General features: G+C 38.4%; 5 protein-coding genes and 1 long non-coding RNA gene across 8 annotated transcripts in view; 4 read left to right on the forward strand and 2 right to left on the reverse strand.

Annotated features, from left to right (window-relative positions):
- Positions 1-7,600: 7,600 nt before the first annotated feature.
- smim19 (small integral membrane protein 19) lies at positions 7,601-9,907 on the forward strand. The gene is made up of 3 exons (XM_079353117.1): positions 7,601-7,891; positions 8,135-8,259; positions 9,266-9,907. Exons 1-3 carry the CDS (start codon positions 7,758-7,760, stop codon positions 9,322-9,324), a joined length of 318 nt encoding a protein of 105 aa, XP_079209243.1. The 5' UTR covers positions 7,601-7,757; the 3' UTR covers positions 9,325-9,907.
- A 7,389-nt stretch (positions 9,908-17,296) lies between these two features.
- On the reverse strand, positions 17,297-30,947 carry fam199x (family with sequence similarity 199, X-linked). The gene is made up of 8 exons (XM_079352158.1): positions 30,831-30,947; positions 27,265-27,442; positions 24,514-24,733; positions 24,224-24,382; positions 23,222-23,383; positions 19,931-20,114; positions 19,610-19,713; positions 17,297-19,359 (listed from the first exon to the last, which is right to left on the reverse strand). Exons 2-8 carry the CDS (start codon positions 27,429-27,431, stop codon positions 19,186-19,188), a joined length of 1,170 nt encoding a protein of 389 aa, XP_079208284.1. The 5' UTR covers positions 27,432-27,442; positions 30,831-30,947; the 3' UTR covers positions 17,297-19,185.
- Positions 30,948-30,958: 11 nt separating this feature from the next.
- Positions 30,959-41,449, forward strand: commd5 (COMM domain containing 5). Of its 3 annotated transcripts, XM_079352160.1 has the most exons (8): positions 30,959-31,205; positions 34,030-34,226; positions 34,896-34,924; positions 35,037-35,087; positions 36,913-37,008; positions 37,125-37,200; positions 40,944-41,047; positions 41,180-41,449. In XM_079352160.1, exons 1-7 carry the CDS (start codon positions 31,085-31,087, stop codon positions 41,043-41,045), a joined length of 672 nt encoding a protein of 223 aa, XP_079208286.1. In that variant the 5' UTR covers positions 30,959-31,084; the 3' UTR covers positions 41,046-41,047; positions 41,180-41,449. The 3 variants fall into 3 exon arrangements, with proteins under 3 accessions (XP_079208286.1, XP_079208285.1, XP_079208287.1); XM_079352159.1 differs by having other exon boundaries at positions 40,944-41,449; XM_079352161.1 differs by having other exon boundaries at positions 30,965-31,205; positions 34,066-34,226; positions 40,944-41,449.
- A 978-nt stretch (positions 41,450-42,427) lies between these two features.
- On the forward strand, positions 42,428-53,093 carry LOC306829889 (LON peptidase N-terminal domain and RING finger protein 3-like). The gene is made up of 12 exons (XM_079353099.1): positions 42,428-43,388; positions 45,701-45,819; positions 45,928-46,050; positions 46,430-46,543; positions 46,641-46,857; positions 46,964-47,039; positions 47,314-47,428; positions 47,687-47,808; positions 48,525-48,683; positions 48,776-48,938; positions 49,028-49,177; positions 50,085-53,093. The coding sequence occupies exons 1-12, from the start codon at positions 42,692-42,694 to the stop codon at positions 50,241-50,243; spliced, it is 2,214 nt and encodes a 737-aa protein (XP_079209225.1). The 5' UTR covers positions 42,428-42,691; the 3' UTR covers positions 50,244-53,093.
- A 5,555-nt stretch (positions 53,094-58,648) lies between these two features.
- On the forward strand, positions 58,649-58,821 carry LOC306829797. The gene is made up of 2 exons (XR_013779904.1): positions 58,649-58,685; positions 58,730-58,821. It is a non-coding gene; the product is annotated as an uncharacterized lncRNA (long non-coding RNA).
- A 216-nt stretch (positions 58,822-59,037) lies between these two features.
- Positions 59,038-71,142, reverse strand: part of syvn1 (synovial apoptosis inhibitor 1, synoviolin) — a 12,561-nt gene continuing 456 nt past the window's right edge. Inside the window, exons 2-16 of the mRNA XM_079352969.1 lie at positions 68,784-68,935; positions 68,530-68,622; positions 68,191-68,343; positions 67,140-67,188; positions 66,493-66,596; positions 66,125-66,251; positions 65,916-66,015; positions 65,645-65,710; positions 65,228-65,344; positions 63,977-64,134; positions 63,569-63,715; positions 62,371-62,508; positions 60,141-60,324; positions 59,932-60,047; positions 59,038-59,852 (exon numbers count right to left, since the gene is read on the reverse strand). Coding sequence (XP_079209095.1) covers positions 59,653-59,852; positions 59,932-60,047; positions 60,141-60,324; positions 62,371-62,508; positions 63,569-63,715; positions 63,977-64,134; positions 65,228-65,344; positions 65,645-65,710; positions 65,916-66,015; positions 66,125-66,251; positions 66,493-66,596; positions 67,140-67,188; positions 68,191-68,343; positions 68,530-68,622; positions 68,784-68,915 — 1,884 coding nt within the window. The 5' untranslated portion in view covers positions 68,916-68,935 and the 3' untranslated portion in view covers positions 59,038-59,652. The remainder of the gene's footprint in view (positions 59,853-59,931; positions 60,048-60,140; positions 60,325-62,370; positions 62,509-63,568; positions 63,716-63,976; positions 64,135-65,227; positions 65,345-65,644; positions 65,711-65,915; positions 66,016-66,124; positions 66,252-66,492; positions 66,597-67,139; positions 67,189-68,190; positions 68,344-68,529; positions 68,623-68,783; positions 68,936-71,142) is intronic.

Genomic DNA, 71,142 nt, shown 5'->3' on the forward strand with positions numbered 1-71,142 from the left:
ACTACATCATGTTACAGTACAGTTATTGATTATTTTATTACATAATTTAATGTTTAAAAATCATTATAATGACATTAATGCACATTTAGTCAAGCCAAGTGTTGTATCATAATCAAGAGGAGTTTATCAATGTGTGCTGTGAGTTTGATGACACTGCATCATGTTACAGTACAGTTATTGATTATTTGATTACATAATTTAATGTGAAAAAATCCTTAAAACTATATAAAAGCACATTTTCTCAAACTAAGTGTTGTAGTATAATCAAGAGGATTTCATCTAAGTGTGACGTGAGTTTGATGACACTACATCATGTTACATTAGAGTTATTGATCATTTTATAACATAATTTAATGTTTAAAAATCATTAAAATGACATTAATGCATATGTTGTCAAACTAAGTGTTGTAGTATAATAAAAAGGAGTTCATCTAAGTGTCATGTGAGTTTGATGACACTACATCATGTTACAGTACAGTTATTGATTATTTGATTACATATTTTAATGTTAAAAAATCACTCAAATTACATTAATGCATATTTTGTCAAACCAAGTGTTGTAGTATAATCAAGAGGAGTTATTCTAAGTGAGCTGTGAGTTTGATGACACTACATCATGTTAAAGTACAGTTATTGATTATTTTATTACATAAATTAATGTAAAAAAATCATTAAAACTACATTAAAGCACATTTTACCAAACTGAGTGTTGTAGTATAATCAAAAGGAGTTCATCTAAGTGTACTGTGATGACACTGCATCATGTTACATTAGAGTTATTGATCATTTTATGAAATAATTTAATGTTTAAAAATCATTAAAATTACATTAATGCACATTTTCTCAAACTAAGTGTTGTAGCATAATCAAGAGGAGTTTATCAATGTGTGCTGTGAGTTTGATGACACTGTATCATGTTACAGTACAGTTATTGATTATTTGGTTACATAATTTAATTTTAAAAAATCACTAAAATTACATTAATGCATATTTTGTCAAACTAAGTGTTGTAGAATAATCAAGAGGAGTTTATCAGTGTGTGCTGTGAGTTTGATGACACTACATCATGTTAAAAAAATAATAATCATTAAAACTACATTAAAGCACATTTTGTCAAACCAAGTGTTGTAGTATAATCAAGAGGAGTTCATCTAAGTGTACTGTGATGACACTGCATCATGTTGCATTAGAGTTATTGATTATTTTATTATATAATTTAATGTTTAAAAATCAATAAAATGACATAAATGCACATTTTGTCAAACTAAGTGTTGTATTATAATCAAAATGAGTTCATCAATGTGTGATGTGAGTTTGATGACACTACATCATGTTACAGTACAGTTATTGATTATTTGATTACGTAATTTAATGTTAAAAAATCACTGAAATTACATTAATGCACATTTTCTCAAACCAAGTGTTGTAGTATAATCAAGAGGAGTTATTCTACGTGTGCTGTGAGTTTGATGACACTACATCATGTTACAGTACAGTTATTGATTATTTTATTACATAATTTAATGTTTAAAAATCATTATAATGACATTAATGCACATTTAGTCAAGCCAAGTGTTGTATCATAATCAAGAGGAGTTCATCTAAGTGTGACGTGAGTTTGATGACACTACATCATGTTACATTAGAGTTATTGATCATTTTATAACATAATTTATTGTTTAAAAATCATTAAAATGACATTAATGCATATGTTGTCAAACTAAGTGTTGTAGTATAATAAAAAGGAGTTCATCTAAGTGTCATGTGAGTTTGATGACACTACATCATGTTACAGTACAGTTATTGATTATTTGATTGCATATTTTAATGTTAAAAAATCACTCAAATTACATTAATGCATATTTTGTCAAACCAAGTGTTGTAGTATAATCAAGAGGAGTTATTCTAAGTGAGCTGTGAGTTTGATGACACTACATCATGTTAAAGTACAGTTATTGATTATTTTATTACATAAATTAATGTTAAAAAATCATTAAAACTACATTAAAGCACATTTTACCAAACTGAGTGTTGTAGTATAACCAAAAGGAGTTCATCTAAGTGTACTGTGATGACACTGCATCATGTTACATTAGAGTTATTGATCATTTTATGAAATAATTTAATGTTTAAAAATCATTAAAATTACATTAATGCACATTTTCTCAAACTAAGTGTTGTAGCATAATCAAGAGGAGTTTATCAATGTGTGCTGTGAGTTTGATGACACTGTATCATGTTGCAGTACAGTTATTGATTATTTGGTTACATAATTTAATTTTAAAAAATCACTAAAATTACATTAATGCATATTTTGTCAAACTAAGTGTTGTAGAATAATCAAGAGGAGTTTATCAGTGTGTGCTGTGAGTTTGATGACACTACATCATGTTAAAAAAATAATAATCATTAAAACTACATTAAAGCACATTTTGTCAAACCAAGTGTTGTAGTATAATCAAGAGGAGTTCATCTAAGTGTACTGTGATGACACTGCATCATGTTGCATTAGAGTTATTGATTATTTTATTACATAATCTAATGTTTAAAAATCATTATAATGACATTAATGCACATTTAGTCAAGCCAAGTGTTGTATCATAATCAAGAGGAGTTCATCTAAGTGTGACGTGAGTTTGATGACACTACATCATGTTACATTAGAGTTATTGATCATTTTATAACATAATTTAATGTTTAAAAATCATTAAAATGACATTAATGCATATGTTGTCAAACTAAGTGTTGTAGTATAATAAAAAGGAGTTCATCTAAGTGTCATGTGAGTTTGATGACACTACATCATGTTACAGTACAGTTATTGATTATTTGATTACATATTTTAATGTTAAAAAATCACTCAAATTACATTAATGCATATTTTGTCAAACCAAGTGTTGTAGTATAATCAAGAGGAGTTATTCTAAGTGAGCTGTGAGTTTGATGACACTACATCATGTTAAAGTACAGTTATTGATTATTTTATTACATAAATTAATGTTAAAAAATCATTAAAACTACATTAAAGCACATTTTGTCAAACCAAGTGTTGTAGTACAATCAAGAGGAGTTCATCTAAGTGTACTGTGATGACACTGCATCATGTTGCATTAGAGTTATTGATTATTTTATTACATAATTTAATGTTTAAAAATCATTAAAATGACATAAATACACATTTTGTCAAACTAAGTGTTGTATTATAATCAAAAGGAGTTCATCTAAGTGTGCTGTGAGTTTGATGACACTACATCATGTTACAGTACAGTTATTGATTATTTGATTACATAATTTAATGTAAAAAAATCCTTAAAACTACATAAAAGCACATTTTCTCGAACCAAGTGTTGTAGTATAATCAAGAGCAGTTCTTCTAAGTGAGCTGTGAGTTTGATGACACTACATCATGTTACAGTACAGTTATTGATTATTTTATGAAATAATTTAATGTTTAAAAATCATTAAAATGACAATAATGCACATTTTGTCAAACTAAGTGTTGTATTATAATCAAAATGAGTTCATCAATGTGTGATGTGAGTTTGATGACACTACATCATGTTACAGTACAGTTATTGATTATTTGATTACGTAATTTAATGTTAAAAAATCACTGAAATTACATTAATGCACATTTTCTCAAACCAAGTGTTGTAGTATAATCAAGAGGAGTTATTCTACGTGTGCTGTGAGTTTGATGACACTACATCATGTTACAGTACAGTTATTGATTATTTTATTACATAATTTAATGTTTAAAAATCATTATAATGACATTAATGCACATTTAGTCAAGCCAAGTGTTGTATCATAATCAAGAGGAGTTCATCTAAGTGTGACGTGAGTTTGATGATACTACATCATGTTACATTAGAGTTATTGATCATTTTATAACATAATTTATTGTTTAAAAATCATTAAAATGACATTAATGCATATGTTGTCAAACTAAGTGTTGTAGTATAATAAAAAGGAGTTCATCTAAGTGTCATGTGAGTTTGGTGACACTACATCATGTTACAGTACAGTTATTGATTATTTGATTGCATATTTTAATGTTAAAAAATCACTCAAATAACATTAATGCATATTTTGTCAAACCAAGTGTTGTAGTTTAATCAAGAGGAGTTATTCTAAGTGAGCTGTGAGTTTGATGACACTACATCATGTTAAAGTACAGTTATTGATTATTTTATTACATAAATTAATGTTAAAAAATCATTAAAACTACATTAAAGCACATTTTACCAAACTGAGTGTTGTAGTATAACCAAAAGGAGTTCATCTAAGTGTACTGTGATGACACTGCATCATGTTACATTAGAGTTATTGATCATTTTATGAAATAATTTAATGTTTAAAAATCATTAAAATTACATTAATGCACATTTTCTCAAACTAAGTGTTGTAGCATAATCAAGAGGAGTTTATCAATGTGTGCTGTGAGTTTGATGACACTGTATCATGTTACAGTACAGTTATTGATTATTTGGTTACATAATTTAATTTTAAAAAATCACTAAAATTACATTAATGCATATTTTGTCAAACTAAGTGTTGTAGAATAATCAAGAGGAGTTTATCAGTGTGTGCTGTGAGTTTGATGACACTACATCATGTTAAAAAAATAATAATCATTAAAACTACATTAAAGCACATTTTGTCAAACCAAGTGTTGTAGTATAATCAAGAGGAGTTCATCTAAGTGTACTGTGATGACACTGCATCATGTTGCATTAGAGTTATTGATTATTTTATTACATAATTTAATGTTTAAAAATCATTAAAATGACATAAATGCACATTTTGTCAAACTAAGTGTTGTATTATAATCAAAAGGAGTTCATCTAAGTGTGCTGTGAGTTTGATGACACTACATCATGTTACAGTACAGTTATTGATTATTTGATTACATAATTTAATGTAAAAAAATCCTTAAAACTACATAAAAGCACATTTTCTCGAACCAAGTGTTGTAGTATAATCAAGAGCAGTTCATCTAAGTGAGCTGTGAGTTTGATGACACTACATCATGTTACAGTACAGTTATTGATTATTTTATGAAATAATTTAATGTTTAAAAATCACTAAAATGACAATAATGCACATTTTGTCAAACTAAGTGTTGTATTATAATCAAAATGAGTTCATCAATGTGTGATGTGAGTTTGATGACACTACATCATGTTACAGTACAGTTATTGATTATTTGATTACGTAATTTAATGTTAAAAAATCACTGAAATTACATTAATGCACATTTTCTCAAACCAAGTGTTGTAGTATAATCAAGAGGAGTTATTCTACGTGTGCTGTGAGTTTGATGACACTACATCATGTTACAGTACAGTTATTGATTATTTTATTACATAATTTAATGTTTAAAAATCATTATAATGACATTAATGCACATTTAGTCAAGCCAAGTGTTGTATCATAATCAAGAGGAGTTCATCTAAGTGTGACGTGAGTTTGATGACACTACATCATGTTACATTAGAGTTATTGATCATTTTATAACATAATTTATTGTTTAAAAATCATTAAAATGACATTAATGCATATGTTGTCAAACTAAGTGTTGTAGTATAATAAAAAGGAGTTCATCTAAGTGTCATGTGAGTTTGATGACACTACATCATGTTACAGTACAGTTATTGATTATTTGATTGCATATTTTAATGTTAAAAAATCACTCAAATTACATTAATGCATATTTTGTCAAACCAAGTGTTGTAGTATAATCAAGAGGAGTTATTCTAAGTGAGCTGTGAGTTTGATGACACTACATCATGTTAAAGTACAGTTATTGATTATTTTATTACATAAATTAATGTTAAAAAATCATTAAAACTACATTAAAGCACATTTTACCAAACTGAGTGTTGTAGTATAACCAAAAGGAGTTCATCTAAGTGTACTGTGATGACACTGCATCATGTTACATTAGAGTTATTGATCATTTTATGAAATAATTTAATGTTTAAAAATCATTAAAATTACATTAATGCACATTTTCTCAAACTAAGTGTTGTAGCATAATCAAGAGGAGTTTATCAATGTGTGCTGTGAGTTTGATGACACTGTATCATGTTACAGTACAGTTATTGATTATTTGGTTACATAATTTAATTTTAAAAAATCACTAAAATTACATTAATGCATATTTTGTCAAACTAAGTGTTGTAGAATAATCAAGAGGAGTTTATCAGTGTGTGCTGTGAGTTTGATGACACTACATCATGTTAAAAAAATAATAATCATTAAAACTACATTAAAGCACATTTTGTCAAACCAAGTGTTGTAGTATAATCAAGAGGAGTTCATCTAAGTGTACTGTGATGACACTGCATCATGTTGCATTAGAGTTATTGATTATTTTATTACATAATTTAATGTTTAAAAATCATTAAAATGACATAAATGCACATTTTGTCAAACTAAGTGTTGTATTATAATCAAAAGGAGTTCATCTAAGTGTGCTGTGAGTTTGATGACACTACATCATGTTACAGTACAGTTATTGATTATTTGATTACATAATTTAATGTAAAAAAATCCTTAAAACTACATAAAAGCACATTTTCTCGAACCAAGTGTTGTAGTATAATCAAGAGCAGTTCTTCTAAGTGAGCTGTGAGTTTGATGACACTACATCATGTTACAGTACAGTTATTGATTATTTGATTCCATAATTTAATGTTAAAAAATCACTAAAATTACATGAATGCATATTTTGTCAAACTAAGTGTTGTTGTATAATCAAAATGAGTTAATCAATGTGTGATGTGAGTTTGATGACACTACATCATGTAACAGTAGAGTTATTGATTATTTTATCACATAATTTAATGTTTAAAAATCCTCAAAATGATGTAAAAGTGTTATATTTCCAAACTAATGAAAGTAGTATAAACATCGAGAGATCACATATGTGTGAAATGATTTTGGTGACACTACAACCTTTTTTTAGTGTTGCAATTTGCCGACGGTCCCTGCGCATTCGAGTCACAGTCGGCTCCGCATAGAGGCAAATACAATATCTGAAGCGCGGAGGAAGGCTCGTTTTGAGGAAAATTGTGTTGTAGCTTGCAGTTCACCTTGCTGTGATTCTAAAGAGGTATCGGTTTTGTAAAAACAGTGTTCCGCTGGTGATTTATTGATCCGGGAAAGCCGAATCTGTGAATATCTTTCTAACTTTACCGAAGATTGTAATAGTGAGTTTTTTTATTTGTGATTCAAATGTATTTTTATTTTCTAACTAAACAATACGATCACGTTATAAAAGAATAGTTGGTCTCCTTGGCTGGCTGATGTTGTCTGTACGTGGTTGGAGGGAGCGGTACTGTTCCATCATCACCAATCACATGACGGCTGTACTGAAAATAAATGCCACGAACCTGAGAAGAACTTGTCGTATGATAGCTTTAGTCTGCTGAACAAGAACCAGAAATAAGGGGTTACATATATATACTATCATTATGCTAATAATTCTTATTTATTTGCGACGTTGTCATATTATACATAAGCTCCTTTCTAACTTCACTGAACTGGCTCACTAGCGACACTCCAAACCAGTTGGCGGCGACAATTCAACATTTCGCTGTTTGTCGACCGCCAATAAAATAGTCGAAGTAAAGGGCAGCCATACGCGTCTTCTTGCTTGCTTAATCCAAAACAGAAGAGGAAAGGGAAGGTGGACGTGGCGTCATTTGTAAACTGTTTTTGGAGAATAAGTCGTAGTGGCAGTTAGTAGTATGGGCGCTCATGGTGTTTTGGGGAACGAGCCCGAGTCCATCGACTATTCGGTACACGAAGCCTGGAATGAGGCCACTAATGTCTACCTGCTGGTTATACTGGTCAGCTTCGGCCTTCTCGTGTACGCAAGAAAGTAAGCAACGTTTCTATAGCAGTCAATTAAGCACCTTATACCTATTTGGTATTTGATATTAAACTACAATATCGCTTTGTTTAATGAGACACTCGCACAAGCTTTGTTCCTTTGTTACGTTGAAATTAACCTATCATTAAAGAGCTATCGACATTAATCTGATTCTCCCAACGTAGTAGGTTACTCGACCCCATGCTTTACTGTTGCTTCTCTCGAATATCTCTTTCCTCCCTTACAATTTAGGAACAAGAGGAAGATCATGCGTATCTTTTCACTGCCTCCCACCGCCGGCATTAGCACTGAGCCCAACTTCTACGACAGCCTGCAGAAGGTCCGCCTGAGACAGCAGCTGGAGATGTACTCTCTAGGTGAGCGTCAGTGTAGCTCTGACCAAGACAGGAGTACATCAGAAGTAAGAATGGGGATGCTGACAAACCTAGTCGGTAGGGGTCGTTAATCAAAGAGCCAAGTTTTCCCAACCTGAAGATAACAAATGATTACTTAATTAAGGCTGTTTTGCTCACCCATTAACGAAATGAAATCGGCACCAGCCTCCTGCAAAGTTCAATGGCAGCATAATAAATTAGGCCAGTTGTGTTGCTTTGGCATCTATCTTCTCCTGTTTTAAACTCAAAATATGAAGTTATCATTTTTGTAAGGCAGTGCTTATGCGCTTCAAAGGAAAAGGTCAACGGAATGACCCGGAATGGCACAACGTACTCATCACTGAATGAAATGGAAGTGAAATTTGCGTTTGAGTTCAACAATAACCCTGAAGTAAACGGTGACATTCACAGAGCTGTTTGCAGTTCCAACGGATGTTGTGAACACTTTTCACAATTTCTGACTTCGGTCAACATGTAAAAGGCAGTGATATCCACTGTGTCTGATTGTAGGAGAAGACAAAAACAAACATCGGTATAGGTGACAAGCCTCTCCTCCTTGGCTTGTAGCTTCAGGGTCTGTGGTTTTTTGCAAGAAAGTTGGCTTCAATAAATGTTATCAACGTGATGACATTCGCGCGATTTTTTACCTTTTTGCATAGTCATTTTTCAGTTTTAGATTTTCTAAGCATTCTATTTACATTTCAAACTTGAGACTAAAATTGTAATTTACCAATAGAAATATAATCTGGGATAAAACTAACAGCAGTTCTAGATACCACATCCATATGAAAACAGATTTTGTAATATTGATCTTTTATCTTCCACTCTGTCAGAAAAAAATTGTGACATCACTGTAAAATGTCTCAAACTGTTTATTTTACTGCTAAGTTGTAGACACACTAAGCAGTAGGCTTCATATTTCAAAATAATATTCAGGGTTATTTTTTCATAAATGACTTGTCTTCTTTCTTTTTTCCCCCCCTCCCAGCAAGGAAACTCGAGCAGCACCAAGGCCAGAAAGAGAGTGTGCAACTTTCCATGGAATGAGAGCAGGGACCTCAACCCTTTTGTGTCAGAACTAATAGTCCTGTGCCTTCTGTTCTCTAAAAGGGTATGATTCGAATTGCAGTGAGCATACATTCAGTCATATGAGCAACTCTTATCCTCCTTATGATTGTTGGGGGTCCTCAAACAAGAATTGACTTTGTGTTCTCCTGTTAGTCTACTACTTAGGTAAACCTTAAGCAATGGTGCAGCAAAGAACATACAGTAGGGGGGATTGTGTCATCAGATCTGCTTTATGGGATTCGGCAGGGACTGTAACTGAAATGGAGGAATAATAAGTCGAACTGCTTCAGATGTCACTAAAGTCATTGAAGGATAATGTGAATTAACCATTTAGGAATTACTTGCACATAGAACATCCAAGAAATTCCACTTTTCTTTTTCTTTTTGTGTACTGTGAAAGTGAAAACCAAGAGTAACTTGGATTTCTAGACCTGAGTAGGGATTAATATCATTTGTCTGAATTTTTTATTTGACTGTATGCTATAATAAATTTTAGGGACAAATAAGGTTGTGTATGCTTGATTTTCATTATATTCAGAAAATAAAGTGTGTTTCAGTGGAATTACACATCACTTAGCATTTTGTGTTAAGCGCTTGCAAATGTTGGCAGGTTACCTCAAAATATGTTGAAAGTATGGAGCAGCTAACAAAGCATTATGAAAAATTGACTTTTAAAGTGTTTTTGAAATTTTTTTTGCTAACCTGAGTCCATTTCCTGCCATGACAGCTTGACAACGACGTCTCATGTTCCTGACTAGTCTCATAATGTTGTTCTGAGGCAATGCGTTCCACTCCTCCACAAATACTACACACAGTTCTGCCAGGTCACATGGGGGTTGGGTACGAGCATCCAGTCGCTGCTTCAGCTGGTCCAAGATATGCTCTATGTAGTTCAGGTCAGGGGACATTGCTGGTCATACCATGTGAGGCATACAGGCTTCCTGACGTCGAGTGCTGACAATTCTGGCATGATGTGGTGGAGCATTATCATCCATGAACAGAAAGTTGGCGGTGTGCTGGTGGAATTGGGGCATGATGATGGCTTCTATGATGTCTGAGGTAAGAACATGCAGTGACTGAGCCATCTACAATCACCAAATCTGTTTAGTGCTGACTGGTGATGCCTGCTCAGACTGTTGCACCTCCTCCATCAAAGTGTACCCTGGGGACCCTGTTGACCTCTGCGTATCGCTCACCTTTCTTTCTCCAACAACGCTGACGACCATCATTTTCTGTGCAAGGTGACCTGACAATCATCAGTGAACAGGATGGTGCATTGCTGCATTGTCCAGCTCACATGGTCTCGTGCCGATAGAGTTGTCTGACAGGTTAAAGCAAAATGCTCTACTGAAAAGCAGCTCCTCAAATTGGGCCAGGGGACAGATAATTAATTGCCAATTAAAATTACTATTTTTGATTTATTTTAACACCAGTTAAATGACCAGTACCCCTGAAATTATCTACATTTACCGTATATGAAAACAGCTTGGGTTATACTCCCCTTTTCTTTTAAAAGATAAAGGATGAGCACTTCCCATATATTTCTCTTCTCTCTCATTTTGCTTTCTTGGGGGAATCATTTGGATCTTATGGCTGTAGTCTAATGAATCCTATTGCGGTTTAAATCATTTTGGGCATTTAAGGTCTGTTGAGGGTCCACAGAGTGCAATTCAGGCCACATCCCTGAGGCCAGGGAGAGCATCCTGCTGGCTTTGGTTCAGATGGGAGGAGGTGAGAAGGAAACCAGGAGAAGACCCGCCAACCAGAGGATGTTGTGGTTCAGACGAAACATCCGGCGAAAGTTTGTCACCAACTGACGACATCTTCTAGTAAAAAGCTGCAGTCATTAGTGACTGATGGTAAGTGTGGGAGTAATTTCTAACAGATTTTAGATGTTCATGGGTTGTTTTAGATATATTAATATGTTTGTCATTTACTGTTATAGGGCAGTGGGGAACAGAATCTTGAGTCTTATCTAAAATTACAATAAATTAATCTTGAATCTTTGAGCTGAAAATCAATCAATCAATCAATCTTTATTTATATAGCGTCAATTCATAACGGGCGTTATCTCGAGACACTTTACAAAAGCAGGTAAAGGACCTTACTGTTTGTCTGTTAACATTAACAAAAAGAGCAGGTAACAAGACCATGCTCATTGTTATGTTTACAAAAAGCAGGTAAAGGACCTTACTTATGGCTATATTACAAGAGCCCAGCTTAATCCGTCATAGCGTGGCAAGAAAAAACTTCCTTTTAACAGGCAGAAATCTTCAGCAGACCCGGGCTCATGACGGAACAGCCATCTGCTAAACTGTGCTGGGCTTGAAATGGGATGGGGGGATGGGACAAGATGCAGAAAGAAGAATAGGATGGGATAGGTTGGGGGGGGGGGGGGGGTCTGTTCTATTCTTAAAAGTACCTAATGTGTCTGCCTCCCGGACCCCGACTGGTAGACGATTCCAAAGGAGCGGTGCCTGATAACTAAAGGCTCTACCTCCCATAGTACTTTTAGAGACTATAGGCACCACGAGCAGGCCTGCATTCTGGGAACGTAATGTTCTTGTCGGATAGTACGGTACAATTAACTCTTTAAGATACGATGGTGCCTGACCGTTTAGAGCTTTGTAGGTGAGCAGAAGGATTTTAAATTCTATTCTAGATTTTATAGGGAGCCAATGGAGAGAAGCCAATACAGGAGTAATGTGGTCCCTTTTCCTAGTTCGAGTCAGAACACGAGCTGCAGTGTTTTGGACGAGTTGAAGGGTCTTTAGAGATTTACCATAGCACCCTGCTAAAATAGAATTACAATAATCCAACCTGGAGGTAACAAATGCATGAACTAATTTTTCAGCATCATTTTGTGACAGGATCTGTCTGATCTTAGAGATATTACGAAGGTGAAAATAAGCTGTCCTTGAAATTTGTTTAATGTAGGAATCAAAGGACATATCCTGATCAAATAGAACTCCTAGGTTCCTAACAGTGGTACTAGAGGCTACACTAATACTACTAAGGGCCGTCATATCGGCAGAGAAAGTCTCTCTAAGGTTCTTAGGTCCAATCACTATAACTTCAGTTTTGTCTGAGTTAAGCAGTAAGAAGTTTCTGGTCATCCAGGACCTAATGTCCTTGAGGCAGGCTTCTAGTTTACGAAGCTGGTTGGTGTCATCTGGCTTCATTGCTATGCAGTGATTTAGGCAGAAATGGGAAAACAGGGGGTGCAAAAAAAAAATACAAGGGGTGCAATTTTCTTTCAGTGTCACTCACGGCGGCGCGGCACGGCGGAGCGGAGGTTATGTGCTCCCTAACACACTGGTTTTGAAGAAAACTGAATAAGTCTCTAAATGGTGCATTCTGTTCAATAAGATGCATTGTTACACATTTTAGTTTTCCCAAGCTTGATAATGTTGATTTACTGTACAGCCCCTGCCCTGACACACCCCTTCATCCTTTGACTGCAACTCACTTGGTTCATGTTGTCTAACCCCTTTGTTCAATTCATAATATTACTTATTAATATTATGTGTCATCCAGTAATAATAGATCCCTAGACCTTGATAAGTCAATCATCTGTCAGCATATTCTAATGTGGCGCTGACCCGAAAAGGTGGAGCTAAACCCTGCAGTGCGTTGATTGGTTGAAAAAATCGTCACTTCCTGTGTTACGTCGGTAAACAAAACTCTGCCGTGTTTAAACCATTGACTGTAACACACAGCTGATTGTTTACGTCTGTATTTCTCCTCGCCGCACACAGCCTTCTCTGAAACAAAGCTTGATTGAGTTCTTGTAATAAAGAGTCACATGTCAATGACAAAGTGGATGGACTGCTGGATGTCTTCCAGCGTTGGTTTTGTTTATGTAGTGTTTTTCTCCTTTGTTGAATTTATTAGTTAGCGGTTAACTGTTAGCGGTTAGATGCTATCATATGACGCTATTTACATAGCGGCTATCGTCATCCGGCTGACACGCCGTCTACCAAATAAGGCACGGGTGGCTGTAGAAACGTAAACGGGATCGGGTTTAAGTTTTTCGGTACCTGTATTCGGCAAACATATTCTTTGCCAGAATTAGAACGTAGCCTAATCAGATATTTAGCGCACCCGTGTAGTAAGCACATCTATTAAATGTAGATATTTGCACGGCCTAGGTCAAGCCGTGCAATAATTTCAAGGCCGTGTTTTTTTTAAATAGGCCGTGCAAAAAGCGGTTTCGCGGCAGGCTACCTAAATCTATGTTGCTATGTAGAGCTGAGTATCGTCTGCATAGCAATGAAAGTTCATGGAGTGTTTCCTCATAATACTACCTAGAGGAAGCATATATAATGTAAATAGAATCGGACCAAGCACTGATCCTTGAGGCACTCCATGGCTAACTTTGGTGTGCATAGAGGACTCATCATGAACATGCACAAACTGAGATCTGTCTGATAAATAGGATCTAAACCAACTTAAAGCAGTCCCTGTAACTCCAAGCAATTGTTCTAGTCTCTGTAACAGAATCTGATGGTCAATTGTATCAAAAGCAGCACTAAGATCTAACAGGACAAGCACAGATAGAAGTCCCCTGTCTGAGGCTAACAGAAGATCATTTGTTACTCTAACTAGTGCAGTCTCAGTGCTATGGTAAACTCTAAATCCCGACTGGAACTCCTCAAACAAGCTGTTGTTGTGGAGAAAATCACACAACTGATTAGCTACCACTTTCTCTAAGATTTGGAGATAAAAGGAAGGCTAGATATAGGTCTATAGTTAGCTAGAGTTCCTGAATCAAGAGTAGGCTTTTTAAGGAGCGGTTTAATTACAGCTACTTTAAATGACTGGGGTACATAACCTGCTGCTAAAGATAAATTGATCATATCTAGTATGGAGCTGCTAACTAAGGGAAAGACTTCCTTAAACAACTTGGTTGGGATTGGATCTAAAAGACAAGTTGACGGTTTAGACGCAGAAATAATCGAATTTAGTTCTGCGAGGTTAATTGGAAAAAAACAGTCGAGGTTAGTATCAGAATTTGGAACTGTTTCTGCCGAATCGAAAATATAGGAGGAATCTGCACTAAGTAAAGGTAGTAAGTTGCTAATTTTGTCTCTATTGTTTAGAATTTTATCATTAAAAAAGCTCATAAAATTATTACTGCTAAGGGCTAAAGGAATAGATGGCTCAAATGAACTATGACTCTCTGTCAGCCTGGCTACAGTGCTGAAGAGGTATCTAGGGTTGTTTTTATTTTCTTCGATAAGGGACGAGTAATAGGCAGTGCGGGACTGCCGTAGAACTTTCATATATCTATTATGACTATCTTGCCAAATTAAACGAGATTCTATCGTTTTGGTGGAGCGCCAAATTCTTTCACATTTACGTGACGTTAGTTTTAGAGTATGGGTTTCTAAATTGTACCATGGAGCTGATCTTTGTCGTTTGATTGGCTTCTGTTTTAGGGGGGCGATTGAATCCAGAGTAACTCTAAGTGAATCCACCGCACTATCTACAAACTGATCTAACTGAGAGGGACTAAAGTGATTATAGGAGTTTTCAACTAGGTTAGGGGATGGAACAGAAACAAAGGCAGCTGAAATAGCTTCCTTAAATTTAGCTACAGCATTATCATTTAAATTTCTAGAGAGCACTTTTTTATTAAGAGGAGTTAAGGTTGGTAAAAAGAAATCAAAAGTTATTAGGAAATGGTCTGATATCAGAGAATTTTCCAGGAAAACCGACAAACTATTAATTTCAATACCATAAGCTAAAACAAGATCCAGAGTGTGGTTAAATCGATGAGTAGGTTTGTTTACACCCTGGGTGAAGCCAATAGAGTCCAATAGAGACATGAAAGCCGTGCTAAGACTGTCATTAACAACATCCACATGGATATTGAAATCACCTACAACAATTATTCTACCACTGCTAAGAACTATGTGTGATAGAAATTCTGCAAATTCAGATAGAAATTCTGAATATGGGCCGGGAGGGCGGTAAACTATAACAACTAGAACTGGCTGAAAAGTTCTAGAGACTGGATGTGAAAGACTGAGTGCAAGACTTTCAAAAGAGGTATAATTCAGCTTTGGTCGAGGATTAATTATAAGACCAGAATTAAAAATAGCTGCTACTCCACCACTTCGACCAGTGTCTCGAGCTATATGAGCATTCAAATGACTGGGAGGGGTGGATTCATTTAAACTAACATATTCATCCTGAGAAAGCCAGGTTTCAGTTAAGCAAAGTAGATCAATATGATTCTCTGATATTAGCTCATTTACCAGGAGAGATTTAGATGCTAGGGATCTAATGTTTAGTAAGCCGCATTTAATTGTTAGATTTTTTTGCCAAGTCGTATTTGTAGTTTTGATTTTGACTAAATTTTTATGATTTACGCCTCTTTTATTGAGGCTGGAATTGCCGATGACAGGTCTGTGGCGGAGAACAGACACAGTATCTATAGTATAAGTAGGGTTACAAGGGTTATAAGATCTAACTGAGTTACAGTTAGATTTACAGTCACAAGGACAGCTATAGTGGCAGGTAAACAGATCTAAAGGAAGCGCAGAGAAGTGTGTAAAACTGCAGCTCTGCCTCTTGGTCTGAACTCTGAGTTGTCAGGGTTTGGGACTAATAAACTCTGCTATATTTATAGACAATAGAGCTGCACCAACCAGAGTAGGATGGATGCCATCTCTAGCTAGCAGACCAGGCTTTCCCCAAAAGGACTGCCAGTTATCTATGAAGCCCACATCGTTTGCTGGACACCACCTCGATAGCCAGCGGTTGAATGAAGACATGCGGCTATACATGTCATCACTGGTCAAATTAGGGAGAGGACCAGAGAAAACTACGGAGTCCGACATCGTCTTAGCAAAACTACACACCGACTCCACATTAACCGTAGTAATTTCCGACTGGCGAAGTCGGGAGTCATTTGTGCCGACATGAATTACAATTTTATCAAATCTACGTTTAGTCTTTGTCAGCAGCTTTAAGTGAGCCATGATGTCGCCCGCTCTGGCCCCGGGTATACACCTAACTATGCCCGCTGACTTCGCTAACTTCACGTTTCTGACTATGGAGTCTCCAATTATCAGAGTTTTTGTCTCAGCGGGTGCGTCGCTGAGTGGGGAAAATGAGTTTGAAACATGAAGTGGTTGGTGGGGAGCTGTGAGCCTCGTTTTGTGACTATGCCTCCCTCGGACAGTAACCCAGCCACTGCCTCCCGGCTGCTTGGGAGCTACCGGGGGAGATTTAACACTATGTCGGCCCGCACCGGCGACAGAAGGCTGGCTAACTGCTGCTGCATAAGATAACTGTGACTCTGACTCAAAGGTGCGGAGCCTGCTCTCCAACTCAGACACCCTCGCCTCCAAAGCTATAAATAAACTACATTTAATACAGATACCTTTATCAGTAAAGGAGGACGAGGAGTAACTAGACATCTGGCACACGGAACAAGAGAAAGCAGGAGAGGGAGAGGCAGGGAGAGAAGCCATCGTAGGGGAAGCTAACTGCTAAGTTAGCCTGAGAGCACGTAGTTTAACGCAAACAAAGATCTATAGATAGCTAGCAGGGGTGCTTGGTGATTATTTCGATTACTCAAAGTGTGCAGTGAATGGAGACAAATGTAAGAAAATACACAGAAGAAAATACAAAATACACAGGTAGTAGCGATAGAGCGAGACAACAGGAAGTGATGCAATACGCTCACCGTAGTACGTCAGGACGTCGATCCACACTGCAGCAACTTACCTCTCAAATGTCTTTGAGCCTTCTGGTTACACTGATATACACATTTTAAAAAGAAAAACATTGTGACTTCACGTTTAAACAATAGACATGCCAAGATATATCATTCTAAACAAAAAATAACTTGACATCCATAATAACTAATAAAATGTTGATGCTGTGGAAAGATCCTGTAAATGTAAGTCAATCATGTGCCCATGAACATTTTAATCAATATGGTTGAAACAATGGGAATTTATTTGTAAAGTTTACAGTAAATCAGAGCCACTCAGTGGACAGAAAACCCTCTTCTTCCTGATGCACCAGCATGTCACGTGGTTTTCAGCATGTAGCTGGTGATTTCAAAGAAACTGATATGTTGAAGGAAACTATTGCAATTGTACCAGATGGTTTCAATGTTTTGACCACAAAACACCTTTTGTACAATGGCCATTTACCATTTAAATGTTTTTGATCACAAAAAAAACCTTTAACAATGTTCCATTATTGTAATGTTACTCTGTTGCAAATCATGACATAGTACATTTCATTTACAACTGTCACATCACCTTTATCGTTTGATCTTAGTGTTCAAAATAGAATTTTACTCATTCTAAACTAAACAATACATATGGTTGTATCACCATTATTGATGTGGTTAATAACTTTAGTTTCAGAGCTCAGTAAGGATTGGAGGATGTTCATTGCATTACCACTGAGAAGGTCCTCAATTCGTTCCTTATAAAAGGAAGATGAAAACCGAGTTCTTAAGCAAATATGAATACAATAAACCATAAAAAGAAGCTCCAACTCATTAAAATCCATTAGCATGAGTAACAACGCAAGTTAGTATAAATATAAGTTAGGTTACTAACTTGTGTTTCACTTACAAAACATACTGTTGGGAAAAAAATGTACCAAAGTTTATCACAAGGAGAAACTAAAAGCAAATAGTAAATAAGCTGAAAATGTCATTTATATACAACAAATCAGTTATATTTTGACAAGTGTTTGCAAAGACTACAGCAAGTTGCAAGTCACTGGATCACAGAAGAACTTAAGAGTGGTCGAACTTTTGAAACATGCACAAATTCAGTGCTCCCTCTAGCCTTTGGATTGAAATAGTGCACAACATTCAGCACATTGAAAGAAGGGTCAGTTCACTACCTGCAGTTTAAACATTAGCTTAAACATTAGATATCTCTCTGACGCAATAGTATCCTTGAGTTTTGGAGTTTTATTTAGCTGAATGGTATATGACTTTATTGAGTGAAGAAATAGGCTTCATACTAACGAACACGTTTTGTTTTTATGAATGGATATTGCTTATTTTTTTCACCTGGTGTCTACAAGGGCTCTCGTGTTCTGAAAAAACAGACTAACTCTTACCCTCTCTTAAAAAGGATACCAATAATGAGTACTTTAACTACTTTGACAGTAGACAGTTGTAAATGCCACAATATTGCCAATGCATTTAAAACTACAGCCATAGATGAGAAGTTGAGCTCATGCAAAGACCTGTAGAGAAGCTATAGATGTAAGTGTACGGTGTGCGTAGAAACTACAGCAACATTTGCTTAAGTACTGCACGCAAGTATACCATACAGATCCCCTGTTTGCAGGGAGAATTAGTCTTACCATCACCTGGTTTTGAGTTTCTGCATATTAGGCAAAAAAAAATCTGCTCACTTGCCCTGTTCTGTCCTATGGTTCTTATATTGTTAGCAGTGGGTATAAAACTGTATTGTATAAATGTGTGCATCAGCAAGATTCTAAGAGTTAAAGAAATCTAACAGGATAGAAACAATAAGTAACACCTCAAATGGTAAGCAGGAGTTTGGCAGTCATGTAGTACATGCCTGTAATGGTGTTTGCTAAGCTCACTGTTTAAGCACCAGCGGTACTACGAAAAAATAAAGCAATATGCTAACAAATGTTAAAGAGTCTCTTACTGCAACTGCATCTCACTCCAGACATCACTCCAACCAAATATACTGCACGTTTGTTGGCATACTCAAAGCTGTTGGAGGAACAGATTCATATCAACACAGTCTATAAGCTTGACGATAGTGGCTGCATAATGAAAGAGAAGGTGTAGAGGGAGCACTGATTTATTCACTGGTGTCACATCAATACATCCAGGTCGTCAACATGGTCACATTCCTCCGTAACCTGCAGTGACAGCACCTCTTCATTTAGAAACAGTCCACTTAGACGCTCCTTGCGGGCCTGTCGCTGCTCTTTCAACTGGCGCTTACGGAGCGCTTTCTGTTGAAGCTTGCGTTGCTTCGAGCGTTTCTAAAAGAAAGCGTGGCAAAAACCCCCACAAACCTTTTAATAACATAATGCAAAAAAAACCAAACTACAATGAATAAATGAATGGCAGTGTGTGAGAGGATAGGATCAGAAGATGTACGGAGCAAAGGCCAATGTACACTTATAAGTTAATTGGTGTAAAATGCAATTGTATTTGTCAGTCACAGTGTTAACATCACCTGTGAGATGAATATGGCCAGCATTTTTAGACAAACAATTCCTAGTTTCTTACTTTAGAGTCTCGAATGCGATCTGCCGCACTGGGAAGGTTGCCGTCACTGTGAGCTCTACTAATGTTTGCAGCACTGCTTCCACTACAGGCTGATGCTGTACCTCCTGGAATGCAAAGGAAATGTGAACAAGATTGGGACCAGGGACGTCTTACAGTAGAAAATTTAACGTTGGGTTAAAATGTCTTATTATCTGAACAACATGTGCCTGTCTATCCGTTTATTCAAGTCTACAGTTGTGACTTTGTCCAATGGCCTCCACCAATTTCTCCATTGGTGGTAGTACTGCAATATAATAATTTACAAACCAGATTGCATCTTACCTGCTACAGAGTTAGAAGCAGTAGAACTAGTGGAGGAGCTAGCAGAGCTAACCATGCTGGCGTTACTGCTGCTGGCTCCACTTATGCCGCCAGTGCTGGCACTGCTGTGACTGCTCCTTTTCCAACCTTCTCTCGTACTGGCAGCCCGCTGCCTTGGGCTGTGCTCTCTGATGTAGTTACGCACCTGATGACATCACACAGAAATAAAATTGCAAAAAGTGGAATGTTCAATTTTGGCCTATGTATATCCCTGCATATACAGTGCATTCAAAACACTTCTAGACCACTTAACTTTGTCACGTCTGTTATGTTGCAGCCTTATGGTAAAATCGATCATAATAAAGTGGAATCGGAATTTTTGAATGTTTGCTAATTAATTAAAAGGGAAGAACAGAAATATCGCACTGACATTAGTATTTGTTAAGTGTATTATTTGATTTTCCTTTCCGAAACGGGGATAACAAAAATATTTTTTAAAAAAGTGGTTATTTAATTTCCTTTTAAAATACAAAAAAATGAAATACTAAGCATTTTTCTTTTTCATGGTGAAAAAGGGATAAGCGAAATAAAAAAAAGGATATATTTTCATTTTCTATTTCATATAACTTATTAATAAAATCCCTAGAAAGCAGAAACGAACAAATGCCTGTTTTTCCATATTCTGAGACCGGATTTTGTCATTTTCAAGGTAATTGCTCAACTGAGACATCTTTCAACTTTCAATGGATTCCTGTTCCTCAGCTGTGGTCATGAGAATTTTCAGCAGATTTTACAGGAAAGTTTTTTCAATAGTTAAAATGTTAGTTTTGCTCAAATTGCATAGAGACAATTAAGATATTAGTCATATTCAATATGACTGTGGCAGATGACAGTAAAACTTGCTCTTATATGAAATGGAAAATCTAATATTTTTTAAAAATTTTCGCTCATCCATTTTTGACCATGCGAAAAAAAAGTCTTGTATTTCAATTTTTATTTTTGTATTTTAAAACAAAAATGAAATAACCACTCGTTTTGTTTTTTAATACCCATTTCTGAAAGGAAAAATCAAATGACTGAAAGATACTGTGCTGCCTTTAATTTAAAGTCAGTCATTTAAAATGTTAAAAATGTTTTAAAAGGTGGTCATAATAATCTAGATTTAAAAGACTAAACAAGTTTCATTTTCTGCATTAACTCGTTATTCATACTGCCATCTACTGGTCAATGTTGGTAATTGTTTAGAAATTCATATGCTGCAGTGGAGCAGACAGGATCTATGTTGATGCAGAGAGGTTTTCTTCCAAGCTTGTGCCTTGGAGACCATGTCTTTTAGTTTTATGTTTAATTCATGATAAAACTGTTGAGATAGACACAAAATTCACATTAGAAACTTTTTGTTGTTTTAGTCTCAGATGTGCTTTGCTAGCTCTTGCTAATTGTAGGAGGTAACAGTTTTCTCTCGGCTTCCCTAGCATATAGCTTAGTGTTTATTTAGCAATGCACAGACTTTATAAACATACAATATTTGTTATCTGTACTGACTATTGTTTTTCTCTTTGTAACATTGCAGTTTTACCTTAAATCAAACAATGAAGAAACACAAGTAAAATCAACAAAAGACAAACTTTGTGTTTTTTATTGGACTTTAAGTGTTATCTGGCTGTCTAACCCAGTACATCAGATCGTGCAGAACAGATACACTGACCGGTTTTCAGATCCTTTACTAAATATGTAGTTGAAGCACCATTGTTAGCAATTACAGCCTCGAGTCTTATTGGGCATCAAGCTTTGCAAACCTGGAATTGGGGATTTTGGCCATTCTTCTTTGCAGATCCTCTCAAACTCTGTCAGGTTCGATGGGGACCATAGGTGGACAACCATTTAATAATAATAATAATTTACACTTTATTAATTAATTATTTTCATATCTCTCTAGAGATGTTCGGCTATTCAAGGGCAATTAACAAAGTTGTCCCTCAGCCACACCTGTATTGTCTTGGCTGTGAGTTTAAGGTCATTGTCCTGTTGGTAGGTGATCCTGTGGACTAGGTTTTCATTAAGGATAACTTTGTATTTTGCAGTTTAGCGTTCCCTGAATCCTGACCAGTTGACAGGTCCCTTCCGCTGCAAAACTAACCCAAAGCGTGATTCTGCCATGAGCGTGTGTCATTATTGGGATGGTGTTTGGCAGGTGTTGACTGGTTCCTGGTTTCCTCCAGACATGATGCTGTGCCTGTGCCTTGTGCCTAGAGTCAATGTCTCTCAACCATAAGGGTGGGGGTTTGATCCCCAGCTCCTGCAGCAACATGTCAATGTGTCCTAAAGCAAAACACTTAACCCTGCTCCCGCTAAGACATATGAATGAGGTTACTTCTGATGGCCACTTCACATACCAGCCTCTACATCAGTGTGTGAATGGGTGTGACATGAGGTATAAAAGTGCTTTGAGTAGTCAGAAGACTGGAAAAGCGCTATACAAGCTGAAGTCCATTTACCATTGCAGGCAGTTCCTTCTACCTCATATTTAGTTTTTTCCTCTGATATGCATTGTACACTGTGAGACCTTATGTAGACAGGTATATGCCTCTCTGAATCATGTTCAAACTATTCAATTTACTTGAGATGGACTCAATTAAAGGTAATAATAAAGTGTAAATTATTATTATGAATTAAAGAGAAAAAAACATCTAAAAGATGATCAAGACAAATGGAAGGCACCTGAGCTAAATTTCAAGTATCATAGCAAAGGGTCTGAATACTCATGTCACTCATGTTTTTTTTTTTTAAATAGTAATTGTGGTATATTGAGTGGAGATTGACCAACCAAGACCATGTGGTTTACGTTTTGGGGTTTGGATCGAGGGTTCCAACATGAACTTAACCATGGAAAACTTAAATTATTACAGATTGAAATGGAAAGGAAGCACTTTAAGAGGACTACGAGCAAAATATTTGATGTTGCATGGTGGATATTACTTTTGACTCATTTTTCTGTAAGGGAAATGAGCCAACACCTCAGTAGCATTGTTCTTTTCCATAACTGTGCCTACAGGAGACTCTGCTGTCAGTGCAGTGGCCTCACTATGGAGCACCTAGAGGGACAAGAGTACTGTGATTTTAAAAAATGTATAAATTTATTTTGAACCTCAATTGCATCGTGATTAATGCGTTTACCCCTATAACTTTACCATTTGTGAACTGTAAAATTGCCTTACAAGACATTGCAGGTCCTATGATGACACTTCACATCAGCTCATATTAGAATGTTGCCGCTTAATTATTTATTGTGGAGCCATTGTTACCACCCACCTGCTTGAGTTTCTCGTCGGTCAGGCAGTTGAGCTCTATGATGAACTCACTGTCGGTTGGAGATATCTGAGCATTGGGATCGATGATCTTGATAATGTCAAGCTGCTCTCTCAAGCCCATCTCTGTGCTGACCCTCCGACTTAGGTACTCTATGTACTCCACCTGGATGTGGAAACGCAGACATGTGGTATACATTTTTCTATCATTTGTCCAGGTATCTCTGCCTGTTCTGGATGCTAAAGGTAGAAAACAACACTACATGGGGCTCTTTACAGCAAAATAGGAAATACAATTTTAACAAACCCTGATTACACACAGAATAAAATGATATTTTGTGGTTTAAAAATCCAAATAGATGTATAGAAATGTGCAATGTGCAACCTCTTGACTTTTTCTTGACAATCTGACTATGCACTGTACTTCATTCATATTTCCTCTTCGATTCAAGTGAAAGCCCAAAGTGCCCCATACGGAACAGAGGCAGCAAAAGACTTCAAACTAAAATATGAATTTTATATAATATATAATAAAATATAAACATTTAATAGTAGTATAAAAACAAAAACATTCAATGTAAAGTTAACTTTTCCTCAATCTAGGCTGGTCTTTTACAATGTATCTTCAAAGTTTGTAGAGAGTAAAATCTATAGTGGCTTTGGATTGAAATGTTTTCACAGCTCTTCTGAATGCAGAATAGTTTGCAATGGATCTTTGATATGATGCTAACTCTGCCTTTTTAATATGAACATAAATCACTGAATACCCTGAACTTATCAAGATGATAACCAATGTTGTGTAACTTCTTAGCATGATGACATCTATTAGGTTTAGTAAAGTCAAACAACTGAAACAAAACATGGCTTAATACAGGCCTCAGTGTAATTTAAAATTGTGTTGGCAAGTAGGACAGATAAGCACAGATATCAACATGGCAGGTTTCACTGTTGTAACATCAGAACAATCCAACAGTGATTTCTTTTATAAATCACCAGTTTAGTTTACCTGCTCATCGTTGGTCATGGCACTCCATGGCAACTCATCCAAGTTGCGATGCAGGTGAGTCTTTGGCTTTCTCTTGGAAAACAGGCAGGGTGAACTTGGAACACTTGGGATTATGTCTGAAAAGACATCACTGCCACTGGCAATGTCACTTCCTGGCAACTTTAATGACACAAGAAAACATGCAAATAATGAGATGCAGATACAAAAAAAATTAGAATGTGCTATTTGGAGTGGAAAAACTTGCCAACTAAGCACTGTAAAACTCGATAATAGATCTGCCTACAACCAACCTGCCACTCAAACTCGCTATCTGACCAGTCCCAGTAAGTACTGATGGAAGAGGACACATCGCTGCAAACACTGCCCTCTGGAAAAAGGTCCAGAGACGTTAGTTCTTGGTCATCCAGAAGGGAATAACAATCCTCCTGATCTCCCACAGACACAGAGGAGAAGAGCTCCTCACTGCACTCTGAGCTGGCAACACTGGTCCCACAAGAAGTAAGGTTCCACCTGGGGAGAAATACAAGTTAGCGCGTTCGGCACTATTTCAGACAGACAGACAGATTTTTATGCATGAGTGCTAAAATAATAATGATAGAAATAACTAAGTTTATGTTCTAAGCCCCACTTTACACTTCTATCAGACACAAATTAAATAAAACTATTTTAGTAAAACAGGTCTACGCCCGAGAGGTTGACCAATTAAGTTTTTCATCAGGAGGACTATTTTGTAAGTCAAATCTTTGCATTTTTATTTTATAAATGCACCTTAATGCAAAAAATGGGGGGACGAGAACATTTAGAACTTTCCAAAAAACAAAAACAAAGCACAATTTCATCTTTCCTTGTATATTTACTTTGAGAAAGGTCACGTCCTCTAAAAAACAGACCCATTGACTAAAAGACCTTTAAAACAATAACATTAATGAGCGATAGTGACACCAAAAAAATGCTGAGCCTACCAGCTCAAAGCAGGGAGAAAATAAAGGAGGCTCAGCTGCAGGAGTTTGCAGATATTTACAGTCCCAAAAAAAAGTAACATACACAGTTAACTGGGCTGAACACAAGTGCAGGTAAAACTTTCCACACCATCAACCTTTTTCATCATTTGAAACAATATCCTGCGTTAGGACATACCAAAATAAAAAAAAACATTACAAACTTGTGTAAGTGGACTGTTTTTCTTTTACATCACATCACAAATGTTTTTTTTGTTGTTTTTTTTTAACACAGGGTCCGAAATTAACTTCTTGACTCACTGGCCATGGTGGCAGGTAAATGAGAAAATTCACCGGCCAAACATATTTTTTACCGGTCAAAATAAATAGTTTTTGGCCATACACATCTGTTACAGATCATTTGCTTGAGAAGGCTCTATATTCTGTTGAATCAATCACATATTTAAGTCACAGATTCAATACTTTCATTAGACATTAGGAAATTAAGCAATGAAAAAATACATTTGCTGGCCTTTATTTTTTAAATAGGTGGTTTCCAGACACCCCCCCACCCCCCTGTTCATTATAAGTTGTTTGTGTGTCTCTGTCTGCTCCTGCTGCACATGCATAGCGTGCACTATAGAGCTGCAGCTATCGAATATTTTAGTAATCGAGTATTCTATCAAATATCCCGTCGATTAATCGAGTAATCGAATAAATCATACTTGTGCTTAATTAAGGTTTAACTTGTCTTGGGTCGTCCCTACAAACCTGCTTCTTTGCAGTTACCATGTAAACGCCTGCTTGTTACAGCCAACCACCTCTGCTCTACAGCTGCTGATGATGCTCACCATATTACTGACAGGGTCCCAAATTCACTTTCTGATTCACTGGTCAAGGCGGCAGGTAGATGAAACATACAGGCCAAGAAATAGCAAATAGTGTTTTGTGTAGCCTACACATCTGTTACAGTACATTTAATTGAGAAAGCATTATGTTCTGTTGAATCAATCACAGAATCAATCATTATGTCAGATAAGGAAATTGAGAAACTTTAAATATATATTTGCTAAATTATTATTCCACAAACAAGTTCTGTCTTGATTTAGCTTTGAAGACATTAGAAATTTAATATAATCAGCCTGTATATTGTTAAAAGTGTATCTCTGTCTGCTCCTGCAGCGCGTGCATTCAGCGCGCTCACAGACTACAGAGACCATAGACGTACGTCTATGACAGAGACTGTGAGAGGACGTTGCTATCGTTATGTTAGCTGCAAACACGGAGAGAGTGAACGGAGAAAAGCCGACCGTTTGACCGGATCACGTGTTCCCGACTGGGTCGTATGGATCACGGATCAACTGTGTGCTGACTAAAAGTTAAAAGGGGCACGCCGCGCTCGCGTGTTAGCGCTGAAGTGTCTGTGTGTAAGAGAGAGGAGCAGGTAGCTGCAGCTACATTACACGTGTTTTATACTCATAGCAAAGTTTTGATGACGCAAAAAAACCCAACTTAACGAAGCCTCGAGGCAGCGAAAATTCCTCGATGAATTTTTGTAATCGAATTATTCGAGTTATTCAAGGAATCGTTTCAGCTCCAGTGCACTACATCTGCAGTATAACGCAGTGCTGTTTCACTGAGTCTGAGTGGAGACGTTTACAGACTGAGACACGACTACAGCGACCGAGAGAGGACGTTGCTATAGTTGAGCTAGCTGCAGACACGGCGAGAGTGAAAAGTCGAACCAGCTGTTTGACTTGATGACTATTGGGTAAAAAAAATGTACCCGCCACGTGGCGCATAGCCCTATGAAGTCTACTCGCCAAACGGAAAATCTACCCACATTTGGCGCTTGGCGGGTGTTTATTTTGGACCCTGTTTTAACATTATTTCCCTTTATTGTTTTTAATTGTTAAAGTAACAGATTTTTTTTAATCAGCCAACATTCTTGGTATATATTGATGGTATAAGTGACTATTCTTTGGGAAATTAAAAAATATGATCTTTTGAATCCTGACCTTTAAAAAAAATGTTGTGAAAGTTAGTGAACCTATTAGACAGGTGATATCAAACTTCAGCTACTTACTCCCACTTTCTACTTGCCTGTTACTGTGGAAACGGTGAAGAGGATCTGTTCTGTGACATGATGAGAGCTGACAGCTGAAATCACTGACATCAAGATTTCCCACATCACTAAGGTTGGCTCTTTGGGAGAGGAGAGGGAAAGGCTCCTCCGGGGCTAAAAACTTCTCATACAGAGATTCAGACATGGTTGAAGTACCTGAATAAAAGGCAAAGGTTAGACAATGACATCCATCAAAACATTTCAATTTACAGATGTTAACATGTTTAACTGCCTGTTGAAGTGTCTTTAAGTGAAGAAACAGATTTTCTTGTTGTTGATAGTGGAGTGGCTTAGCTAAAAATATGAGGGAATCGTGCACTTTGTGATGAAAGCATAAAATTTGGTACACTTATAGCCAAAGGCATTCTGATAATAATTGGATATGCAGCCATCTTTAATTTTCAATATGGCAGCCATGGCAGCCATTTTTCAAAATGGCCACCTCTCCTAACTGTTTTTGAACATGTGATGGCTAAATGTAAGATGTTAAACATAAAATTTGTTAAATGTAGGAATCACATCATTTTACATGCACCCATCATTTTCAGCTGTTATTTGGACTAGTCAGCTACTGATGACCTTGACGTAAAATGTTATGTTAGAATTAAGGGCATAATTACATAATCAGAGCCATAAAAGATAGAAAGGGCATTACTACATCAATATATGTAATATCTTAGTGTGAATTGCCACCACCATAATGCCACCCTTCCTTATCTTGAGAATTCCCTTAGTAGGATGGTTACCTTTACTAGATGCAGAATTTGGAATGGGTGATTACTATTTCTCGGAAACCTCCCTCTATACACACAGGGGTTGTGACAATGCCCTGGTCAGACCTAAAGATGAAGCTTCAGTCGCACTCACCCTCACAGGAGGGAGCATTCTTAGGCAACTTTGCACAAGCTCTGCAAACCCAATAACAGGTTGATGCTGCCTCTCTCTGCCCATTGGCTATAAGGCTATCTAGCTGTCTATAATGTCACAATTATAAAGGCTTACTAGGCATTTGCTATGATACTTGGCTTCAAGAGCTTTCGTGTCCTCAGAACTGAGTAGCCCTAATAACTCTGTATCTTGCAGTATGGTTGCAGCTGTGCTCACCCTTGTATCTAACTGGAATGTAGCAGTTAGTTGATTCCTGTGCGATCTGTATACCTTCCAGGTAACTAAATCCAAAATAATATAAAACCCTGTTACCCTTGGTTCGGCTTTCCCACGCTGACACATCCCGTCTATTCAGGTGCGGCCATCTAACATCTATTTGCAAACTACAATATTAATACGATGTGGGCCTGATGATAGAATCCATGGCATTATAAAGCAGAGTGTATTTAGTTGACACTGAACCCCATGCTGAGTTTCACAGCAGTGGTGTCACCAGTAGCCCATTCCAGTCCTCGAGGGCCAGATACCTGAGACTTTTAGATGTCTCCCTGCTATAAACCAATGTGTTGTCATCAAGCTCTGCAGAAGCCTGATAACGAGTCGCTCATTGGTTTCAGCTGCGTCCGAGCAGGGACACATCTAACAGTATGAGGAAGCCGGCCCTCCAGGACTGGAGTTTGACACCCCTGGCCTATGCCCTGGCCGTGTTTTGACAACCACTTTATTACTTGAAACAGAAACACTATTCACATTGAACTGTGAGGTAGATGGAAGTATCCAATCAAATTTAATATTCTTATTTGAAAATCTGCATCTACTAAAATGTAACATCCCACATCAAGGTCCTCAGTAGCTGACTAGTCGAAATTACAGCTAAAAATGGCAGCCATCTTGAATTTTTCCGAATCGGGTGTGATGGGGTGCATGCAAAAGTAAATTAAAAATTGAATAATTAATAGATTTAACACATTAATCGTCAATATCTTATTTGAATACATCACACATAAGAAAACACTAATGAGATATGGCCATTTTGAAAAATGGCCGCCATATTTAAAATTAACAATGGCTCCATATCCAATTATTTTCAGAATGCCTTTGGCTACCAAATGTCATGCTTTTATCACAAAATGCATATGGTTATCTGCCTAACTATAACTTGCAGTCTTAAGTTTGGCACAATAACAACATAATGAGGATTTGCAGGTAAAAATGCAAACCTTGTCAGGTTTGTTGTCCTGAACGAAAGAAACAGAGTCAACCAGCTGGTATGTCCTTCTCTCAAGTTTATTTTTTTTGTGGGAAATATTTTGTTTTTTCTTGTAACTATTGAAGTAGGTGGCACCCTTAAATGGCTGTGTATGCCCATCTGCTTTGCCAGGCAAACTGCAAGTGATGGAAGCGGGAAATTGAACCGGTTCTGATAGAACTGATCCTACCGACCTAGAAGCACATTTCTAAAAAGCTCCAAGACGACAAAAATTGCGTAAACATGGGTCGTTTAGAAGAGGTGGAAAGTGAACATGCTGTGCAGCAGCCCCACAATATGTTCAAAGGTTGGCACTGTTCTCCGTAGCTGTATTTGCCTTCCAAGCCTCTGCACAGGTTACGACTTGGAGCTAAGATCACATCTAAGGGCTTTTCATACCAAGCCAGCTTCATTAACTACGAGCCCCACAACAACAAAAAAAGAAGAAGAATCTTGTGCGCATAAGATATCTTTTACTTTAAGGGACTTCGATGGCTTTGTAAATTCCATAATAGTTTCAATAGTAATGAATCAGGTTCAATTAGCCTAACAAATTGGCCTATTGGGTTTGTAAAAAGTTTTTGCAGCTTGATATAATGGAGCATTCAAAATAGATGCATAAAAAGCTGTTGGCACTGTCACTTTTTCAAGGCAATATCTTTAATTTAGTAGTTGTAAACAATCAGGCTACTTGTTTGAGCTGACTATTTGCATATTGACTGAACTTCGCTGGTGTTTTGGGGCATAGCTAGTGAAGGTGTAATGTAATATCAGATACATTTTTGATAGTGGATGCCATCCCCAAACAGCCTTCCTCATTAATTGTGGTCTCTCCTGACAATCAACTGACGGTAAATGTTCGGTTGTATACAAACTGATCAATGTACAAAAAGGCGAATAAACAACATGGCTATCCCGAATAAAGAAACAAGTTAGTTAAATTATTTTAGACTGTGCCACACCAGAGATGAGAGTTTCAAGTTAGCCGGTGTTCAGGTTTGAAAACAGACCATGTTAACTTGTGACTTTCAGTCGAATGGTTCTGGTTGTCGCAGTTACAACCGATGTTGAAGGCTCAAAAGTATCCTAACCAAACGCCTAATTCTAAGTCTATTTTAGTGTTTTGTAAAATATACTCGTCAGATGTGACTTTTTATTGTGCGAAGACATTAATCGAATTCAATATTGGTACGAAAACAACAGAAACATTTGGCTAAAGTCGACAAATAACATGGACACTCTTTAAATCGTTACACTGGTTGCTATCGCTCCATTTGTCCACGGAGCGACTACAAAGCCGAAAACGACACTTAACTTGGACTTTCCCCAGAATTTGAGATCCAAACGATATTAACGCTTGGCAAAGTACCGTAATGACAAACTAGCTATCTGTAATCAGTCACCAACCTTTTGTTGATCAAATAATGGGGATTTCTGCAGCCTCCATTTGCAAATCCCTTTTCTACCATGGACGATGATGTAAGCTCTTAACGCGAGAGGACGTGGATGGTGACCAGTGTCATGTGACAAGAAGGCGGAAGTCGTCACTCAAACGATAAATAATCCACATAGTGTAATAGACAGCAGAAGCATTCTGTACTTTAAAAGTTTTATTTTTCTGTCTGCTACACATTATCAGTTCTAGTAGTACATGGTTAAGCATGGCTTCGAGTCATGCCAAGGACCTTAGCTTTTGGGGAGGCAGGATGCCATCAGAAATTGAATCAATGTCGAAAAATCTCAAGGATGTGGACCAGGAAATGTTTAGGAATCTAATGAAAGGTAAAAAATTCTGTTACGTTTTTCTTTTTAAGATTAGCTGTTGGATGTCCTTATATTTAATTCGAGGGCTGCATTGAACAAAGTTAGGAACACCTACCCCTAAAGCTAGGGCGATATGACCTCAAATCAATATCATGATTAAACGAACATTTGACCTCGAATACGATTAATGAACTGTTATTTAGTTTTTTTCCCCTCACAGTGCACTTGCATGTTCTCTACTGTAAATATGTTTAGCTATTTAAGCTGGGATATTGTTTCTAATGACAGGGTGCATATTGGAGGAACTGGTTTGTTGTTATTTATTGAATATTTCAAACTAAAATCAAAGCATCATTTGAAATATTAACATGTTTAAAGTAGAAATGTAATTCTCTGTAAAATGGTGGCCCCTCTGGTGACAGTGGGGAAAATGTTATAATTTGTGGCCACAAATTATAATTTCAAATTGAATTCATACAGGCCACACGTGCTGGATTTGGTGCGTTAAGTGTTAATAATTGTTATTAATGAATATGATTATTCATGGATATGAAAATAATGCTTGTTATGAATGTGAATGCTATTTGTTACTCTGGGGACAACCCACTCTTTAGCTTAAGCCAAATCTTGAGCTCTTTTATTAACAAAACAATGAAATATGTCTTCATAGATTGGTTAGAAGGGGGGAATTGTAGTGGTCTCAACATTAGTAAAGTTTTAGAAAGAGTATAGTGTAACCCCCTCTCAAAGAATGGCATGGAGACACCAGTTCATGACTTTATCAGGCTAGCAACTAGTATGGTTAGGGTAGAGCATCATAGAGCTTAGCAGGCTAGTATACGCTGGCACTGATGCATTGTATTGAGTTTATTCATTGACAAAACGCAATACAAATATCCTTTGAAAAATCCAGGAATGAAACGCCTCACTTCAACAACTCATCTGAGTTCTTCAGACACCTAATCTACCATGTGTGTATTGGGGTTTCAGGAGCGAATACCTGATCAACAATTAGGTTGGGTTTTATAAAGTGGTTTTATAAAAAATAGCATTAATAATTAACTTTATTTAATTATTAATACAAATCAATAATTTGTCATTAAACTGTTTAATAAACCTTGGGGCACCACCCTAAAATGAGGGAACAACCAAAGATTATAATATCAGTCTCAAATTAAATTAATTAAATACCAATATCATTAATAATCTGTATTTAATTGAAGGTGTGAAATCCGAACACAAAGCCCTTTCACCCAGCCTATGTCACAATGTAAATACACAGAAACCACAAACAACTGCTCTTTAAATTATAACAGAATTTATTAAACAAAGAAACATAGTGTGCGTGTTTGAGTGAGAGAGAGGGTGAGAGATCAAGATGGCGGCGTGTCCATGTGGGATCACATGATGGCGGACACTGAACACAGGTCTCCCAACCTACTCTATTGTCTAGCGACTGAGTTAAAATCTATCTCTACCTGATCTATGTCTCTGCAGCGTCTGAAAGGCCACAGATCTCTGTGTGTGTGTCTGCCGAAAGGTGCATGTGTGCGTAAAGGGAGAGGGAGAGGGAGCGAGAACAGCGCACCCTGAAAGCTTGATCATGGCCTGGAACTCCCGTACAACTCATAGTATAGTTTACTTCACAACCACAAGCCAGTGGTCGAATTTATATTAGATGGTGTTTACACTGGTCTTTCTGATCATAAATTCTATTACTCGGTTATGACGCTAGAGTTCACAGAGAAACGCACACAGGACGCAATGGCCCAAATAAAGAAAACAAAAGAGGTTTCACTCTCGTAAAACCCAAGAAGCAGTGGTCAAATGCAAAGCAAATATCACAGTTTCACAATAATAACTCAGTTATTAAACACACTCTCTAAAGCCTATAACTAAGCCTCACTTGTAACCGTTTGTCCGTGGTTGATGAGAGGAAGAAAGGTCCGTTGCTGGAGGGGACTTCAGCCGTCCCCGTGCAGTTGAATGGTGATGGCAGCGGGTCCCAGAGGGCGAACAAGGCCGGGGTGTCCTCCGTCAAGCGAGGTGGTCTCCGTGGGTGTCCTGTCTCAGAAATAAGATGCTCTTCGTGAAGATGCGTTCAAGTAGATGATCAGAGCTCGGAATTCAGATAGATAGATAGATAGATAGATAGATAGATAGATAGATAGATAGATAGATAGATAGATAGATAGATAGATACTTTATTGATCCCGAGGGAAATTCAAGCAATGAGCAATGGTCTGCTACGAGGCCTTGGGTTATCTGCACGCCAAAAGTTTTAAACACAGAGACACGTGCTGTGAAGCAGGATGCCAAGGGGTATCTCTGGACGTCTGAGGTCAACGTATTGAAAGAGGATGAATAATGGTTGTCCTGGAGTTTTGTAACCTGGGCTTCATGGGAGGGGGTGCACCTTCAGTCTCCTCCAATGAGAGGAGAGAGATTTCGGGTCCCCCTTCTTTTCACATGTAGGTGTGAAGTATTGCAAAGGCTTCTGGGACTATGAGTCTTCTAAAAGCTCTTTGCTATCAATGTGAATACTCTAATCAGGCTTTTCAGAGAAGAGATTGTTTGCCTGTGCTCAACTTGGAAGGTCCAACATGTGGCTAGTATGAATTACTAATTTGTGGCCACAAAATATCAAAAATTCATCAATGTCACCAGAGGGGCTCCGTAGACGTGTCTGCACGTGTCCTGAAAATAATCAAAATAATTGACATGGGCAAAATTACGTCGGTTAGAGATTCTGAATGTCTGTTTCAACTAATGTCCGATTTTCCAGACCTACCCAAAGCTCTAAACAAGTGATGTTAGTTCCGTTGTTTGTGTTGCTGTCTAGTGAGTAAAAAGCACATGATAAATCTTCTGTATCCAGCTGTGGTCTGTTCCTTGGAGGGAAAGGACTGCGGATCGTTGGTGAAATCAATAGCTGAGAACAACACAATTCCACAGGATAGACTCGGTCACATCATGGCTGGGATGCACAGAGTGCTTTCCGAGGCAATACGCATCCCGCCATCATCACTAAAACAGGAGGTAAGCTTACAAAGCAACACTTGTACAAATATAAGTTTGGACAGTGTGAGATGGTGACTTGACTGAGCTTGCGATCTGATGACTACATTGGATGCACTTATGACCCTTTTAGGACCATCTATGGAATTGTCATATGAAATTTTGACATACGGTTTTCATCCTAATGAAAGACAGGATAAAGAGGCTTAATGTAACAAATGTATTATAAGATAAATAATTAACAATAACTTTTTTTGTACCATGGTTTTGGTTTATCTGGAATAATTGCATAATGGTTTTCCGACAAAAGGACTGTGTTAATGATGTACACAAGAATGTCTGTAGTGTGCTCCATTATACAGTGAGGAAGTATTTGAACACCCTGCAGTTTGGCAAGTTCTCTCATTTTGAAATTATGGGGTCTGAAATTTACATCGTAGGTGCATTTCCACCATGAGAGACAGAATTTTAAAAAATTCAGGAAATAACCTTACATTGATTTGATTGATTTTGTGTTCGGCCTGTTGCATTGGTTTTAACTTTTCAACAACCCTGAAAGAAGAGTTATCATCATTGATTTTGTGAAAAAGTCAAAATGTGTTTGTATGTTTTTGGTTTTAGGGGCATGCTTCTGCTCATGGAAAGACTTACAGAAGTTTAATATAAAGTTTTGTTTGTGTTGCTGTTTAGGCCTTCAAAGATAATCTTAGAGAACTGAGGCAAGGGTCATCTTTTTATTACACTCTTAATGCTTAAAACATTACAACCCCTGCTCACCAAAATTAAACTTTAACTGCTTACTCTGTCTTGTCTGTCATGTTTGTCAATCAGGATACCTGAAGACTTCATTACAGATTTCTCCAGTGTGGTTTTCGGCAATCGGTATGTTTCATTTATTTATTTATTAAATTAGGACAGTGCACAGTAATCAACATGTCAACAAATTGCATCCATGTAAATATGCTGAAATTGGCAAAAAAAACACATTTCTTAGTCCTAAGGCAACAAAAAAACAACAAAAAAACTTATTACAAGTACAGTTTAAACTTAAAAAAAACTCAAACAAATTGGACAAAGTCACAAACACACTGGATACAATTGTTGCATAAAAGTATCAGACCCACATTGAATTAGCTATTTAAAATTGCAGGATGAGTCAGAAATCTCGGGAAACGGGCACCAGAAGGGGAGTACAACACTGATTTGTTTTAGCTAAATTCTGTTCTATGTTTCAATACATTACAGTCTCCTCGAGTTTAGGCCTTTCTATTTATGCTGTTATTTTGCTTTTTGAATAACATAATTTAACGTGGGGGTAAGGTTAGACAAACATCAATGTGTTTGGGAAGCTTTTTACCTTAAACGGTTTGACCCATCAGCGTTTCAAAAGAAAAATCTCTTGTGATTGGACAGTATCTGTTATGATTTGGTTATCTTTTGGTCTATTTTAATGTGTAGATGAATGTTCCTCCTAGTTATGCTACTACAAATAAAATAGATAATAATAATTACCAAAGACTACACTACAATAATAATCAGTTAATTGATAGAAAGATAAAATGTCCAGAACATGTTAAAAAAAGAAAAACTTGATTTAGAATACAAACAGTTTCAGATAAGAGGCCAGGTTGCCTGGATCAAGGTCTCTCACAGCTTTGTGAGGCTGATGTGAGGCAGTTTGAGCATCTCCTTCCATTTTTTACTTTTATTAATCACTCAAATGTGTAAAGTAAACGACTGTATTTATATATTAATAAACATCATTATTTCTTTGTTGAAACAATGCTTCCTGGCAATAAATCTTTTACTGATGGAAAGTTTGTTTATTTTTCCTTTAAATGGTGCCACATTTGTAACGGACATACAATTGTGGGTTGAGCAGCAGAGTTGAGTATGTTGGTTGCGGCCATTAAAAACTTGCCAGAGGTCTTGGCCGATTAGGGCTGTCCAACACTTACATTCATCAATCGCTATTCACCGCTTAATTTTGAGAGTTGATTGGCATTAATTGGTGTTTTATTTGCATGATCACATTTTAATTGTTTTGTATTTAGCATGCATGTTTTGGGGCTTTTGTTTTAAGAATTTGTACTGTGTTAGATGAGAGTATATTTCTTAATGTTTGAATTCAACCCTCCTTTTATTTCATTATAATAATAATCTACGTGGATAGAAGGTTAGAAATGTTAATGTAACCACAGAAAGCCTTAGTGGATTTTGGGGCGGCAGTAGCTCAACAAGTAGAGACTTGGGTGGGGAACTGGAGGGTTGCTGGTTCAAGTCCCGATGCGGACCAACTCAACTCAATTAAAAAAGCTACACCGTAAGAGGAAGGTTAAATGGAATTCTCAAAGTTGACATCAGAAAAAGTAAAATCCACCAGTGTTTTGGCTTTGTACTTTCACACGGAATTAAACCATATTGTCATATTGCTGCCGACCCAGTGTTGTGATTTTACACAGCATCCAGCTGTGCAGGAAAAAAGAAGTGTTGAGTAGACAAACAGACTGAGCTTCACATATACACACACAACCATTTCTCCCTGTTGCAAAGCCATCGTCTGACCTTTTTTTTTATCACATCTGCTGCAAGGTTATTGGCAGAATGACAAAGCCTTATCATTCAATGTTATTATCATTTATACATTTTTTTATTAAATTAATTGTACAAATATTATCATTGCTGTGTCATCTCTTTGCATTTGCAGACGTTCAGCTCTAGAGACAGCAACCTCCACCAATGATCCTCACCTCCCCACACTTCAAGACTTTAAATGGAGGGTGGATGTTGCCATTTCTACTAGGTAAGGAAAAAGATGGGGAACATAATTTTAATGCATCAGTGTTGTAAATTAATCCATATTAATTAAGACTCTGTGTAATGAAACCATGTCATTCTTTCTCTCCTCTGTTACTACAGCTCTTTTTCAAGAGCCCTGCGGTCTTCTATTCTGATGCAGGTGAAACTATCAGATGGGAGCTATCATTGCTTTGAGGTACTTAAACAATTGTTCTTATTTATACCAACTGTTTAAGGTTCTCCTTAAGATAATCCCATACTGAACTAACAATAGCGCTTTGCCCTAGTCTAATCTTTAGATATTGAAGACTTGTGACCATTTAAAATCATGGTAGAGAGGCTTATGGTAGGCTGTGTTTTTAAAGTAAGATTGACTCTTTGTAATTTATTTACAAGAGTGAAGAAAGGTGTCTTTTGCATGTTTAGACACATCTATGTGCAAAAATTCTAACGGCTTCTAATACATCCTCCTTGTTGATATCACACCGGAGCTGCCCCTGGCAGGCGCTCCTGAGCTGGCCAAGCCACACATGGGGACCCTGAGTGTCAGGGATTCTGATGATTAGAAATACAAGCAGATGACGGGCTGCATGGAGCACAAGTAGTACAAGACACTTTTTTTTTTGAAACATTAGCGATTGTGAACGCTCTTAGTATGCATAGATAGATAGATAGATAGATAGATAGATAGACAATATCCACGTGTTTTAACCCATGACATTTACTATCTGTAGTCTGTCTGTTTATTAAAGATTATTAACTTGCAAGCACTGCTTGGGCTCTGGAACCCAGCTCCTCGAGAGGGGCTGGACTCTCTACTTCTCTGGAGTTGCCCGCGGTGAGAGGCGGCGGGCTGGTGTGGGCTTGCGCATAGCCCCACAGCTCAGCCGCCAGGTGTTGGAGTTCACCCCGGTGAACGAGAGGGTCGTGTCCCTACGCCTTGGGATAGGGGACAGGTCTCTAACGGTCGTTTCGGCCTACGGCCCGAACGGCAGTGCGGAGTACCCGGCCTTCTTGGAGTCCCTGGGAGGGGTGCTGGACAGTGCTCCGACTGGGGACTCCATTGTTCTACTGGGGGACTTCAATCCTCACGTGGGCAACAACAGTGAGAAATGGAGTGGGGTGATTGGGATGAACGGCCTCCCTGATCTGAACCAGAGTGGTGTTCTGTTATTGGACTTCTGTGCTAGTCACAGTTTGTCCATAACAAACACCATGTTCGAGCACAGGGATGTCCATAAGTGCATGTGGCACCAGGACTCCCTAGGCCGGAGTTCGATGATTGCGGTTTTCGTCCTGGCCGTGGAACACTGGACCAGCTCTACACTCTCCAGCGGGTGCTCGAGGGTTCATGGGAGTTTGCCCAACCAGTCCACATGTGCTTTGTGGATTTGGAGAAGGCAATCGACCGTGTCCCTCGCAGCGCCCTGTAGGGGGTGCTCTGTGAGTATGGGGTTCGGGGCCCTTTGCTAAGGGCGGTCCGGTCCTTGTACAACCGGAGCAGGAGTATGGTTCGCATTGCCGGTAGTAAGTCGGACCTGTTCCCGGTGCGCGTTGGCCTCCGGCAGGGCTGCCCTTTGTCACCGGTTCTGCTCATTACTTTTATGGACAGAATTTCTAGGCGCAGCCAGGGGCCGGTTCGGGGACCACAGGATCTCATCTCTGCTTTTTGCGGATGATGTGGTCTTGTTGGCTCCATCGAACCCGGACCTTCAGCGCGCACTGGGGCGGTTCGCTACTGAGTGTGAGGCGGCTGGGATGAGGATCAGCACCTCTAAATCTGAGGCCATGGTTCTCGACCGGAAAAAGGTGGCTTGCCCCCTTCGGGTCGGTGGGGAGTCCTTGCCCCAGGTGGAGGAGTTTAAGTATCTCGGGGTCTTGTTCACGAGTGGGGGGAAGATGGAGCGTGAGATCGACAGACGGATCGGTGCGGCGTCTGCAGTCATGCGGTCGCTGTATTGGTCCGTTGTGGTGAAGAAGGAGCTAAGCTGAAAGGCGATAAATCGATCGATTTACCGGTCGATCTTCGTTCCTACCCTCACCTATGGTCATGAGCTTTGGGTCATGACCGAAAGAACGAGATCTCGGATACAAGCGGCCAAAATGGGCTTCCTCCGTAGGGTGGCTGGGCGCACCCTTAGAGATAGGGTGAGGAGCTCGGTCACCAGGGAGGAGCTCGGAGTAGAGCCGTTACTCCTCCACATCGAGAGGAGTCAGTTGAGATGGTTCGGGCATCTGGTCCGGATGCCCCCTGGACACCTCCCTAGGGAGGTGTTCCGGGCATGTCCCTCTGGGAGGAGGCCTCGGGGTAGACCCAGTACACGCTGGAGAGACTATGTCTCTCGGCTGGCTTGGGAACACCTCGGAGTCCCACCGGAAGAGCTGGAGGAGGTGTCTGGGGTGAGGGAAGTCTGGGTGTCTCTGCTTAGACTGCTGCCCCCGCGACCCAGCCCCGGATAAGCGGTAGAAAATGGATGGATGGATGGATATTAACTTGCAGTAGAAAGACACAATCTTCAAATGAATATAAGCAAGACAGAACAGGGTAACTTTAAATGGAAGAAAGCATTGTAATGTAGTTTTCCCTTTACTTGCAAATAGCAACAACAATGTTATAATTAAAACCACAAGCGGTGATGAAGGGCCCGAAGCACCCTGTGCATGTTGGTGTGTGTTGCGACCGCGGGATTGCGACCGCGACACGAGGCCAAGCAGCAGGCCTTACAGTTTGATTTGTGTAAAAGTCAGTGTTTGACGGTATGTCGTGGCCTGGCCCTTTTATGTAGCACAACGGGAGATCTTCCAACTTGTTTAGAACACACTGACAGAGTTTGTAATGATCTGATGAACAGGGTCTTGGGTAAGTATGTTGAAATAGGAAGCATGACAATTTAAAATTGGGTTATTTTTTTATATATTAAAAATAATATGGCGGACTTCCTGTTGGGTTTTGATTATGGATTCAAGAAGATTTTTTGTCGGTCCTTACATGGTCAACATAAAAAAAATTGTCATGCATGTCAGAGAAGAAAACCTCTATGAAGAGGCCTTTTGGAAAGGTAAAAAAGGGGTGTGCTCAGACATCAAAGTTTGACAGTACGCCGTGGCCACACCCTTTTACGAAATAATGTGCAGAGCACAGGGAGATCTTAAAGTTGTCTATAACACACTGACACTGAGTCTACTATGATTGGTTAAACGCTTTTGTCGGAGTTCGTTCAAATAGGTAACCTGTGAAAAAGGAATTTGAGCCATTTTTCTTACATTAAAAAAAATATGGCAGACTTCCTGTTTGGTTATGACTATAGGTGTAAGAGGATTTTATGTAGATTCTGACATGCCTAATGTGCTTGAAAAATTTCATGCATGTAGGCCAAAAAAACCTCCATGGGGAGTCCTTTTTGAAAATTGCAAGGGGGCGCCACTGAGCCAATTTGCACATTTTTCACCAGATCTGATGACCATGGAAATTTTGGTGAGTTTTCATTCATGTTCAAGCCGTCAAAAATGGCTCCAAAGAGGCAGACCGGAAAAAATCATTTGGGTTTCAATAGGGTCCTTTGCACTGGTCAACACTATTAGGGCCCTAATAACCGGTATTGGTTAGATGGATAGATAGATAGATACTTTATTGATCTCGAGGGAAATTCAAGGCATCCAGTAGCAGTATACAGACAGGCAGGACACAAGACATTAGTTAACATACACCCGCTGTCCCCCTCCCCTCTGTATACAATAATCCCCAAACAAGATTTAGGGGTTAGCATGCGAACAATCTCCTAAGTCATGATACAAAGAGTGACCTCACAGTGACAAATTCAAAGTTAACATTAATATTCATTGAATCTTCAGCAAGTGAGTGAGGTGTTTCACTTAAGTAAGAGGTGCCATACTCCATATTGTTACATTGTTTGATTAATATTTGTTTTTCTTGTTCAGGTGCCTTTGTCCAAGTTCCAGGAGTTGCGTTACAATACGGCTCTGATTCTCAAAGAGATGACTGACTTGGAGAAGAGGAGCATTCTCCAAATACAAGACTGAATGTACTTCATCTTTGTCTTATTTTTTTTATATGCAGTGGAAATGTGTAAAGTTCATTGTACTATTTTCAATAATCAATATTAGAAACAATAATTTTCTCTCTCTCCTGACTTATGATGTGGTAATATTGACAGAGTGCAACATTAACGAAGATGGATTCCTTGCTCCACCACAATACCAACTGGCCACACCGAATATTAAAAAAAAAACTGTTGGTGCTAACCTACTAAATACTGTCCAGACATTATATGCTCATAGACCTGGTTAGACTGCATTGTTGACCTATTTAGAAACATGCAAAACACGTTTTTAATGTGAAGGTTTAAGAAGGTCTTTGACCGGTTTATGTGTCTTTGTTTAGTATGTTTGTGCACTTGCATAACACTAAAGTAATTTCAATATAAGACATTTTTTCTGTTTTTATGTCTCTCTCAATCACTGTCTGCTCTGGTGTATTTCAGTCAATGGTTGGGTCTGTGCAGAATTCAGTTCACAGGGCAGACTTGCTGACCTACATATCCACCACTACCTCTGACCTGAGCAGTGGTTGTGTCATGAGATTTTCATTTCCAATCATACACCAGATAACTCCTATAAGCAAACAGCTTTGATTTCTTGAGCAAAGGGTTATTCTTCTTTAGGTTATGCAAATGTCTTTAAACTATGACAATAGTCATCTACATTTAGCATAATAATGGGTCAATTTAAATGTTAAACCCACTCTTACAAAAAGTTATTTTGAAAATGTGAACCTTGTAATTTAATCTTGTAAAAACTGTAGAGAAGGGATTTGAAGAAAACGTGTTTCCACAACAAGAAGGTTTGCCAGCCATACACCTGGCTGTGAAGGTAAAAAGATGGAATTTAGTTGTAAGATGGTTTATTACGAAGTATACAAAGAAGACTGTTCAACTCATGTGTGGGACCAATGGTATTGCATCAAATATGTGTCAAAGTACACATTAACAGAATAATTTCTGTCTGACCAGCACATTGTAAAAGGGAGCAGGGTGGAAAAGTGCCCTCAAAGCTCAAAACTATGTTTCGCTGCAATATTTAAATGTGTTATATTCCTGCTGTATCAGTAATGCTTCTGATAGCCCACTACAGCACATCAGATAACTTTTTCAGTGTGCAGACTTTGCCTTATTATACTCAGGCTATTACTGAATCCGGGGTATTTTTTCATCATGAGTCCAAAATAGGGAGTCTACAGTAGAAAATCTCAATAAATCTACTTTTTATAAACATGTCTGAGACTGTGTTTATGTTTGAGTCATTCGAGCGGCTGTATGTTTGCCAGATTTGAAAACGCAAGCAAGATCAGGGTGAATCCTATAACTCCGAACGGTAACTGGCCACTGTTCACTCGACTCCCACATCCAGGTCAGACCTGCTGATGTCCCAGGCCAGTCTCCGAAACTCTTACATGGCAGATTGTTTTGTAACACTTTTTCTAAACCTCCAATGAGAATACGTGGTTTTCATCACATGATGCTGCGTTTACATAACTGTTTTTCCCCTTCCTGTACTTCATTGAGAATTATATTGGTTAATGCTGTCCCAGACCATGACTGACGGAGTATATCTTCAAGGTGCATGCGTATTCTACTTGAGTGGTTGGACTTAACGCAAATCCTCTGAATATGGAGACAGAGCGTGAAACTATGCTGCAGCTTGCCGCTGAGGCTTTTCAGTCGAAAAACTTCGACCTGGCAGCGGATATCTACGAGTGTCAACTAGCGACTCTCAGAGATCCAGGGAGCCAGTGCGATCTGATGATAAAGCGGGCTGACGCCCTCGCTTTCGGGGGTAAATTCGCCGAAGCCCTTGCTGTGTACCGACAAGCGTCTGAGATAGAGAGGCTGAGATCGACCCACCTAGAAAACCTCGTGCAGTATATGTCGGGCAATATTAGGAGGCAACACATCGGCGCCAGTCAGAATCAGGACAGGTGCCCGGGTAGAGTAGTGGCGGCAGAGACACAGGGGTGCCTGGACACTGGCGCAACGGGTTGCTGGTACGAAGACTTCTCTTGTCGGATATGCTTGAGTTTTCTCTTCGAGCCAGTGACCCTTCCATGTGGACACTGTTTCTGTAAAAAGTGTTTGGAGAGAGAGAGGAAGGAGAGAAAGCAGCCGGTGACCTGCAGGGAGTGCAGGGACAGTTCCAGAGTAGCAGATGTCCAGAGTTACAGGGTCAATGTGGTCCTTAGCAACCTGTTGGCCAAATGGCTCCCGATCCCACACCAGGTTGGTCTGCTGAGGCGAGAGGGCAACGAACTGTATGCCGACAGGAGGATTGAAGCAGCGCTGAAGAAATATGACGAAGCCATACTGATAGGTAAGAGATATATTTCTAGGTAAGACACATTGATAGTTAAGACATACTGATAGGTGTTATTGTACAGCCCTAAATTAAGTTTTGACTCAACTTTGAACGCCGAAGAAATCTTAACTCCTCTTGCTGCTATCCTTCAAGAGTTCGAGAGAGAGCTTAATTTTGACTTTTCTAACTTATTTATTTGCCGGTGTTTGAGTTTTGGTTGACCAAAGCCAGATGAGGCGTATGGTCATGATGCCACGAAGAAAGAATGAAAAGCTAGTAGCCTAATAACTTTGTTTCATGAGACATCATGAGACACACAGGCCTACATGGGTCATTTAGCCTTTTGCGACTATATGCTACATTAGATAATAGTGTTATGTAGGCTGTGTTAGTGAACCAAACATTGCGTAAGCACGTCATCCTCACTCAGATCCCTCATTGTGTAAGGACAAAAAATGATTCAGGAAAATGTGGGTCAAGGGTACTAATATAGGTCACCACTAGGGACACTGTTGCTCACAGAAGAAGCAGAACATTTAAATCGGTGAGTTACTGAAAATTACTGAACTGTCAAATAGCCTGACATATCATGAAGCCTCATTAAGTGAAGGCTGCGTAAGATCATTTAGCCTATGTAGCCTACTCCATAATTAGACGAAGTGGCATGCTCTTGTTTCGACCATAGATGTTGCAATTTTATGATAAACTGCAAATCAGAAGATAAAGTGAGTTACATTTTTGTTGATTAGTAGTCGGTTATTTAACCTACTCTTTAGAACCATTTTAGAATATAAGACTACAGAAATAGATTATTTATGATGAAGATTCAGGACCTCACCCCATTTACCTCCTGTCTTGTGTTCTTTTGTCTATTTAGTAGTTTTACATTTTTTGGTTGACATCATTTGTTATCATGCTGTATAAGAAGCTGATTAAGATGAGATTGTCCTATAGGCTGATTATGGTCTTTACATGCCCGAGATTGTCATTTAAAGTCATTCTGCTTGGTTAAAAACATTTTAATTTATAATGATTAAAAAAAATGACTTGACTACATTATTATTTTGGAATCATTTGCAGAACTAGCCTTATTGTTTCTTAGTATGAAACCTGGGTAAAAGGTTGACATGCTGTTCTATTAGCTGTTACATTCATACTCACTTTTATTTGTTAAATGCAGGTACCTCTGACCACTTTTTTTTTTTTTTACTGAAGAATCTGTGCACCAAGTTTTTGAGTGGAATTTTTTTGGCAAAGTGAAGATGAATTAACACTTGTTCTTTGAGTTTGGGCATTTGGATGCTAATGGTAGCAAATGTGTGTTTATTACGACATGTTGAGAAAAAGAAAAAAAATCAAGATTTTCAAGATGGTCTTCATATAACTAAGAGTATAGCAGTCATGTTATGAGATGGAAATCCATCAGAGTAGTATAGTATTATCAGAGGAGGAACCTGCTGTAAAGTGATGGCTTGTGCCATTGCTATTCGTTTGGCGACTTGTGTTGTGGCCGTCAGCATTCCACAAATGGACTAGCTCCATATACCACTCATCTGTAACTTGTATGTAAATTCATAACAGTTGTCTTGCTTTTATTTTACTGCTGTAAACATTCTGTTGTCTGACAATCTAGGTGCAACGTAGTGATTTCATTGGTGTGATTTCATGTGTATTTAAAGTATGAATATTTGCTATCACTGAGATGACAGTATTTTAGTAATTTTTTAAACATATCGCCCATGATACCTTTAAGAATGTTGCAAAGAGAGCTGGTTGCTGCGTTGATAGCAATCTTAAGCTTTCTGCTGCTAAATATTGAGTGGTTGCAGTGGTTTGACTAAACTTCTTTGCTGGGATTAGCTTGGCTGTGAGTTTCCTGGTGTCATTAACCAAAATATGTCTACTCATATTTTTAAGGTGTGTTTTCTTTGCTTTCTCAGCAGAGATACCAAACACAAATGAACTCCAGGCGAGAAAAATGTTTGGTCCTTTAATAACATTACTATGTTGGACTTAAATTGTCAATAAAGACAAAAAACTGTAGACTATAGAATGAAATGTAAATGTCATAAAGCAAGACCACTGGTATTCTCATTTATGTATCACTGTGGTGGAAGATGGGTAGTAATGGTGTGACAGACGAGCTGTCTGTACCTTTTTGTTACAAAGTTATGTCACATGCCGCTGACATAAATGGTGTTCTGATCCACAGTGAATGGTGTTGAATTCCCATGCTCTAATAATTCTCAATGTATTTAAAAAGTGTTTTACAACTCTTGAAGTTATTAAAATCTAAGTTATTCAATCCTTCCTCCTCTTTTTGTCAGCCCCTTTGGACCACATACTGTTCAGTAATCGCTCTCAGATTCACTCCAGTCTCAAACACTATGAACAGGCCCTCAGAGACGCCGAGATGGCCTGCAGACTCATGCCACACTGGTGCAAGGTATTGCAGACAATTTGCTGCTTATTTATTCATTGTTATAGAAATATAATTAATGTCATGCTTATGTTTGGTCAATGAAAAAAATCTCCAATTTCCACATTCCTGCAGGGTCATGTTCGTAAGGCACAGGCTCTGATGTCACTGGGCAGGACAGAGGAAGCTCTGAGAGAGTACCTGGTCTGTCTGTCCTTAGAGCCTGAGTGTAGACTGGCCAAAGCCGAGGCTCACAAGGTAAATCCATCATTCTAGTGTTTTTTTTTTTGTTTTTTTTTAATGAAACGCACAAGATTAAGTGTAATAGGTAGGTAAAATATTGTTAAGCAAAAAGAGCAAACTTAAAAAGTAACTTCCCTGCTCTTTATGAAAGTAATCAAAGCCAATAGTACAATATTCACTAGAGTCAAAGATTACTTACTGGTTAGATATAAACCAGGGAATCCCATAGGATTGTTGTTGAAGTGTTTAGAGAATGAATCGAATACAGTAAGCACAACTACTGTAAAGAGGGAGGTCAAACAACGTTAACAATAGGAATTCAAATATAATCTTAAATCAAGCTAAATGAACAGACTTCAGAATAAAACCATCAGTGTCTGTGGTCTTCTTTCAGCTTCTTGGTGACCTCCTGGCTCCTGTTACAGATCAAGTCTCTGAGCAGATCTCAGACTACTCCAACAGTCTTTCTTTGCGAGCATACATGAAAAACCTGAACACTCCCTCTCAGGTGAGAGCTTCACTACTGGTAGCTTTAAAAAGAAATGCATGTAATAAAAGGCAATTGTTTTTTATTTTCTTGTACTTTACTCCCTTTCTTGTCATAGCCCAATGGTCAAACGTTGTTGTCATCACAGTCAAGCCCTGCTTCTGCTCCTCCTGTACTTAAGAGGTTAGATGACACTGATGTCAAAGGTCAAGAAAAGCCTGAGGTCAGAAGGCTGGATCACTCTTTCCTTCTTAAAAGGAAACAGACATGTGCAGAGGTCGAGGTGGAAGGGGCAAGACAACAGAGAAAGGGGGATCACAAGAGATCCAAGTCTGGTGAGCTTTGCAAAGTGGATCATCATGCAATGTAGCCAAGCATCACACGTTCACCTTTTTTATTTAAAGAATATATTTTTGCTTGTTTGATATCCTCTCTGTTCAGAGCTCGAAAAGGTGGCTGGTTCCATGAGTCCTGGTGTCTTTGACCCATCCGATCTGGAGTGTTCTCTTTGTATGAGGTGAGATTAAGTATGAAGTCCATAACAAAACAGTAAAACATATTATGATTGTTAAAAAAACAACACCTTGTAATAATTGAATGCTGATAGCCTCTGCCTGTGGGACAACAATATGCATTGCATGATAAAATGTTCCTGAATGAATATAGGTCCAACTGACTGCTCAACATTTATTCAAAGGTCTGACCTTTCTGTCAAATGTAGTAAACTGGATTGTTTTGGAGTTTTTGACTTTCACTCACATGGTTGTTTGTTCCTGCATTTCCCCCCCTAGAATTTTCTATGAGCCAGTGACAACGCCGTGCGGCCACACTTTCTGTCTTCAGTGTCTGGAAAGATGTCTGGACCACAACCCAAAATGTCCTCTCTGTAAGGAGGAGCTGTCTGAGGTATGTGGTTTTATAGTCTTCAAACATACATCATTCTCAAGGGTACATTCAGTGAGATCTCATTTCAATGCAACATTGGACACTGTTTTAATAGTTTTGTCTTTTGATACATTGGAATTTGTGGGTCTCACTCTGTAGCTCATTTTGGGCCATAAATATGTTATCCAACATAGACAGCCTTTACATGGATCTTTAAAATATAAAAATAAGTCAAATAAACATTTGACTGATGTCGCTTCTGTATGGTTCTCTCTACAGTATCTGGTCAAAAGGCAGTATTGTAAGACAGTATTAATGGAAAATCTGATATCTAAGTATCTTCCAACTGAACTGACAGAAAGAGAGAAAGTTTATCAGGAAGAGGTGGCTGAGCTCTCAAAGTAAGTGTGTTTCTTTATCTGCCTTCCTTTTTTTCTTCATGCCCTCATCAGAATTATCATGTTCTTTTATGGCTACTGTCTGACATTATACATAACACAACTGTGAAACAAGATTTCTGGCCTCATGTTAATGTAAATGGATGTTGGTAAACGTAGGTATATTTGTCCAGATGAGAATGTGCATTGAGTGTGTGCATGTGATTGGCAAAAAAGTAGGGAGACATCTGATTGGTTAGATAGATTTTTTTGAACTACATTTGGTGAATGAGCCAAGGCAGATCTTCGTAAAATATCCACAAACAAGAACTAACTGTATAAAACACCTTTTATACAGGTTGGGTTGTATAAAACATCACAGCATACAGCAAGTACGTTTGTTAAACAATACACGCCTGTGTGCATCAGATATACAGCACACTGACGAAACAAATTATTATATTGGTTTAAAAAAAGTTTCACAGCAAATCATTTGCATAGTCATTCTTAAAAACATTTGTGACATCTTACTGAGACAGATAAAGCATTATTGGAGATCATGTGCCGTTTCTTCTTTTTTATTTTCGGTTGAAGGTATCATTTTCCTTCTTTCCAAACCGTAATTTTTAAAGTCACACCTTTTAATGGAGGTGTTTTTAGGATTCATTTGATTCGTTCACATTTTCTGGATAATCAAGACTGACACTTCCTTTGTACGTCTTTCTTCTCATCTCTTCTAGTCTTAACAAGAATGTGCCTATATTTGTGTGCACTATGGCCTTCCCCACTGTCCCCTGTCCTCTCCATATCTTCGAGCCCTGCTACAGGCTGATGATCCGACGATGCATGGAGATGGGGACCAACTGTTTTGGCATGTGTCTGGAAGACAACCTCAAAGGGTTAGTGCTGGGAAGGCAGTGGTTAAGTGTTAAAGTATATGCATGCAGCAGTATGCATCTAGGAAGTTTAACATTTTCCCTCTTGTTTCTAGATTTGCAGACTTTGGTTGCCTGTTGGAGATCCGCAATGTGAAATTCTTTTCTGATGGCCGCTCAGTTGTGGACACCATTGGCAGACGGAGGTTTAAAGTTATTCAGCATAGCGAGAGGGATGGATACAATACAGCTGATATTGAGTACCTCGAGGATGTTAAGGTATTAAGGGGGACGTAGACTAAGACATACAACTTTTGTGGGGATAATAACTCGATGACTTGATTAAAGCTATGATTCTCTGTGTAAAGGTGGAGGGTGTCGCAGAGATTGAGCTGCAGTTACTTCACGATACAGTGTACGACCAGGCCCTTTTATGGGTTAACTCCCTGAAGACGGAGCAGAAGGAACGCATTGAAGGACACTTTGGACCCATACCTGGGAAAGAGTTGGTACTTCAGGTAAACAAGCACATACAAAGTTAATTGTTTTGCAAATATGTTTTGTTTTCTCAAAAAAAAAAAAAATCATGCAAAGGAAATACGAGCCAATTTCAGAAGGTGAAAAATGGTGAAAAATGGGAACATATACACACTGGCTGATTAAACGATTTATTTATAGTTGAGTCAATCATATATGAAATAGAAAAGCAGGCAGGAATTTCAATCTGGGGAAAACATCTGGGGTAATCTGCATTGGAGGCCCACCCCTTGCTGTCCATGACCTGATGTGAACAACACTGCATGCAGCTTTGATTAGTTTTGTGGCAAAGCGGTTATGTCCGAGGCTAAGGCTGACAAGTTCTTGTAAGGTAAACGCCATCTACTGGCAACACCCTGCGCGCATGGGTGTGTTTACATTGTAATGTATGCAAAGAGGGGGGCTCTCTCTTTACATACATTCAGCTTGAAGGCTGACAGGAGGGGAAAATCCTGGTGGCTGGAACTGTAGTTCTCGTCACAGCAACAGTGGGTTTGAATCCGAATTCAGCCCTTTGCTGAATGTCATCTCTCACCAACCAGAAGGACTGGGGTTTGATCCCCAGTTCCTGCAGCCACATTTCCAATGTGTCCTCATGCAAGACACTTGACCCTATTTGCTACTTTGCTGCAGAGTGTGAATTTGTAGGACTGGATTAGTTACTTCTGATGGTCACTTTACATAGCAGCCTCTGCCATCAGTGTGTGATTGTGTGTGACCTGCGGCGTAAAAACGCTAATCAAGCTCAAGTCAATTTCCCTTTTGCCTTTTCCTGTCCTATCTAATAAAAGGCAAAAATGGTCAAAAAAAATATGTTTAAAAATGCTTCAGTTTGTTGTGTATTTCAGACCATTTCTCTGATTCTGTCCCTCTCTTCTCCTTCTTTAGGCCAGTCCGAATGGTCCTTCATGGTGTTGGTGGTTATTAGCTGTTCTTCCGTTAGAAGGGAGAGCCCAGCTGCCTTTCCTGGCTCTTACCTCTCTGAAAGATCGCCTAAGCGGCATACGTAAGGTGCTGCTCTTCATGGCACACAGCAGGCATCGATGACGTGCTTTTCGACAGCAGTAAACCACCTCAACCAAAGCTGCAGTTGAACTTCCTTGGTGCACAAAGAACTGATTGTGACATTTTTGCACCTTATCTGTTGTAGTATGTTCCTACTCAGGTTGCAGTTTTGAGCTCTCTCTATATCTATCTATATGTATATACAGGTAAAAGCCAGTAAATTAGAATATTTTGAAAAACTTGATTTATTTCAGTAATTGCATTCAAAAGGTGTAACTTGTACATTATATTTATTCATTGCACACAGACTGATGCATTCAAATGTTTATTTCATTTAATTTTGATGATTTGAAGTGGCAACAAATGAAAATCCAAAATTCCGTGTGTCACAAAATTAGAATATTGTGTTAGGGTTACATTTTGAAGATACCTGGTGCCACAATCTAATCAGCTGATTAACTCAAAACACCTGCAAAGGGCTTTAAATGGTCTCTCAGTCCAGTTCTGAAGCCTACACAAACATGGGGAAGACTTCAGATTTGACAGCTGTCCAAAAGGCGACCATCGACATATTGCACAAGGAGGGAAAGACACAAAAGGTTATTGCTGAAGAGGCTGGCTGTTCTCAGAGCTCTGTGTCCAAACACATTAATGGAGAGGCAAAGGGATGGAAAAACCGTGGTCAGAAAAAGTGTACAAGCAATAGGGATCACCGCGCCCTGGTCAAGATTGTGAAAAAAAACCCATTCAAAAATGTGGGGGAGATTCACAAGGAGTGGACAGCTGCTGGAGTCAGTGCTTCAAGATCCACCACCAAGAGACGCTTGAAAGACATGGGTTTCAACTGCCGCATACCTCGTGTCAAGCCACTGTTGACCAAGAAACAGCGCGAAAAGCGTCTCACCTGGGCTAAGGAAAAAAAGAGCTGGACTGCTGCTGAGTGGTCCAAAGTCATGTTTTCTGACGAAAGCAAATTTTGCATTTCCTTTGGAAATCGAGGTCCCAGAGTCTGGAGGAGGACAGGAGAGGCACAGGATCCACGTTGCCTGAAGTCTAGTGTAAAGTTTCCACCATCAGTGATGGTTTGGGGTGCCATGTCATCTGCTGGTGTCGGTCCACTCTGTTTCCTGAGATCCAGGGTCAACGCAGCCGTATACCAGCAAGTTTTAGAGCACTTCATGCTTCCTGCTGCTGACCTGCTCTATGGAGATGGAGATTTCAAGTTCCAACAGGACTTGGCGCCTGCACACACCGCAAAATCTACCCGTGCCTGGTTTACGGACCATGGTATTTCTGTTCTAAATTGGCCAGCCAACTCCCCTGACCTTAGCCCCATAGAAAATCTGTGGGGTATTGTGAAAAGGAAGATGCAGAATGCCAGACCCAAAAACGCAGAAGAGTTGAAGGCCACTATCAGAGCAACCTGGGCTCTCATAACACCTGAGCAGTGCCAGAAACTCATGGACTCCATGCCACGCCGCATTAACACAGTAATTGAGGCAAAAGGAGCTCCAACCAAGTATTGAGTATTGTACATGCTCACATTTTTCATTTTCATACTTTTCAGTTGGCCAACATTTCTAAAAATCCCTTTTTTGTATCAGCCTTAAGTAATATTCTAATTTTGTGACACACGGAATTTTGGATTTTCATTTGTTGCCACTTCAAATCATCAAAATTAAATGAAATAAACATTTGAATGCATCAGTCTGTGTGCAATGAATAAATATAATGTACAAGTTACACCTTTTGAATGCAATTACTGAAAATAAATCAAGTTTTTCAAAATATTCTAATTTACTGGCTTTTACCTGTGTATATATATATATATATATATATATATATATATATATATATATATGTACTTCATCTGAAAACTTTTATAAAAGACATGCAAAATGTAACAGAGCTATAACTGACATGCTTATTTTCTCTACTCATCATAGAGAAAATGCATGCAGACATGCACATATAAGCTAGATTTGGACCGGAAGAACCTGTGGCTTATTCAAAGGAGTACTGTGAATAGGATTTCATGGTATCCCCTCCACACTTTAATAACGTGTAGCTTCCTGTGTGATTCTGATACAGAACATCTTTCTCAGACCCTTGGGGATTCACATCTAATTCATACATCATTTTTGTTGTCAATCCATATTGTGTAAAGAAACACATCCTTTAAGTTAACTGATCATTTACAAATGATCAGATTTGGGTTACAACAAAATGATCATCTACTGTTAATCTTTGAATGTCACTGTAACAGTGCACATACCCACTGGAATATTTTGTCTCAATTTTTCATGTATACAGCAAGATTATATCGTGCAAATGTGTTGGATTTTTTTCCAGATAAGACTGTTGCCTTTTTTTGCTGTCTTCCATTTTTTTAATTCCTTGGTCTTCCTTTTGCTAACATGACACAATACCAACAAGTACAAAAAAGAACACAATTGAATCCCTTTTGTAATTCTACTGTACATCAGTTACATTAAATTGAATACACACAAGTGTTAAAGTGGATACATACAATAACTTTTTTTTTTTAATTCTTCCAAACTGAAACAATGTTTTTTTTTACAACCATCATACATTAAATGATGTAAGGAGAACATCTGGTGTAATGTTCGTCCCCGTCTTACTCACACACTTCAAAGACTGAACTTGTCCTCTTCTAATGGTGCTTAAAGCCTCTTGCTCTTGTGTTCAATTGATCCTTTTTTTTGTTTTTTTATTCCATTATTTATTTTCTCAGTATTTATTGTATTGCTCTGTTTATTAATGCTGCTCTTAAAAAAAATTCAACCCCCATCAGCAATAGTTATCTTGTCATTGTAAAATATGTCTTTCCTTTTTTTGAAAATAAAGAACTCAAAATTGTCAAACTCAAAAGCATGTAGGGGAATTGTGCAAGCATGAAATAACCCTAACACTGTGTTTGACTGTATGGTTGCATATCTGTGTTACATGCCTCCAAAAACGTCTTAGAGGCTTTGGTTAATTTTAATTAAACTGGGCAGGAAATGTAAAGGAACAACACCTCCATGAGTCCTACATTTACATATTTTAAAGGAAGAATGTGCGACTTTTTGATCCAGTAGAAGGCGCCCTTGAGCATCAGCACGAAACCAAAACAAACTGCATCCACACTGAATCCTCCGCTCTGCTTCAGCGACCCCTTCTCCCTTGCATATGTACAAAGGGGTTATCTAATTAAGCACGAAGCACTTGGCCCAAGCAGCAGAATTGTCCCTGTCTCTCGCTGCATTGTGTTGGGTTAGCTAATGGTAGCTATTTTTAGTTTGCTCATAGCGTCACATTGCATTTCAACTTCTAAATTCTAAAAACTACTTGCATAACATTCAAATAAGCAGTGAGTATATTGTTATTCTGGTTTTCTCTTGTCCCTCACTCAAACAGCTTTTATACACAAGGGGATGAGCCTGCTGGCATATGTGTTGCTTGTCGGCAGGCAAGACTGCTTCGGACCCCAGAAACAAGTGGTCCAAAATTTGCAAATTTTGCAATGACAGTAGAAAACCTCCCCAATCTGACAGTCCTCATTGTATTTTCCCTGCTTTATTAAACCTTTATTTATCCAGAAAAGGTCCCATTAAGGTTAAAAATGTATTTTTCAAGGGAGTCCTGCAGAAGTTACACTCACAACATACAGGTAAACGTGAAGTAAATACGGCTCAGACAACATCACCGACAGCTGGCCTCGCGCGTCTCACTCATTGTAGACAGTCATGGCTCAGACAGATATTTCCTGAAAATAGTTAGGTGAGAACATTGATAGCGATTTCATTTATTTTTATTATAATACAGATCCCCGGGCAACTCCATTTTCTGAACACAAACCTTTCCTTCTTAAGACATTGTGGGAATGAATTGTCTTTTTCCCTTACTGGGAAAAAAATCTATAAGCAACACACAACACTTTAAGGTTCAGGTTACAAATTGCTTTAAGTGAGGAAGTTGATGACACTTTTGTAACACTTTGCCCATGCTGACAAAGATTGGTCCTGACACCAACCTTTCCCAAGAGCTTTTCAGTATTGGGCAAGCATACATACAGCATCGCAGAGTTTCCTACAATCACACTTCCTGAAAGTGCTGGGTGAGTGTTTTTTGGTTTTAGTCACTGCTCATTTGTGAAGTGACTACAACAAAAGAAAGTTATAGATATTGAAAAGTTGGATGTTCTGGATATTTTATAGCAATGCAAAAGCATTAAGTGAATTCCTCGTAATGTGACAAGCTAACAATTCCACCACTGAGCTTTAGATGACGTACCTACCTCTTACATCGTGGTTCAGAACAAATAAAATGCTTTTGATTCTGTTATTTTCTTGTTGTTTAAGCTTGGAAGTACACAATGAGAGTCTAATCATTGTTACAAAAATGGGCTCTTTCACATCTTCACTAACATTTCACACGGATGGATGCACTTTTATCACACTGTAAACCCTTTCAAAGTTATAAAAGTCTGATGTTTACTGTGTGAAGTGTTCGATGCTGATCCAATTCTCTGATTTCTTTTATGTTGGCACATTGTAAAGTTTTGTGGAAGTAAGCTGACTGAAACTGACTGATTTCTACTGCTAATATTTTTATATACTCTCATTTTAGTTTATACATTAAATGATTTTTCTCATCTCCATGGCCTATAAATGATTTATTTGAATAAGCACACATTTTGTCTCGACTTTTCTCCCTATTTTATTTACATATGTTTTATATAGCTATAGCTTGAAAATGATTGTATTTGCTTGTAATCATGCTTGAGATTGAAGACTGATGCTTCTTGTATAACAATAAATATTAAGGCGTATGTGTTGGGCTTCTTAAATGTTTAACACATAACAGCTACAGTTAGTTGATGCTTAACAAGCCTTTGACATCTTCTAAAATACATATTTTTACCGCAATTTTCGTATATTTTCCTCAATGGTTGCTTAATGCAACTCATTGCACCTTGCCAGAACAGCATTTTATTAAATCTTGTGTATATTAAAGGTTAACATTTAAACATGTGACTCAGTGATTTTTTTTTTCATATTGTTTCAGCACATATTTTCCCTGAATCACAATCACAATGAACTCCTATTAATCTCAGCAATGTGGAACTGAACATGAGGTAATTAATAAGCTTTTTTTTATAGATCTGTGGTCATTCCAGGACCATTCTTCTCGCCTTTTATGGCTCTCCCCCTTGGATTTCCTACTTCTCTTTTCTACAAATGTTGGAATTGTGTGTTTGAGTGTCCATTACAAACCACCACTGCCCACACCTGCTTCACATCAGTTGGATGCCTGCTTTCAGATTACATAATTTACAAACAGTATTAAGCATTAAGCAACAACAGGTCTGTTGGGAAGAGGGCCCATCAGAGAATAAACTTTCATTTGGATCAAGCAACAAATATAGTTTGGACAAACAAGGTGTTTGGACAACTCAGGAGTGCCTCAAGAAAAAGGATGGAAGAAACTAATTACACATACTCAAGTTTTTTTATTATTATTATTATTATTTAACCAGGTTGGTCCCATTGAGATAAAACCCTCCCCCCTCTTTTCCAAGGGAGACCTGGCAGAGACAGGCAGCTGTTACTGTCATTGCATAGTTATCTTTGGGGTAGGTTACTTTTATTTTAATGTATATAGAAGTATATTTTGATGTCTATATTTTACTTGTACTTGCTCATGGAATCAATCAATCAATCAATCAATCAATCATTATTAATTCATAAATGTAATTTACATCTTGGTTGGTTTGGTAACTGAAGAGTCCACATCCAGAACACTGCCGAGGTGCCCTTGAACACCTTACATATTGGGGCTAATACCAAAAAATACAAAAAGAAAAGCCTTTTCAGTGGCATCAATTTCAACGTTCTGGGGTATAGAAAGCTTGTATTGTCAGTATGTCATTCCCAGTTATTCTGTTATTATTCAAGCAGCCATGAACACACAACGTCACTTAACAAACGAGCAGTGCCACCTGGCCATAGTGCGCCTTCTATAGTAGCAGGCAGATGTTGCTCATGAACTTGGTGTGTCTCTCAGTGTCATCAGCAGACTTGCAGCGCCTCCCAGAGGAAAATCTTTTTAGAAAAAAGATCTCAAAGAGGTTTCTCCTAGACAACTTTGAGATCCATGTGAGAGCTAAATGAGACAATCAATCAATCAATCTTTATTTGTATAGCGTCAAGATGTTATCTCGAGACACTTTACAAAAATCAGGTAAAGGACTGTTAACATTAACAAAAGAGCAGGTCACAAGACCATGCTCATCGTTACGGTTTATGTCTTTGTGGTTCTAACCCTGGCCTCCAGATAAAATAGCTGCACAAAATCTCAACCTAGTCTCCCTTTCAGTTCCAAAGGAGATCTCATCAAGTTCTGATATGATTCTCGGATTTGTCTCAAGTTTTGAGACTCTTTTTGAGCTCAGGTGGAGAACTCAGAGAACTCTCTCAATCTACTCAATTAAATCTCCCTTCACTTTTTTAAAGCTTGTGCTCTCTGCTCTTTAAAATAAACACGATTTATCTGTGACATGAAAATGTACTATTTTAATGTAATACATTTTGTGACGGAGCGGCTCCATCACTGAGTGCAGGCGCACACACCAACACACACGCTGACACGTACACTGCGCACACACACGCGCACCAAACTTTCCCCTCTGCCAATGCTCCTTATCACGCAATTAAACATCATCTTCCTCCTTTCCCTTCCCGTTCCATAGCGCGACCATGGGTGTCATACATTTATATGAACTTTCAGCGCACTCACCATTCAGGGCGTTGGATGCACGCACCGCGGCGTCCCGTTCTGATGCAAACAGAGGCGGTGCATTTCCGCCAGGTAAATAGGCGGACGTGGCGCCGAATCACAATCACGTGATATTATTGATTGCTTAAATGTTTGTTTTAAATATATTGACATAAATGTGGCTGTCTGGTGATTAAAAGGTTCAGGTAAAAAAGGGTAAATTAGTGGTGAGGCATCCACAGGGAGGGACATGTGGAAACTCCATTTTGGAGTTTTGTTTTTTAAATATTTTTTTTCTATTTTTTTTGTTTTGGATTTTTCACATTTTTGTAAATATTGTGCACTTGTGGAGGCCGGTGAAAAATAAATCCACCAATCACAGTCCTCGACTACGCCTGTGTGTTTTTCAAACTTTTTTCTGGGTGTTTAATAAGAGAACCCCGCCACACATTTGAAAACAAAGCCCTAAATCTAGGTCTTGTTACAGCCTTACTGGCTTCCAATTATTTGCTTGGAGACGGCTGTGGCTCAGTTGGCAGAGTTGTCGTCGCTCAACCAGAAGATCAAGGTTTCGATACCCAGCTCCTGGGAGCCTCATGTCTGATGTGTCCTTAGCCAAGACACTTAAACCCGAATTACTGTCCCCACTGCTGTGCCAGCGGTGTATGAATGGGATAAGTTACTTGTGATGGTCAATATCAATTCATTTGATGTAGTTGTAATGTGTAAGGCTATTTAAGTTTAGTAAGCTCATCACAGTTACAATGAACCATTAACAAGATATCACCTTTAAGTCTCAAATAAGACTCCTGTGGCTAGTCTCAACCATTGCTCCTTGTGAATTTTAGGAGAAACAAAAAAGATATCAATGAGAAATATTTGAAACTTGAAATGATGAGATGGGATGAGAATCACCATTTTGTTTCCTGAAAGGCAGACGCTAAAGCCTGAACAGCAAAATGTTCCTCTGGGTTTGCTGACTACTGGCAGTGTTTGTGACAGACGCAGGAGTGGAGTCTCACAAGTGATGGACCGCAATGATGACCAGGACCATTGCACTCAGAAACCGTTATGCACAACTGCAGGCCTGTTTATGAGAAGTGAGGACTGTGTTTCAGACAAACCATTTCGTAACCAACTCCACTGTTTTGGCTTGAATGTCAGACGACTGTTAAATGCAGGTGACTCCACTGGCACCGCCTTGACCGTTTGTAGTAGGCACAAAACCATGTGACCTGGACAATGCAGCAGTCCTGTTCACTGATGAGCGTCGGGCCACCTTGCACAAAAATGGTCATCAGTGTTGCTGGAGAAGGCAAGATGAGAGATACACTGAGGTCAACATGGTTCCCAGGGTTCGCTTTGGTGGAGCAGGTGCAACAGTCTGAGCAGGCATCACCAGTCAACACAAAACAGATGATTGTAGATGGCAGTCACTGAAGGTTCGTACCATAGTGACATCACAGAACCCATTATGATCCCTCAATTCCACTAGGACACCCCAGACTTTCTGTTATTGACTAATGTACTTGCTGCTGTAACTAGGGGAATAAAAAAAAAAAAAAAAAGTCAAACAAATGGATTGAAGTTGTTTTAGAAATGAGCATTTTCCTTCTTATCACAGTACCATCACAGTGGAAAAAGCCAATCAGTGGTGGTCTTTATTTAAAATCCAAACTCCACCCAGTCTAAGACTGAGACAAGGCCGATTAAAAAATTTTTTGATTCCGAGACGAGAACTTCGAAAGGTGTTCCTTTGACTATAAAGTTAAAATGGCTTCCGTTCTTCCTGCTTTAAAATGCCATATGTAAAAAAAAATAAAAATAAAAAAAAGTAAAATGAATTCATATTAAGTTAGAATATGTACTATTTCTCAAGAAAAAAAAAAAAGGACTAAATGAAAAGTAGCAAAAGTGAGCATAATTTGTCCCTGATGTAATTGCATTTATTCATTCTGAGTTCACTATCTTATCATGCCATGATCTTGGCAAGACTCGGCACGAAAATACCAGTTTGTGAACAACTCGAACTAACACGTCTGTTGTGCCAACACCATTTAAGTCTCTCAGTTTATTCAACATCATGTAGAGATCACCTTTTTAAAACTCTTTATACAGTATATACACATCCAGATGGATCAATACGTTACAACATCTGTAGTGAAAACAGGGTTGGGATGAACGAAGAAGAAAGCAAAAGCTGTTGTAGTTGATTCACTTCCCTAGATTTGATTTCACCAATGCTCTTTGACATACGAATGAAAGGATTTGGGCCAATTTTATGCTAAAGAACGCTGAAATAAACAAAATTCAAAGAACAAGCAAGACCTTATCAACAGTATAACTACCAAACACAAACCCAAACTATGTGTCTCTTAAAATGACCAGATCTTAACTTAAAATTATTACTTTTTAGATTAAAATTTACACAAACCGGCAGGACTCATTGTAGTAAAGATCCTAAGGAAGAAAAAAAGGTGGCCTATTGCTTTCTGAAACACGCAGTACAAATCATTGCATCCCTCAGTAGCCTAGAGTTCAACTCTACACAATAAATCTGTGGAAGGCAAGTGCCTACAGAAATAGAGACAATGAGAAACAAAAGCAACAATAAAGTCAGCTCAGAGTTCCTGTTGATCCAGGGCAATATGTTTAAGGCAGAACACATGACTCAGTTGTCAGGGGGGGGTGAAGATGATGGTGAAGATGTCTCTAATTTACGAAGACGGCGTCGCCTGAGCTCAGCAGTATTGGGTTCCCCATCCTCTACTGCCACTCCTTCCTGAATACTTTCTGTTCCCTCTATGTCCAAAGCAACAGGAGTCAAGTCTGTTGGCTCAAAGGAAACAGTGTCTTTGTCCGCCCCTTCAGCTGAAAAATAGAAGATTAAATTAAGGCCAACCTTCTTTGATTAAATCCACTTGGTTGTAATGTGATTTGTAACACTTACATCTTTGGGAGTCTTTTGCCTGTCTTGGGCTGTCTGTGCTACTGTCAGCTACAGCAGATGAAGTGCCATGATTTGTCCTGCTGGATTCTCCACCGATACTTTCAGCCTGAGGCGGACTGTAGAGAACACAGGAGCAGAACCAAAATAAAAAATACTATATTGTCGAAATTCATCAAATATGTGCCTGACACTAAGGAAGGCTCAATTACGTGAGCGTTGCCACAGTGCTTAAGTAGTGGTGGATGTTGAGCATGGCAGCATCCAGTAGGGTGTGAATATTCTGGAGACACTGGAGCCTGGCTTCAAGGCCCCGTCGGCCTTCTGTCTCCAGCTCCCTCAATTCCTCCTCCGACAGTCGGGACAGAGACGGGGGAGGCGGTGGCATTGAAGACACTGGTGAGGCATAATGAAAGCTGGTCAAGGTGAGACAAACGTGAATAAAAGGGCAGATATAGGACCAAAACCTCATTAGCCTCATTTCCAGACCCCATTTTGGGGTCTGGAAATAAAGACATGTGGAGCCAGTGAACGTCTTTTATTCATCTGACAAGGTAACCTTCCTAAAAAGTGGCTAAAAGAGCCCGCCTCTTCAGGCAGACAATCTGCAAATTATGAAAGCCACCATCTCTGCCCAACAAAACAATAATGTTTGTCTCTACACTCCAGAGTCTGAGACTTAGCTTTTAACTTCCTCTGTGAGGGGTTACAATTTATTCATTGTAATTGTATGTTTAACTGTGAAAATGAAAAGAGTATTTTACATCTTGTGGCAAATGTTAGTGATTCTCACAGTGAATCCAGGTAAGACTTAAAAGAATGCTGATATGTCAGAAAATATTTTCTTAAACATAATTCATCCACATCCCATACCAGTCAAAAGTTTGGACAAACAATAAACAGTTACACAAACAATTATCAATAGTACAATATACTATATTATTATAATATAGCTACTGTAAGTCGTATCGAGGGCACACCTACTAATAGAAGGGTTTTTCTTTATTTTTATTATTGTCCACATTTTACAGTAGAGCAGATATTAAAATAATAAAAAAATTAAACGTTTCATTTCACTTATGTGAAAAAAATGCATACACAGGTAGACATAACATCATAACAAATATTTAAATCAGCTGTGTCCAAACTTTAGACTAGTAGTTAGAGCTGCAGCTATCGAATATTTTAGTAATCGAGTATTCTATCAAATATCCCGTCGATTAATCGAGTAATCTAATAAATCATACTTTTGCTTAATTAAGGTTTAACTCGTCTTGGGTCGTCCCTACAAACCTGCTTCTTTGCAGTTACCGTGGTAACGCCTGCTTGTTACAGCCAACCACCTCTGCTCTACAGCTGCTGATGATGCTCACCATATTACTGACAGGGTCCCAAATAAACTTTTTGATTCACTGGTCAAGGCGGCAGGTAAATTAAAAATACAGGCCAAACATGTTTTAATGGCTGAAATAACAAATAGTGTTTTGTGTAGCCTACACATCTGTTACAGTACATTTAATTGAGAAAGCATTATGTTGTGTTGAATCAATCACAGAATCAATCATTATGTCAGATCAGGAGATTGAGAAACTTTAAATATATATTTGCTAAATTATTATTCCACAAACAAGTTCTGTCTTGATTTAGCTTTGAAGACATTAGAAATTTAATATAATCAGCCTGTTCATTATTAAAAGTGTATCTCTGTCTGCTCCTGCAGTGCGTGCATTCAGCGCGCTCACAGACTACAGAGACCATAGACGCGTCTATGACAGAGACTGTGAGAGGACGTTGCTATCGTTATGTTAGCTGCAAACACGGAGAGAGTAAACGGAGAAAAGCCGACCGTTTGACCGGATCACGTGTTCCCGACTGGGTCGTATGGATCACGGATCAACTGTGTGCTGACTAAAAGTTAAAAGGGGCGCGCCGCGCTCGCGTGTGCACGCGTGTGTGTGTGCGCGTGTTAGCGCTGAAGTGTCTGTGTGTAAGAGAGAGGAGCAGGTAGCTGCAGCTACATTAAACGTGTTTTATACTCATACCAAAGTTTTGATGATGCAAAAAAAAAAAAAAACCTAACGAAGCCTCGAGGCAGCGAAAATTCCTCGATGAATTTTTGTAATCGAATTATTCGAGGAATCGTTTCAGCTCTACTAGTAGTGTATATCAAAAGCCACTTCCACACATGCATTCCTGAAAAATTCACACTCCTCAGGCAAACGCCAGAATCCACACTTTCAACAAGCTCTTTCCTTACAGCCAGCTAGTACAGCCTGTTTGTGTGACGGTCGCACTGGTAAATGTAGCAGGTTACTGTCCTGGCTGTTTAGCAAGGAATTTCATTAGGAAGAGTTTCTCTTTCTTCACCACCTTCATTTAATGAAGACTGAACTTCATTCATTTCATTTAAGACTGAATGACAGAACAAGGTGCTACACTTACCAAAGGGGGGAGGTGGTGGCATGGGTAACCATGGTGCAGTGGGAAAAGGAGGAGGCGGGAAGGAAAAGGGGAATCCTGGGATTGTTGATCCTGGAGCAGCAGTGGTGTCTGCGGATGACGAAGGTGGCTGGCTGGAGCCTAAAAAGAAATTAAACAATTATCATTGGTGTTGTAAATGAAGGTGTTCTACAGCAGTTTTTTTCAAAGTAGGGGCCCCAACACACAGTGGGACAGCAAACACTGTGCTCACCCTCAAAATCCTCACCATCGAGTCTTTAAAGTAATCGAATTAATATCGTTCACAAAAATACAAAAAATGAAATTAAAGAACTACCTGATTATTAATTGTTAGTAAAAACAGCCAGCATTCAGAAGATGTGTGTTTAATGTTTACATTACCAATTGTACTTTATGACAGATATCTGGTAAAAGATCGCAAAGTTTGGGAACCACTATTCTAGAGTACAAATAAGAAACTTGACAGCTGAGGTGTCCTCTTAAGCCTCACACAGCAGTCCGGTACGGATCAGTACAGTTTGGTACGGTTTGGTTAGATAAAGCCAGATCCCGTTTGCGCTTCCACAGCCACCCATGCCCTATTTGGTAGGCGGCGTGTAAGCAGGATGACGATAGCCACTACGCAAATAGCGTCATGGCAGCTAACCACTAACAAAGGAGAAAAACGCGACACAAACAAAATCAACGATGAAGACATCCAGCAGTTCATCTACTTTGTTACTGTCATGTGACTCTTTATTATAAAACTCAATCAAGCTTTGTTTCAGATAAGGCTGTGTGCCTCGAGGTGAAATAAACAGAAAAAACAATCACAGTCTACGGTTTAAACACAGCGTGGTTCTGTTTACTGTTGTAACAGGGGAAGTGATGATTCTTTCAATCAGCGGACTGCAGTGTTTACCTCCACCTTTTCGGGTTGGCTCGATATTCTTGGCACCCCAACGGAAGGGTCCCAAGAAGTGGGACGGTACAGATCGGTTATTTGGAATTTTCCCGGGATTAGTCTATGGAAATGCCGCAAAATGTGCGCCATACCGAGATGAACCGCTCGTTGGAAACAGGGCTATACAGTATGCAGTGGCATTGGGATAGAAATAACACTAACAAAAGATATCATTTAAATAAATAAAAAAGTTAGAGAAAACTGAGCGACCTTTTATTTTATAAACGGTATCCTTACTAGCTGCCTGTGTAGCCTCTGTACCGTCTTGTGATGCATCACCAGTCCCAGGAGCTGCAGCTTCTGCAGCAGGAGGAGGAACTGCAGGAAAGGGACCCCAGAAGGGGAAAATACCAGGTGGAAATCCAGGTAACATGCCTGGGGCCACTGAAAATGACAAATGAAAAAGTTTTGATAGTTCATTTCTGCCAAACAGGTAAATGTACCCAGCAATACTACAGCTGTATTGTAAAATGTAGAAGTGCTGCCTTAAAAGCATTGAGGCAGCTTTGGGTAACTACTGAAAAATATAGGCGGTTTTACATTTAAGGGCACATGCATTTGTAAGTCATTTGAGCATTGACATGTTAAAAAAAAGTCATCAGTTAAAAAAAGGTTCTGCTTAGGTGTAATGGTTTTTACTCTCACCATTTGCAGGTGGGGCTGCAGGTGCATTAGCAGGTGCTGCAGGAGCAGGGGGCGGAGCCTGTGCCTGGGCTGGAGTTTGGTTGTTATTAGATGCACGGAGGACATCCATGCGACAGGTGGGGCAGGTCTGTTGCCTCTGGAACCAAGAGCGCAAGCAGCTGTGGGGAGGAGAAAGGTCAACACAACAGTTCTTAAAGGATAAATGTGACTTAATGATCCAGTAGATGTCACCCTTGAGCACCAGCATGAAAACAAAACCCCCGCAATTCTGAAGCCTTCATTCTCTTCCAGCAGCACATCTGCAACCTCACACTCACACCAAGGAGTTATCAAATGGAATGCATCATAATTAAGCACCAAAATTGTCCTTTGCTCGAGCTGCAGTTACCTGTGGCTTGGGGTATGTTTAAGCGTGCTAATGTTAGCACACTTTAGTTAACTCATAGATTCACATTGCACATAAATTGACACTGAATGACCAAGCGCTAAAGACAGTTACTTGAGATCCAAATATTTCTTTTTTTCTAGTCCTCGACTCGACTTTGTGGATGCCTTTAAAACACAAGGCCATCTCGTCCATGTAAACATGATGTAAACAGAGCGCTGGCTACAGTACAGCTGGTGGGACTCAAGCTTCTCACTCATTGCAAACTGTCATGACTCAGAGAGATATCTAAGTCCTTATCCACCAAGCACCAATCAGTACAGTTTGGTTCGGTTAAGCCTGATCCTGTTTGCGTTTCCACAGCCAACTGTGCCATATTTGGTAGGCGGTGTGTTAGCCAGATGCAGATAGCTACGTCAGCTACCTAATAGTGTCACAGGTAGCTAATCGCTGACAGCTACCCTGCTAATAAATTAAAACCAATGATGGAAGACAACCAGCAGTTCACTGACTTTGTCATTGGCATGTGGCTCTTTAATACAAAACTCAATCCAGCTTTGTTTCAGAGAAGGCTGCGTGCCGTGAAGAGAAAAAATGCCGAATAAACAATCGACTGGGTGTTTAAACACGGCGGGGTTGTGCGTGCCGCTGTTGCATGGAAAGTGAAAGTGAGTTCTTTTGACCAATCAACAAACTGCAGTGTTAAGCTTCACATTTTTGTGTCAAATGTCACACATTCTTCCTTTAAAACTTGTCCTTGATAAAAAAAAAAATAAAAAAAAAAATAAAAAAAATAAATCATACAAGAGTAACATTTAGACAATTCAATACAATATCAATACTACACTTCTCCCTGCAGCGCTTACCTGGAGTGAAAAATGTGATTACAAGGTAGCTTCTTTGCTCCAGTGACCATTTCCTCCCGACAGATAATACAGACGTTGTCAGAGGCCTGCAGGTCTTCAGGAGTAGCATCAGGATATCTAAATCGGGTAAAAATCATAAGAGAAACAATTCAACAATTTTATAATACTGTCAAGTAACAAGCAATACTTAAAGTTAAAACATATGGATGAACATAAGTTACACAAAAAGTACCCATATGTCAGACAAATGAAAACTGTAAAGCTACAACCAAGTCACAGCTTGCTTTAATAAAGCTTGTTAGATCAGCTGGTAGAACAGGTGCCCAATCAGGTTAATGAAAATGAAAAAAAGAGTTATGTGTATGTCGAGGAAATAGTGCATAAAGTAATTCATATAAAAGGCGTGATTTTACTTACAATGTATTCATGTTGCGGATGGCTCTTCGTGACATTATAGCATCTGTTACAGCTTTCTTGAACTGCCTGAGGGAAAGTTAAACAATACCAGACTCAAAACCTGCCTTCTTAGAAATGTAAATATCCAGTGACTAAAAATGACATTTAATCTTTGTGAAAACACTCCTAAAAAATGTCTTTGGTCCTGGGCAAGATAGTTGACTTCTAAAAAGAAGACAAAATAAAACCAACTTTTGGATGGCCACAGAAACAAAGTAATACAAATTCTCACCTCATAGCCAGATACATAGGGCGAATTGCAAACAGGGGGAAGGTGTGGACCTTTATCATGATTGTCATAAAGGCAATGTACAGCAGCACTTTGATGAAACCTAAATAAAAACAACACAAGTATGTGTCCCACCATTTTATCTTTCACTGCACAAAAAATTTAACGAAAAATATGGATGCATGAGCATCATATTCAGAGTTGAAGCTGACCTGTGAAGAGCTCAGTGTACAGCATGTAGACAGCTTTATTGTCCCAAGGATTTTCGCTCTGCAGGTCAACTGTATGCAGCACGTACTTGATGAAGGTTGTCAACACCATGGTCAGCAGGATGGCATACTGAAGATAAAAGCATGTTGTTCAGGGTAAATACTTAAAACTCATATTTCAAAAGGAATCAGTCATACAACAGTCATAATAATGATCTTTGTGCTATTTTCAATTAATCAATGTTTTTCAAATCATCACATTTTTACACAACAAACCTTTCTAGTAAATGGAACAGTAATAAAGATGAACCAAATACACCTTTAAAGTTCAAATAGAGTTTAAATTCTGCTTTAATTAAATACTGACAAACCTCAAATCCAAAAACCAGCTGGACTGAGGCTCCTCGAGTTATAATGCTCTGACATGCATGGGTGACAAACAGGAAGTCCATGATCCCCAGCAATCCCATGAGAGCTGTGGGAAAAAGAGAAATTATATTAAAAACAACACTTCATAATTCTCTGGGGAAGAGAGGAGACTTAGCTGAAAATAGAAAAACATCAATCGACCATCATTTGAATAGCACTAATCTATGGATTACTCACTCAGGGACATTAAGCAAAAGTTAAAGTGGCAAGAAAACTATGTCCTTTTAGGAGGACACATTAAACTAAAATATAGTATTAAACAACACATGACTATTATCAAAAAACAGCTACAGGCTGTCCTGAATTTGATACAGCAGGATTGGATTTTTTTTGGATACAGCAGGATTGGATGAAATAAAGAGTCACTCAGATAGCTACAGAGTACATCTGCCATGGTGTTAAAAATCAGGTGTTTCCTGTTTTTGGTGTCAACCATTCTTATTTCTGTCTTGAGGATCCACTGAACTGCAATGCACCTGGTGTCATGTAAAAAGAAACATTTGCAAGTTTCAAGATGTACAGAGCACAAAGTAGTGAAGCCAGCAGAGAAGGAAATAAAGAATCATTTCTCATGTGGCTGATAACTTACATAAAACTCTCATGTGAAAAATCCAGGATATGTTTGGACTCCTTTCCATCTGGTAGAAAAGGATTAAAAACAACATTATTTTCAAGTTTTCTTAAAACAAATTCAATAAATGACTCATAACTGGGGGTGAATCATCATTGTATATAGGATTGCCAGATTATAAGAACTGAAACCTGTAATGGGCTTTACTTGGTACTGATGTCTGCTGTCTTCTATAGCAGCTCAGTTTCTAACTTCAAGCCATTCTCACAGTTCAGGGAAAAGCATTTCTTCTCTGATTCTTGTCTAAACGGCATGTTACTTTAATTTCTAAACTTACATGATTTAGATAAACATGTCTATTAAACCTATTTTTCTTTTCATTAATTCCCTACATTTTTTGCCAACAGATTTCAATGTGTTTGTAAGAGTTGAATTCTGGCCGTAGGTGAACATGCAAGACACCTTCAGAATGATTCGGCCAACCTGTGAAAAACATTGCAACAAAAGTATTTCTTCATAAAAGGTGTCTTATAACATATACAAATATTAAAATTCAACTCCTGTAGGAAAATTGGTTGCAGTTGCTAAAAGTTAGTTAACCTTTGACTTTGATAGATTGTGAGAGGTCAGACGAGGGTTTTTCAGGATCCTGAATCCATTGCAAGCATTTGTTTTGCACAAAAGCCAACCCTTTATGGAAATTGATACAATTGATCTTGGTTTGCCTGGACCTGTGGGTTTGGGCGCAAGCACCCGGTGGCCTCTCTCAAAAAGCAGTTCTATAGTCAGCAGATAGTTAAGTATATTTTGAACTTTCTCCATGAACTAACCTTGTTGTTTTCTGGTACATTAAAAACTGATATTCTCTCTCACTCCTGACCTTACCTTTCCTTTTGTTAGCATACCATCTCATGGCTCTTTGTCTTCCTGATGCAAATCCTAAAATTCAGCTATTGCTCATTATAGATACAGTATATATTACTCACATACTTTAGTATGCCCAGAAGCATTTTCTCTGCCTTTAAACAGTAAACTGTTTACATATTGTAGTTTCGCTCTCATCACTCACAAAGTCCACCCGGTCCTCAGCCAACCAATGAAAGCACTTGAGGAAGAGCAGGAGGGTGAAGAGGGCAACAAAGCGAGGAGAGAAGTCATCTCTGAATACAGTGAATGCAAGGCAAGTCTCAGTCACTGCATACCAGGAGCGCTCAATGAGATGCTGGTTGTTGAGAGAAAGACATGTAAATGTACGTAAACAAACATAACATGGATCATGCTTCTATGATCAATATGTACAAAAATAAAAGTTTACTACATGGAATTGATCTCATTTAAAACTAAGGACTTAAATTGAATTTTAACACAAATGTGTGAAATGATCAACAGAATGTAAACAGAACTCTACCTCCATTTCTGCAGCCCTTAGCTGTCCAAAAAATACTTTCCTCATGAACTTTCCCAACAGAAACACCAGAACAAAGGCCTGAATGTACAACACCTGTTATCATAAACACAAAAAAAACACCATCACTGTTTTTCCCCCACAATTTCAATTTCATTCTTTATTAAAATGTAGAGATATAATAGGTATAATATATAATAGGTTTGAAAATCCTTAAATAAGCTCAAGATTAGACTTCCTGCTGGAACTGCTCTTACCGCCATGCTGGGGCTGCTTTTGGTTAAGTAGACCACAGTTGGATAGAACTGATGTTTGAGGAGGTAAGCATGTGCCACCACAGCCCCAGTCAAAGCCAGACTGGTGGCTGTCACCAAGGCTGCTCGTACCATGTTGGAGCCAGCTACAGTTACTGCATGTGGGGAAACAAAAAGAAGGGCAGAAGGTTGTTGCAACAGAAAATCAGACTGATGTAACAGGGGAACATGCAAACAGGAGAGATTTGCTTGAAGGACTTTAGTTTTGGCTATGTTCATTTCACTGACACAGATTTGTGCACCTCCCCTTGTTGAGAGAAAAACATTGAAAGGCCAAACCACACTGACAAGCAGGTTAGCGGCCACTAAAGGAATCTGTTTCAGTGATCATTTGCCTACAGTCTCATTTTGTAAAATAAATCGTGAGAAAATCATCTGGTGAACCCAGTGTAGTGACCCATATTGTGAGTTTAGTGAATCATTACATCCCCAGTGTTTGTTATATTTCACCCCAACAGGGCTATGCACAGGCAGATTTATTTCTAATGTGTTTTAGTATTACCAACATAAGTTTATATGTTTTATGAGTAACAATGCAAGCACAACATTATAAGTTATATATCTAAAGAAAAATAAGACCATGCATAAATTGTTTTTTTATTTTTAGACGATTGAAATAAAAGCCACGTATTGTATTGTGAGTGAAGTGTATCGTTCCATCCCTAACACACATATTTTGTACATAAATTAATGTTTAAAATAAAATATTTGTTTGGCTACGAGTTACTTACTTGGGCCACTTGGAGTGCAATTGTTAAGCCTTTCAGAAATGTGAACAAGTTGCATTGTTAAAAATGACTGCAATATTTCAGTTGTCCATACAGGTTCCAGTCTGATTAGACTGAAACATTAACAGTTCAGATTGTGAGGTGCATGCAGCGTTGACAGGGTTTGCCTTTGAACAGTGTCTGTGGGCTTCACTCCCATTGTGTACAAATCAAATCTAAGAATGTTTTCTTATTTGACAAAACAGATCTTCATTTAGTTTGGTGGAAATAATATGCAGCTAAATAAAGTTAAATCACAATATATTTATTGCAAGTATTATTTATACGATTATCGCAAAATGTTTAAAATTATAAAAATATCGTATTGTGACTTAAAGGCATGTCGCTGAGATGATTGACAGGCTCGCACAATGTAACAGTTTATCAGGAGGCTTAAAACCCGCCTGTTGTTATGTTGACTGAAAGTTAGACTGAGACAGGATTTCAAACATGTCAATGAGGCTCCTGCTGTAACAGAGGTCCACATCACTCAGGCTTCGTCCTTTAATATTTACAGTCTATGGTTTATCGCTGTTCTACCAGACACAAAGAGCTCTTTATATAACACACAAGATGCCAAAATATTCGTTTGTAGTAGGCCGTTTCACTTGTCTCCAGGAAAAGTAATACAAACATTAACATATTATTCTGAACTTACACATTTGAAGTCATGTCCAGCCCTTCAACAAATAATAGCACATGCATCACTTCACTCTCACACAATGTGCTCAAAGTCGTCCCCTTGGGCCAGCGTTACAGATCACTGTACACTCCAAAAACCCGTCATAAGAACAGTTTCTTCCCCCAGGAGGCTATCAACGCTAAACAGTCACAGAGTGTCAGACCTGTTGCTGTCAATATATATATACATATGTGTACATATATACATATGTGTATGTGTGTGTGGAAAGACAGACAGACAACTCTCTTTAATATAATAAAAATGTGAACCTATCATTCTGAACTTACACACTGCCTAATGGTGATATTGATTTAAAGTCATGTCGCCCAGCCTTTCAACCAATAACAGCACATGCATCACTGCAGACTCCTTTCACCCCGGACTTACTTTAACATCTTTTGCACTACTCACCACTGCACTATTATCTAATTTAGTCTTTGCCTATTTGTGTTTATTGTTGATGTTTAACGTTTTAGCTTGTACAAAGACGGCACAGTTTTATGAAGCTAAATTCCGTGTGTTTTTAAGTGCATCTGTCCATTAAAGCTGATCCTGACTCTGATTTTGTTCAATAAGGACTCAAACTTCAATCTGCACATCAGTCTGATGATTGATCAAAATCAACGTTCAAACATCCAGATGTGGTATTCCAGGTAAAATAAATAGTGTATTAAGGTTTAATTCAGAGTGTTATATTTATATGAATGGAAAACTGAACAGCATGGTGTACACTCCCACTTTTATACAGCATCTTCATCTCCGATAAATACTTCTCATATTAAGAGCATCAAAGTCAAATCTTTATAGAAACCACTTTTAATAAAATACACCCCAACATTAACATTAACCTGTC

The sequence above is a fragment of the Symphodus melops genome (genome assembly GCF_947650265.1).
Source record: "Symphodus melops genome assembly, chromosome: 9".
NCBI lineage: Eukaryota > Metazoa > Chordata > Actinopteri > Labriformes > Labridae > Symphodus > Symphodus melops.

Excerpts from the sequence above, each read along its gene's own strand:
- commd5 (XM_079352159.1), top strand. The coding sequence starts at position 31,085 with ATGGCTTCGAGTCATGCCAAGGACCTTAGCTTTTGGGGAGGCAGGATG. Across the intron at positions 31,206-34,029 it reads GTTTAGGAATCTAATGAAAG|TGAGTAAAAAGCACATGATA; the intron begins GTAAAAAATTCT and ends GTTGCTGTCTAG. Across the intron at positions 34,227-34,895 it reads CATCATCACTAAAACAGGAG|GCCTTCAAAGATAATCTTAG; the intron begins GTAAGCTTACAA and ends GTTGCTGTTTAG.
- LOC306829889 (XM_079353099.1), top strand. The coding sequence starts at position 42,692 with ATGGAGACAGAGCGTGAAACTATGCTGCAGCTTGCCGCTGAGGCTTTT. Across the intron at positions 43,389-45,700 it reads TGACGAAGCCATACTGATAG|CCCCTTTGGACCACATACTG; the intron begins GTAAGAGATATA and ends TCTTTTTGTCAG. Across the intron at positions 45,820-45,927 it reads TCATGCCACACTGGTGCAAG|GGTCATGTTCGTAAGGCACA; the intron begins GTATTGCAGACA and ends ACATTCCTGCAG.
- fam199x (XM_079352158.1), bottom strand. The coding sequence starts at position 27,431 with ATGTCTGAATCTCTGTATGAGAAGTTTTTAGCCCCGGAGGAGCCTTTC. Across the intron at positions 24,383-24,513 it reads ATAGCGAGTTTGAGTGGCAG|TTGCCAGGAAGTGACATTGC; the intron begins GTTGGTTGTAGG and ends GTGTCATTAAAG. Across the intron at positions 19,360-19,609 it reads ATCGCATTCGAGACTCTAAA|AAACGCTCGAAGCAACGCAA; the intron begins GTAAGAAACTAG and ends GCTTTCTTTTAG.
- smim19 (XM_079353117.1), top strand. The coding sequence starts at position 7,758 with ATGGGCGCTCATGGTGTTTTGGGGAACGAGCCCGAGTCCATCGACTAT. Across the intron at positions 7,892-8,134 it reads CTTCTCGTGTACGCAAGAAA|GAACAAGAGGAAGATCATGC; the intron begins GTAAGCAACGTT and ends CTTACAATTTAG. Across the intron at positions 8,260-9,265 it reads GCTGGAGATGTACTCTCTAG|CAAGGAAACTCGAGCAGCAC; the intron begins GTGAGCGTCAGT and ends CCCCCCTCCCAG.